General features: G+C 44.3%; 5 protein-coding genes and 1 non-coding gene across 7 annotated transcripts; 2 read left to right on the forward strand and 4 right to left on the reverse strand.

Moving 5' to 3' along the window:
* Positions 1–20510: 20510 nt before the first annotated feature.
* LOC123132670 (SWI/SNF complex subunit SWI3B) lies at positions 20511–25763 on the reverse strand. The gene is made up of 6 exons (XM_044552528.1): positions 25359–25763; positions 24824–25245; positions 22994–23371; positions 21652–21784; positions 21033–21160; positions 20511–20946 (listed from the first exon to the last, which is right to left on the reverse strand). Exons 1-6 carry the CDS (start codon positions 25585–25587, stop codon positions 20746–20748), a joined length of 1491 nt encoding a protein of 496 aa, XP_044408463.1. The 5' UTR covers positions 25588–25763; the 3' UTR covers positions 20511–20745.
* A 99-nt stretch (positions 25764–25862) lies between these two features.
* LOC123132908 (U2 spliceosomal RNA) lies at positions 25863–26058 on the forward strand. Its single transcript, XR_006465128.1, has one exon. It is a non-coding gene; the product is annotated as a U2 spliceosomal RNA (small nuclear RNA).
* Positions 26059–26377: 319 nt separating this feature from the next.
* On the reverse strand, positions 26378–29271 carry LOC123132671 (mediator of RNA polymerase II transcription subunit 18). Its single transcript, XM_044552529.1, has 5 exons — positions 28944–29271; positions 27314–27413; positions 27158–27215; positions 26716–27072; positions 26378–26614 (listed from the first exon to the last, which is right to left on the reverse strand). The coding sequence occupies exons 1-5, from the start codon at positions 28977–28979 to the stop codon at positions 26512–26514; spliced, it is 654 nt and encodes a 217-aa protein (XP_044408464.1). The 5' UTR covers positions 28980–29271; the 3' UTR covers positions 26378–26511.
* A 69-nt stretch (positions 29272–29340) lies between these two features.
* LOC123132669 (brefeldin A-inhibited guanine nucleotide-exchange protein 1) lies at positions 29341–38437 on the forward strand. 2 transcript variants are annotated; one of them, XM_044552526.1, is made up of 12 exons: positions 29341–30579; positions 31715–32032; positions 32607–32937; positions 33036–33458; positions 33533–33825; positions 33907–34180; positions 34886–35388; positions 35478–35799; positions 35932–36280; positions 36375–37018; positions 37239–38005; positions 38083–38437. In XM_044552526.1, exons 1-11 carry the CDS (start codon positions 29597–29599, stop codon positions 37845–37847), a joined length of 5049 nt encoding a protein of 1682 aa, XP_044408461.1. In that variant the 5' UTR covers positions 29341–29596; the 3' UTR covers positions 37848–38005; positions 38083–38437. The 2 variants fall into 2 exon arrangements, with proteins under 2 accessions (XP_044408461.1, XP_044408462.1); XM_044552527.1 differs by having other exon boundaries at positions 38091–38437.
* A 2196-nt stretch (positions 38438–40633) lies between these two features.
* LOC123130525 (mitotic spindle checkpoint protein BUBR1) lies at positions 40634–43514 on the reverse strand. Its single transcript, XM_044550401.1, has 11 exons — positions 43232–43514; positions 43045–43104; positions 42756–42900; positions 42519–42676; positions 41991–42069; positions 41846–41912; positions 41703–41760; positions 41450–41612; positions 41184–41269; positions 41010–41093; positions 40634–40922 (listed from the first exon to the last, which is right to left on the reverse strand). Exons 1-11 carry the CDS (start codon positions 43453–43455, stop codon positions 40862–40864), a joined length of 1185 nt encoding a protein of 394 aa, XP_044406336.1. The 5' UTR covers positions 43456–43514; the 3' UTR covers positions 40634–40861.
* Positions 43515–46121: 2607 nt separating this feature from the next.
* LOC123132672 (uncharacterized) lies at positions 46122–47777 on the reverse strand. Its single transcript, XM_044552530.1, has 2 exons — positions 47495–47777; positions 46122–46872 (listed from the first exon to the last, which is right to left on the reverse strand). Exon 2 carries the CDS (start codon positions 46850–46852, stop codon positions 46409–46411), a length of 444 nt encoding a protein of 147 aa, XP_044408465.1. The 5' UTR covers positions 46853–46872; positions 47495–47777; the 3' UTR covers positions 46122–46408.
* Positions 47778–70859: the final 23082 nt, after the last annotated feature.

The following is a 70859-nucleotide window of genomic DNA, read 5'->3' on the forward strand; positions in this document are numbered from 1 at the left end:
AGTTCATGTTTTCATGATTCACATGTTGTCAAGATTGGGATATTTTAAATCCATCAATCTCGTCATTGGAGCTATCTTGGGTTATATTTCACCTAAAGCCTTCCCTAAGGATTGTTGTTAATTATGGTGCTTATAAATGATCCAAGTTCTTCTTTATCCTCCCAGTGAAATAGTTTCTCCTCTCTTTGTTCTTATCCAATCTTGTTCCCGTTAGTGGCGAGTTGTCACCTCATAATTTTGAGATGTCTTCTATAAGTCCATATCAAGCTTTTCCTTTCATTGTTGGTTTTCCAACAACTCCGCTCGACCCTTCTCCTAAAGATGCCTTTTCAAGCTCTTTTGTGGTAGAAGTTGGCATTTTCTTCTCCATTCTCCTATTTCAATTATCTATCTTCTATTTCTTTCGTTCCAGAAGCTTGGTGATGTTGCTCTTCTCAACCCATCATCCCATTCGCCAAAGATCATGCTTTTTTTTCATGCCTATCCATTTAACCAGAGTGTCGTGTCCTCTGATCAAGTTCTTTTCACCATATCAAGTCTTGCATAACTTCTTAACAGGAGTGCTTTCAATATATATCTTGCCATTCAACCTCGAGGTTTTTCGCAATGTTCTTTGTCCCTCCTTGCTAACGGAGTGTTTTCGACTTTGTTCACCTTCGTTGTATTCTTTTCTTGAATTTGTTCAACCTCGCAAGGTTCTTTGGTTTCACTCGTTTGTCAAAGGAGCAACTTAGTTTTACCTCTTCTCTTTCTCTTCCGTTTTTCCCTCCGGTGCCATTCTAGATCTCGGGACGAGATCCTCTCGTAGTGGTGGAGTGTTGTAACGCCCCGTGACCGATGTGCCAGGTGTCGTGCAGTTATTCGATGTTGTTGCGTTGTCATTGCTTGCGTGTCATGCATTGCATATCATGTCATCATGTGCATTTCATTTGCATACATGTTTGTCTCTTGCATTCGAGCATTTTCCCCGTTGTCTGTTTTGCATTCCGGTGCTTCGTTCTCCTCCGGTGGTCATTTCTAGCTTTCTTTCGTGTGTGGGGATTAAACATTTCCGGATTGGACCGAGACTTGCCAAGCGGCCTTGGTTTACTACCAGTAGACCGTCTGTCAAGTTTCGTACCATTTGGACTTCGTTTGATACTCCAACGGTTAACCGAGGGACCGAAAAGGCCTTGTGTGTGTTGCAGCCCAACACCCTTCCAATTTGGCCCAAAACCCACCAAAACCCTCTCCATCATCTCGGTCGTTCGATCACGATCGCGTGGCCGAAAACCGCACCTCATTTGGACTCCCCTAGCTCCCTCTACCTATAAATATGTGGCCATCCCCAAAATTTTCACGGATGAACCCTAAAACTCCTCCTCTCGCGCCGCCGGACGCGTCCACGCCGCGCCGGACGTGTCCACCGCGCCCCTCCACGTCACTCCGACCTATGGCGTCACGCCACGTCGGCCTCAGCCGCCTCCGCAGCCAACCACCACTCGCCATGTGGCGCCGTCTCTCTCTCCTCGCCCGCGTGCCACCGAGGCCCGCCGTGGCCCGCGCTCGGCCCTCCTGGCCCGGCGCCCCGCGCCGCCGTCCACGCGCCTGCCTCGCGCGCCCGATACCGCGCGCCTCCCGCCGGCCGCCTGCGCCGCCGCCGCGCCGATGCGCCGCCACCGCCGCGCATCCCGCCTCCGCCTTGCGCCTCCCCGCGCCGCCGCACTTGCTCCGCTGCCGCCGCGCCCGGATCTCCTCCGGCACTACCGCCGTTCACCGAGCCGTGACCCCGCCGCCTCGACCGGCCTCGCCGCGCCGCCTCTCCGGCCGTCTCCCCCGTCCCCGGCGAACTTCTCCGGCGAGATCCGCGAAGCGGGATCAGATCCACCCGCGCGTCCATCCAAACACCGTGCCCACGCCTGGATCCCTCCGTCCCGCACGTCTCCGTCCCGGGTTGACTTTCTCGGAGGGTATAATTTTCACTAAGTCCCCGAAAATTTCCAGATCCATGTGCTCATGTTCATCACATCGTAACTCTGCATCCGTAGCTCCGATTCATGCATATAGCATATCAAAATGTTCATCTCAGAGAGTACATCATTTCATTCCATTGCATCATTTTCATTTGAGTTCATTTTGATGCCCGAAATGCTGTTAGAAGAGGGCTACTTGAGTTAATTGTCAGATCTGCTACTCCATTTAGGTTTTTGTCATTTTTGCCATGATTAATGTGTGCATGATATGCCCGTGAGTTCTACATTTGTTTTGTTAAGGGTTTTGTCATCTTTCCAGAGGTGCAACCCATGTATTTTTGTGATGTGTGTGGTGACTAGTACAAGCTTGCAAAGTGGTGCACTTGTTAATTCTGTTTTCAGGGACTTAGTAATTCCACTAAGTCCTTGAGCTGTTTATCTCATGATGCCATATGTTCATGTTGTTTCCTAGTGATCCGTGCCTCTTTTGAGAATGATCCGTGCTACTTTGTGAATCTGGGAAGATTGTCAACTTGTTTGCAATTTTGTCGATGATGTTGTAGTTGATCCGTGCATGCTATGCTATTGTTCTTGCCATGTCTAGCTTGCATTTTGTGCCTTCTTGATGGATGTATGCTTATCTTGTCATGACTTGCACCGTAGTGAGTGCATCGTGCTCGTAAACATGCCTACTTGAGTTATGTTTCAGCATGTGTCAGTTTTCACTAAGTCTGTGATCTGATTATGTTTTTGCTATGTTCACATGCTTGCAATTGTATTTTTTGATCACTTTTGGCTCAAGGTCACTAAGGGACTTTTGTTAAGCTCTTTGAGTAGCTCCATGCCATGCTTTACTTTGCCATGTTCAGTACTTGTAGCATATAGTTTTCATGCTCCAAAGAGTGCTACCTGATCTGAAATTCCAGGCTTGTGTTAATTTCACTAAGTCTGAGATCTGTTTGTCATATGCATTTTTGCCATGCTTGTTTAAATCTGTTAATGGATGAATTGGCCATAGCTCAGTGCTAGAATTTTGTTAAGCATCTTGAATGCATCCCTGCCATGTATTTTTATGCCATGTTTGGGTGCTGTAGTATGTTCATCTCATTGCATTTAGTTGGCTACTTGCTGTAAATCGCAGAACGTGGCCATATTTGCATCGCTTGCCATTTCCAAACCGTAACTCCGATTCCGGCGTTCTTTATATCGTTTTCAAGCGATTTCATCTCATCTTTCCAGTGGCACACTTGGATTTCCAAGTTGAGGCCAGGTTCCTTCATCTCTTGTCAAATCATGCATATGCATCGCATACCGCATCTCGCATATCATACCATGTTCATGTGTTGGTTGTTTACTATGTTGTGTGCTTCTTTTCCGGTGTTCGCTTCTTCGGGTTGGTTCCGTTAACATCGTGTTTGTGAGGACCCGTTCGTCTACGTCCGCTTGTCTTCTTCATGGACTCGTTCTTCTTCCTTGCGGGATTTCAGGCAAGATGATCATACCCTCGAAATCACTTCTATCTTTGCTTGCTTAGTTGCTCGCTCTTTTGCTATGCCTATGCTGCGATACCTACCACTTGCTTATCATGCCTCCTATATTGTTGAACCAAGCCTCTAACCCACCTTGTCCTAGCAAACCGTTGATTGGCTGTGTTACCGCTTTGCTCAGCCCCTCTTATAGCGTTGTTAGTTGCAGGTGAAGATTAAAGTTTGTTCCTTGTTGGAACATGGAGTTGTTGTTCCTTGTTGGAACATGTTTACTTGTTGGGATATCACAATATCTCTTATTTAATTAATGCATCTATATACTTGGTAAAGGGTGGAAGGCTCGGCCTTATGCCTGGTGTTTTGTTCCACTCTTGCCGCCCTAGTTTCCGTCATATCGGTGTTATGTTCCCGGATTTTGCGTTCCTTACGCGGTTGGGTGATAATGGGAACCCCTTGACAGTTCGCCTTGAATAAAACTCCTCCAGCAATGCCCAACCTTGGTTTTACCATTTGCACTAACAACCTACCACCTTCCCTTGGGTTCTGCAGACTCAAGGGTCATCTTATTTTAACCCCCCCCGGGCCAGTGCTTGTCTAAGTGTTGGTCCGAAATGGGCAGCCTGCGGGGCCACCTCGGGGAAACTTGAGGGCTGGTTTTACTCGTAGCTTGACCTATCCGGTGTTGCCCTGAGAACGAGATATGTGCAGCTCCCATCAGGATGTCGGCGCATCGGGCGGTGTTGCTGGTTTAGTTTTACCCTGTCGAAATGTCTTGTTGTACCGGGATACCGAGTCTGATCGGAATGTCTCGGGAGGAGGTCTATTCCTTCGTTGACCGTGAGAGCTTGTGATGGGCTAAGTTGGAACACCCTGCAGGGATTTGAACTTTCGAAAGCCGTGCCCGCGGTTATGGGCAGATGGGAATTTGTTAACGTCCGGTTGTAGAAAACCTGAACTTGACCTTAATTAAAATGAATCAACAGCGTGTGTAACCGTGATGGTCTCTTTCCGGCAGAGTCCGGGAAGTGAACACGATTGTTGGAGTTATGCTTGACGTAGGTTGGTTTAGGATCACTTCTTGATCATACTTTTATCGACCGTGCTTTGCCTTCTCTTCTCGCTCTCTTCTGCGTATGTTAGCCACCATATATGCTAGTCGCTTGCTGCAGCTCCACCTCATACTTTTACCTTACCCATAAGCTTAAATAGTCTTGATCACGAGGGTGCGAGATTGCTGAGTCCCCGTGACTCACAGATACTTCCAAAACCAGTTTGCAGGTGCCGATGAGTCCGTGCAGATGACGCAACTGAGCTCAGGAGGAGCTCGACGAAGGCCTTGTCCTTTGTGTTGTTTTCATTCTAGTTGATCAGTAGTGGAGCCCAGTTGGGGTCGATCGGGGACCTTTGTCGCATTTGGGGTTCTTCTTTTATTTTGGTTCCGTAGTCGGACCTTGATTGTATTTGGATGATGTAATGCTTTATTCATGAATTGTGTGAAGTGGCGATTGTAAGCCAACTATGTATCTTTTTCCCCTATTGTATTACTTGGTTTGTGTGAAGATTACCTCACTTGCGACACTGCTTTCAATGCGGTTATGCCTCTAAGTCGTGCTTCGACACGTGGGAGATATAGCCGCATCGAGGGTGTTACACCCGGGCTCCTGCCGAGGAGCTTTTCCATTTTCCGTCACGGAGAACCTCCTTATCGGTGCCATGGACGCACTAGCAAGACGGCGAGACAAGGAAGGAGAATAAGAAGCGAGCAGCGAGAAGATGGAGATGGGCAGGGGAGCTCCGCCCCTCTCCCCATTTATAGCCGGAGGGAGGCCAACCGTCGGCCTCCACGATCCCTAATAATGATGATCTTTCTGCATGCAGCAGGCTCTAATCAAGTCGAACGTTTGCCGAGGCTGCATGGGGAAGTGGAGACGCCCATGTCCCATCAAGCGCCACGTGACGACCGAGGCCGCATGCGATTGGGGCCCACGACATTCCACCCTTGCCCTTTGGCTTCGCCTCGAAGCCAAGTCCGAGCGTGCCTTGGGCCTGGGGGCTACTATCGGCGTTCTGGGAACCGGGGTACCCAGACTGGCCTACCTGCGGCCCACGGCGTGGCTCCATCAACGGCCTGGTACGACCCACCTTCAACATCAACAAGACAAGACCCTCACGAGGGGCCAAGCCTCGCAAGGCGGACGACGCCAAGACCTCCAGAAGGAGCGACCTCCTTAGGCTGGCTCCTGAGGAGCTGAGATTTCTATGCAAGCCCTCATCTCATGAGGTTCGGATGACGCAAGCTATGACGACCGAGGCCAGGCGGGCGCCAGCAGGCGCAGTACAACATGCTAAAGAGGCAAGCGCTGGCGCGGAGTCCCGAGGAACCAACCAAAGGTTTCCATTTCCATGCAACAAGACCAAGACCGCTAGGACGGCAGGACGGAGGTCATAGCCGAGCCCACCACGACGTCACGACCAGAGACTTTGCAGGCGAAGACCACCTTTCGTCAGGATAAGATGTACTAGATGTCTTCCTTCAAATTTGGCCATTGTGGGGTCTCTTCCCGCCTTCGTCTTGGGGGAAGAGGACCGAGGCCACTATAAATATAGCCTAGCCACCACCATAGAGGGGGATCGATCAGCTGGACGGATCATTCAGACCATCCTCTCCCTCACCAGCACAAGAACACACCTCCTGAGGTTGTTCTCCCACTATACTAGTTCATCCTTAGCCCACCTCGAGGACAATCCACCACAAAGCAGGAGTAGGGTTTTACACCGTAAGGTGGCCCGAACCTGGATAAACTGTTATGTCCCATTTCTTTCCAGTTCATCGAGCTAGGCTATGAGATCGACGGGTAGGCACACTGAGGAGGTTGAGTTCTTCGCATGCACCCTAGAGTTCGAATCTATCAAGGGTCTGCGGAGCCCTAAATCCGACACAAGTTTTGTGCGGGAAGAGGGGGCTCCGAAAAGAAAGTGGCAAACTCCGCAAATTGCTGAGACGGACTGAAGAATGGAGGTCAGAGATAAAATCCGACCTCTTTATTACTACTCTCACCTAGAGCTAGGGCGAAGAAACATACCTCCTTGGGTGGTGTCGCGCGGCTGAAGGGCTCAACCGCAACCACCATGGACACCTTGTTGGTGTCCAACCCCGTCAGTCGAGCGAGGCGACGACGAATCTCCTTCTCTGAGAGCTCGCTGCGGGAAGTCCGGGTGCGATCGGTTGTCCCACTATAATCTCTCAACGATGTGGCATGGGCGTGCAGGGGGAAGACTCGACGCTCCACCAAGGTCTGCATGATCTAGAGGTTGGTAAAACCGTTGTCCTTGATACGTCTCCAATGTATCTACTTTTCCAAACACTTTTGCCCTTGTTTTGGACTCTAACTTGCATGATTTGAATGGAACTAACCCGGACTGACGTTGTTTTCAGTAGAATTGCCATGGTGTTATTTTTGTGCAGAAATAAAAGTTCTCAGAATGACCTGAAAATCAATGGATATTATTTTTGGAATATATAAAAAATATTGGCGAAAGAATCAACGTCGGGGGGCCCACACCCTATCCACGAGGGTGGGGCGCGCCCCCTGCCTCATGGGCCCCCTGATGCTCCACCGATGTCCATCCTGACTCCATATATTCACGTTCGGGGAGAAAAAAATCAGAGAGAAGGATTCATCGCGTTTTACGATATGGAGCCACTGCCAAGCCCTAAACTCTCTCGGGAGGGCTTATTTGGAGTCCGTTCGGGGCTCCGGAGAGGGGAATCCGTCGCCATCGTCACCATCAACCTTCCTCCATCACCAATTTCATGATGCTCACCGCCGTGCGTGAGTAACTCCATCATAGGCTTGTTGGGTGGTGATGGGTTGGATGGGATTTATCATGTAATCGAGTTAGTTTTGTTAGGGTTTGATCCCTAGTATCCACTATGTTCTGAGATTGATGTTGTTATGACTTTGCTATGCTTAATGCTTGTCGCTAGGGCCCGAGTGCCATGATTTCAGATCTGGACCTATTATGTTTTCATGAATATATGTGAGTTCTTGATCCTATCTTGCAAGTCTATAGTCACCTATTATGTGTTATGATCCATTAACCCCGAAGTGACAATAATCGGGATACTTACCGGTGATGACCGTAGTTTGAGGAGTTCATGTATTCACTATGTGTTAATGCTTTGGTCTGGTACTCTATTAAAAGGAGGCCTTAATATCCCTTAGTTTCCAATAGGTCCTCGCTACCACGGGAGGGTAGGACAAAAGATGTCATGCAAGTTCTTTTCCATAAGCACGTATGACTATATTGAGAATACATGCCTACATTACATTGATGAACTGGAGCTAGTTCTGTGTCACCCTATGTTATAACTGTTGCATGGTTAATCGAATCCGAGATAATTGTCCATCACTGATCCATTGCCTACAAGCTTTTCAAATATTGTTCTTCGCTTATTTACTTTTCCGTTGCTACTGTTACAATCACTACAAAATTGCTACCGTTACTTTTGCCACCGTTACCACTACTATCATATTACTTTGTTACTAAATACTTTGCTGCAGATATTAAGTTTCCAGGTGTGGTTGAATTGACAACTCAGCAACTAATAGTTGAGAATATTCTTTGGCTCCACTAGTGTCGAATCAATAAATTTGGGTTGAATACTCTACCCTTGAAAACTGTTGCGATCCCCTATACTTGTGGGTTATCAAGACTATTTTCTGGTGCCGTTGCCGGGGAGCATAGCTCTATTCTTTGAGTCACTTGGGATTTATATCTGCTGATCACTATGAAGAACTTGAAAGATCAAAGAACCAAGATTTTTCCCTCAACTACGAGGGCAGGAAAGGAACTGTCATCTAGCTCTGCACTTGATTCACCATCTGTTTTGAGTAAACTTGCGACACCTACACATGCTATTAATTCTGATACGTCGCATGTTATTGATGATGCCACTTTTGCTTTGCATGATACTTATGATGAAACTACTTCTATGCTTGATAATACTATGCCACTAGGTGAATTTCTTGATGAACAACTTGCTAGGGCTAGAGAGAATGAAATTATGGAAACTGATAATATTAATAAAAGTGATGATGAAGATTCTCCCCCTAGATATGAATTGCCTGTTGTGCCTGAGGGTTATGTTATGGCTAAAGAGACTGCTAGAGACTTCTTAGCTTGCAATGATAGATCTGATCTTCAGAAATTATTAGCTAAGCTTAAAGAAAAGACTTTGAATGCTAGAATGAAATATGACCCTGCTTTTGCTACTTCACCTATATTTATTACTAATAAGGATTATGATTTCTCTGTCGATCCTGAGTTAATTACTTTGGTTGAATCTGATCCTTTTTATGGCTATGAATCTAAAACTGTTGTGGCACATCTTACTAAATTAAATGATATAGCCACCCTGTTACTCATGATGAGAAAACTCGCTATTACTTTATCCTTAAGTTGTTTCCGTTCTCATTAAAGGGTGATGCTAAAACATGGTTTAATTCTCTTGATCCTGGTTGTGTGCGTAGTCCCCAGGATATGATTTATTACTTCTCTGCTAAATATTTCCCCGCTCATAAGAAACAAGCTGCTTTAAGGGAAATATATAATTTTGTGCAAATTGAAGAAGAGAGTCTCCCACAAGCTTGGGGGAGGCTTCTCCAATTACTTAATGCTTTGCCTGATCATCCTCTCAAGAAAAATGAAATACTTGATATCTTTTATAATGGACTAACCGATGCTTCCAGAGACCACCTGGATAGTTGTGTTGGTTGTGTTTTCAGGGAAAGAACTGTTGATCAAGCTGAATTGCTATTGAATAATATGTTGAGTAATGAAAATGATTGGACATTTACTGAACCAACTCCTAAGCCAACTCCGAAGAAAAGGGGTATTCTATTTCTCAGTCCTGAAGATATGCAAGAGGCAAAGAAATCTATGAAAGAAAAAAGGTATTAAAGCTGAAGATGTTAAGAATTTACCACATATTGAAGAAATACATGGTCTTGATAACCCGACACAGGTAGTAAAAGTAAATTCTCTCTATAGATTTGATGAAGGTGATATTCCTCGTTATAAGTCTGCTAGCCAATGCTTAGATGAGTTTGATAATTTTATTGTTAAACAAGAAAACTTCAATGCTTATGTTGGTAGACAATTGAAACGCAATGCTGATTGGCTTGAACACTTGAGTGATTATATGGCTAGTGTTAAAGGTGAACTTAAACTTATTAGTAGACATGCTTCTATGGTTACCACTCAAGTAGAACAAGTACTTAAGGCTCAGAATGATTTGCTCAGTGAATTAAATAATAAGAAAAATGATAATGTTGTTAGAGTTATGACTAGAGGTGGTAAAATGACTCAGGAACCTTTGTATCCTGAGGGCCACCCTAAGAGAATTGAGCAAGATTCTCAGAGAACTAATGTTGATGCACCTAGTTCTTCTAAGAAGAAGAAAAATAAAAATGATAGGACTTTGCATGCTTCTAGTGAACCTGTTATTGACACACCTGAGAATCCCAATGATATTTCTATTTTTGATGCTGAAACACAATGTGGTAATGAACATGAAACTAGTGATAATGTTAATGATGATGTTCATGTTGATGCTCGACATAGCAATGATAATGATGTAGAGATTGAACCTGATGTTGATCTTGATAACCCACAATCAAAGAATCAACGTTATGATAAGAGAGACTTTGTTGCTAGAAAGCACGGTAAGGAAAGAGAACCATGGGTTCAGAAACCCATGCCTTTTCCTCCTAAACCATCCAAGAAAAAGGATGATGAGGATTTTGAGCGCTTTGCTGAAATGATTAGACCTATCTTTTTGCATATGCGTTTGACTGATATGCTTAAAACGAATCATTATGCTAAATATATGAAAGATATTGTTACAAATAAGAGAAAGATACCGGAAGCTGAAATTTCCACCATGCTTGCTAATTACACTTTTAAGGGTGGAATACCAAAGAAACTTGGAGATCCAGGAGTACCAACTATACCATGCTCCATTAAGAGAAACTATGTTAAAACTGCTTTATGTTATCTCGGCGCCGGTGCTAGTGTTATGCCTCTCTCTTTATATCGTAGACTTGATTTGAATAAGTTGACACCTACTGAAATATCTTTGCAAATGGCTGATAAATCAACTGCTATACATGTCGGTATTTGTGAGGATGTGCCTGTTGTGGTTGCAAACGTTACTATTCTAACGGACTTTGTTATTCTTGATATTCCCGAGGACGATAGTATGTCTATTATTCTTGGTAGACCCTTTTTGAATACTGCAGGGGGCTGTTATTGATTGCAACAAAGGCAATGCCACTTCTCATGTTAATGGTAATGAGCATACGGTACACTTTCCAAGAAAACAACCTCAAGTCCACAGTATCAATTCTATTGGAAAAATTCCAACTATTACTATTGGAGGTTTTGAATTTCCTCTTCCTACTGTCAAGAAGAAATATGATATTCTTATTGTTGGGGACATGCATATCCCCGTTGAGGTAACCTAGTGTTATTCGAAAATTCTCCGGTTTCATGTTATTCGAAAAGAGTTTGTTAACAAGACTTGATCAACCTTATTAGTGGATTCCTTTTGATGAGCATGAGATGGATGGATTTAGAAAACACAACTCTCTGTACCCTCTTTTTACTTTTTGTTATTTATATTAAATAAAGCAAAAATAGTATTTTCTGTTTGTTTTCTGAATTATCCATGCAATAAAAAATACCCAAAAATAAAGTTCTCCAAATACCCTGAAAATTTAATATGATTTTTCCTAAAATATTTGAGAATATTTGGCACTAAGAACACACCAGGGGGACCCACCACGTGCCCACGAGGGTGGAGGGCGCACCCTACCCCCTAGGCGCGCCCCCTGCCTCGTGGGCCCCACGTGGGTCCCCTCCACTTATCCTTGCACCCACACACTTCGTCTTGCTCCAGAAAAAATCATCTACCAGCTCAAACCCGAGTTCTAGCTCATCTTGCTGCCATTTTCGATCTCCTTGCTTAAAGCTTCATTCACAAAACTGCTTTGGGGGATTGTTCTTCGGTATGTGACCCCTCCAATGGTCCAATTAGTTTTTGTTCTAGTGCTTTATTTATTGCAAATTTTTGCTGCTTAGGTGACCCTGTTCTTGAGCTTGCATGCCAAATTTATGTGGTCAAAAGTAGTTTTAATGCATGATATGGCCTCTAGGCACTTGTAGGAGTAGTTGCTATCAATCTTGTTGAGTTTGGTTCACTTTTATTTTGAGTTACTAAAAATTTTCAAAAAAAATTCAGAGGAAGAAATATGTTTAGGAAAATGTAACAAGGTGGTTCCTCAAGGAAGCAAGGACCAAGGCTCGCGATACGTGAGCCGGACCATGAACTACCAAGAGAAACTCAAGTACGGCCTTATGAATGGCCGTCAGAAAGTTTCATGGTCCATGCAGGAATTAAGGAGGAATTTGAAGCATATGTGTGTAACGCTGATATTGAGAGCTTCGAGTCAGATAAGTGTCGGCAGTACCTCTATTTAACCGATTCATTTGCAAGAAGGTTAAGTTTACATCCTCGCGCAATTCTCACAATGTCCTATTTGATCTTTATGATAAATCCTATACCATGGACTTAGAAGATTTTAATACTGCTTGTAAACTCCTACAGTGGGGTAATGTTAGTGAACCTCACAAATCTGAATATAAAGATTTTCTTGCTAGTATCATTGTGGGGGAATCTAGAGAAATAACACAAGCTACCATAGGGAGCATTCATTTTCCTGCCATACATTATTTTGCTCTCTTTTGTAGGTAGATGCATTAATGGTAAGGACAAGGCATGTCACATGTGCGTTCCCGATCTTACTGTACTCAAGAGTGTTGTATTAGGAGATAGACAATATAACTTGGGGGCCATTGTTGCACGTAGGTTGCATAATAATATTATTAATGGAGATTTCTTTGGTGGAATTTATGCAACCCGTTTAGCTGATTTTCTTGAGATACCTATACGTGGAGATGATATTGAGTTGCCTCCTACTTATTTAGATTATAATGCTATGGCTCGTCATCAGTTTGTTGAGAGGAACAATCAGTCCCTCCAGTACCGACTAATCTTTGACAGACGACGCACCTATCATGTCGCTCTCCTTGCTCCTACTATCTTTGACTTTCATGCAAAAGGGAGATATGTTATAACCAGGAAGGAGGCAAACAAGTACGAGAGGAGGACGGAGGCAGCCAGCCTCCAAGCTGCAGCCCTCCAGGCAGTAGCTGATGCATCTCAGTACGACCCCAACTTCAACTTCGGATATCCACCAGGCCATCCATGGGCATAGACCAACTTAGGCCAAAAGCCTAAGCTTGGGGGAGTACGTATTTCTCAACAACATTACATTCATGTTCACACATTCATGCCAGTTGTCGGTGATCATACTTTTTCATTGTATCATCCATGCTAGTTTATTTTCTTTCTTCTTGTGTGTTTGAAAAACCTTAATAAAAACCAAAAAAATAGTCGTAGCTTTTAGCTAGTTTACTTTCCATGCCTGTAGCAGTAGTAATTAAAAGAAAACCCAAAAAGATTTCTCGTTCTTCTTTTGCTTGTTGGGAGCTTTCCCATGTAAATAGTTTTATTTCTTTTCTTCGGGGGTCGAGAGGAGAAGACCATGATGAAAATGTTGAGTGGCTCTCATATGCATTATTATTGATCTAACAAAGAGCCCATATTACCTTGTCTTCTCTCTTGAATTGAATGCTTGCAGATTCCATCTTAGTCCAATGCACGTGCACTATTATTATTATCCACACTATTCGGTTGTGCAAGTGAAAGGCAATAATGACGATATATGACAAACTGATTGAGATGAGAGAAGCTGGTATGAACTCGGCCTCTCTTGTTTTTGTAAATATGATTAGTTCATCGTTCCTGATTCAGCCTATTATGAATGAAACACATTTGCAATGACAATTAGAGATTATAGTTGCTTATGCCATGCTTAATTAGCTATGAGTTTATAATGGTTTACCTTGCGTGCCAACATGCTATTAAAATGGTTGTGATGTGGTATGATAGGGTGGTATCCTCCTTTGAACAATTCGAGTGGCTTGACTTGGCACATGTTCCCGCATGTAGTGGAAACAAAATCAACATAGTCTCTATGATATTTATGTCCATGGTGAATTATATCCTACTCGTGCTTGCATTCGGTGTTGATTAATTTTAATGCATGTTCATGACTGTTGTCGCTCTCTAGCTGGTCGCTTCCCAGTCTCTTTCTAGCCTTCACTTGTACTAAGCGGGAATACTGCTTGTGCATCCAATTCCATAAACCCCAAAGTTATTCCATATGAGTCCACCATACCTTCCTATATATGGTATCTACCTGCCGTTCCATGTAAATTTGTATGTGCCAAACTCTAAACCTTCAAATAAACATTCTGTTTTGTATGGTCGAATAGCTGATGTATCAACTAGGGTTGTCTGTATCTTCCATGCTAGGCGGGTTATTCTCAAGAGGAGTGGACTCCGCTCCTCACTCACGAGAAAATGGCTGGTCACCGGGATGCCCAGTCCCATGCTCAAATCAAATCAAAATAATTGCAAACAAAACTCTCCCAGAATTGTTGTTAGTTGGAGGCACCCGTTGTTTCGGGCAAGCCATGGATTGATGCTTGTTGATGGTGGGGGAGTATAAACTTTACCATTCTGCTTGGGAACCGCCTGTAATGTGTGTAGCATGGAAGATATCAAGATCTCTCGGTTGTTATGTTGACAATGAAAGTATACCGCTCAAAATATTATTCATCTCTATTTCAAAACCGAGCTCTGGCACCTCTACAAATCCCTGCTTCCCTCTGCGAAGGGCCTATCTATTTACTTTTATGCCGAGTCATCATCCTCTTATTAAAAAGCACCAGTTGGAGAGCACCGCTGTCATTTGCATTCATTACTATTAATTTATATTGAGTGTGAGTATGACTGGATCTCTCTTACCATGAATTACAAGGTCTAGTCAGTCCTTGATCTTTAAAGGTGCTCTGCATTTATATTTTGCGGTCTCAGAAAAGGCTAGCGAGATACCACTTTGTTATATCATATCATGATTGTTTTGAGAAAGTGTTGTCATCCGAGATTTACTATTATTGCTCGCTAGTTGGTTATGTCATTGATATGAGTAAACATGAGACTTAAATGTTACTATGAATATGGTTAGTTCATAATCTTTGCTGAAAACTAGAATGTTGGCTTTACATATTTGCAACAACAAGAGCAAACAGACTTTGTAAAAGTTTTTCTTTATCACTTTCAGTTTATCAATTGAATTGCTTGAGGACAAGCAAAGGTTTAAGCTTGGGGGAGTTGATACGTCTCCAACGTATCTACTTTTCCAAACACTTTTGCCCTTGTTTTGGACTCTAACTTGCATGATTTGAATGGAACTAACCCGGACCGACGTTGTTTTCAGCAGAATTGTCATGGTATTATTTTTGTGCAGAAATAAAAGTTCTGGGAATGACCTGAAAATCAACAGAGATTATTTTTGGAATATATAAAAAATACTGGCGAAAGAATCAACGTCAGGGGGCCCACACCCTATCCACGAGGATGGGGGCGCGCCTACCCCCCTGGGCGCGCCCCCTGCCTCGTGGGCCCCCTGATGCTCCACCGACGTCCATCCTGACTCCATATATTCACGTTCAGGGAGAAACAAATCGGAGAGAAGGATTCATCACGTTTTACGATACGAAGCCGCCGCCAAGCCCTAAACTCTCTCGGGAGGGCTGATCTGGAGTCCGTTCGGGGCTCCAGAGAGGGGAACCCGTCACCATCGTCATCATCAACCTTCCTCCATCACCAATTTCATGATGCTCACCGCCGTGCGTGAGTAATTCCATCGTAGGCTTGCTGGATGGTGATGGGTTGGATAAGGTTTATCATGTAATCGAGTTAGTTTTGTTAGGGTTTGATCCCTAGTATCCACTATGTTATGAGATTGATGTTGCTATGACTTTGCTATGCTTAATGCTTGTCACTAGGACCCGAGTGCCATGATTTCAGATCTGGACCTATTATGTTTTCATGAATATATGTGAGTTCTTGATCCTATCTTGCAAGTCTATAGTCACCTATTATGTGTTATGATCCGTTAACCCCGAAGTGACAATAATCGGGATACTTACCGGTGATGACCGTAGTTTGAGGAGTTCATGTATTCACTATGTGTTAATGCTTTGGTCCGGTACTCTATTAAAAGGAGACCTTAATATCCCTTAGTTTCCAATAGGACCCCGCTGCCACGGGAGGGTAGGACAAAAGATGTCATGCAAGTTCTTTTCCATAAGTACGTATGACTATATTCGGAATACATGCCTACATTACATTGATGAACTGGAGCTAGTTCTGTGTCACCCTATGTTATAACTGTTGCATGATTGATCGCATCCGACATAATTATACATCACTGATCCATTGCCTACGAGCTTTTCATATATTGTTCTTCGCTTATTTACTTTTCTGTTGCTACTGTTACAATCACTATAAAACTGCTACCGTTACTTTTGCCATCGTTACCACTACTATCATATTACTTTGCTACTAAATACTTGCTGCAGATATTAAGTTTCCAGGTGTGGTTGAATTGACAACTCAGCTGCTAATACTTGAGAATATTATTTGGCTCCCCTTGTGTCGAATCAATAAATTTGGGTTGAATACTCTACCCTCGAAAACAGTTGCGATCCCCTATACTTGTGGGTTATTAGTCCTCTAGGGACGCGATCACCTCCAGAAGTAGCCTCGTGCTCTTGAAGACGCAGGTTGATGATTCCCAAGATTTCAGCCACAACGGAGATCCCCCGAAGAAGGCTAGCAGGCCGGCCTTAAGGCCGAACGGATAAAGCCACATATTTTGCCAGACCCCCATCGACCTGGGAAGGTTCATGGGGAAGAAGGATGAATGAGTATGCAGCTAAATGCTGACCCCACCAATATCACGAACGGAGCTGCCGCTCATGTGGCCCTTCATGCAGAAGAAGCGCTGGAAGAGGCCGAAGTGGGGGGCAACACCAAGAAAGCACTCATAGAACGTAATGAAGTTCGCGATGTGGAGAATACTGGTGGGGTTAAGGTGATGAAGCTGAATGCCAAGAAAGAAGAGGAGCCCCCACACGAAGGAGCGTAGGGGGAAGCCGAGGCCTCGTCCAAAGAAGTCGAGGTGGAGGATGCGCGCGTCGTCCGACGGCGCCGGGAATTCCTCAGTGGAGAGGGGGATGCGATACCGGAGGTCGAACGAGAATGACCCCTCCACCCTCAGCTTCTGGATGTCTCAGTCCAAAATCACGGAACAGGCCCACAGACTGCTGAAGACCTCGGTGCTGGGTTGCGATTCGGCGGCAGCGCTAGAGTCTTCCGCCTTCCGCCTTTTCTCCGCTTCCTTGGTCGCCCGAATGCTGCCGGCCCCGGTCGAGGACCCCAGACGACTCATCTCTCATCTCGTGGGGGAAGAAATGGCGGCCCCGAAGATGATGAACGTCGCTATGGCAGCAGAGCGAAGATGCAAGGAAGTAGAAGTGCAGGGAAGCAGAGGCACGAGGAAGCGGGTGGAGTGGAAATGACGCCTTGCCGCCACACCGCTCTTATGATCCTCCACGGAAGAGCTGGGAATCAAGGCGTCCCTATGCGCCACATATCCCAAGAACCATGGGTGGTTCCCATTCACGTCCTGCATGTGCGAGAATCAAGGCCAATTTACCACATCAAGATGTGCTTCAGCCCGTTCTCCACCACTGATGCAACGGTTCAGATAAAGAATGGTGGCCCTCTCCACCTGTCAAACCTAAGTTAGGGAGAGGAGGCCTAACGGCCGTGGCAGCGTTGACCAAGCGGTGTCCCCAAGAAGCAGGCATCCGACCTTCTTCAAGCCATCAAGACAACAACCTCGTAGCCGGGCTCCAGGAAGATGACGTGACAAGGAGCCCACCATAGGTCTTGTGACACTCACTGCGACCTCCGCCGATCTCAGGGACTACTGACGGGATCCTGTAGTAGGGATGGCTAACGCCAAGGAGCCCAACCTCATCAACTACAAGGGGGCCCAACAGCCCACGGCCTGGCACTAACCCTAGTGGGCCAGACGACCTTCTTGACGCTCAAGACTAGAGGACGTCGGTGCCCCCAGATCGCATCCAGGATGTAAACCCTAGGCCTCTCCTATCTGTATAAAGGGAGGTCTAGGGTTCCTCTTGATCCATCTATCCTTAGATAGGAGAACTCTCGGTAGCAACATCATACACCATTATAACCCCTCGCACGAGGTATCCCTCCATTATGAATAACCGAAACCAGCAGGATAGTCTATTACTCTCCGAAGGCCTGAACCTGGATAAACCCCTCATGTGACCTCCAATACGTGACTTCTAAATACGCTTGGACCCCTATCGAGGGATCTGACAGAAATCTGCTCCGTCACCCGGAAGAGTAGCACCAAAATCATGCTAGCCAAGCCACCGCTGATGGGCACCACCACAACAACATGACAATTCCGTTTTTGGCAAAACTCGTCATCATTCTCAGACTATTTAAGCTGTTATAGGTGATGATGGTGACATTGTTCATTGCACACTAGTTTTTTAGGGCCAGAGTAAAGACTCAGGGAGGTAATACATTCAGAGAGTACGAGTTCCTGCACTCTCAATGAGACAGAAGCAATGAGTTCTAGATCACCCGATCGTCTGGCCTCGGTAGCAAGTTCATGAGCCACCTTGTTACACTCCCTAGCAGCATGGCCCACTAGTTTTCTTTAATACGGGAAGGGGACCAAAAGGTCGCCGAAGATGTTGGTTATTACATTAAAAGTGATACAACACTACAACGACATTGAAAGAAACAGAAATTACAACCACATCCTCTCTTTTTGCAAACAAGACTTTGTCATTGCTGCTTTGCCACCAACTCTGGTTGAACCTTGCCAGCACCTAGCGAAGGAACGAGGCTCTCACCATGGAGGTTGGATAGGGTATGCTGGAACTTGCTTGTTTGATCTCTTGTTCCAAAGGTTGGTCTTGATGTGGGGGAAGAAGATTGACATATAAGCATCCACGCAGCTTCGAAGTCCCTAAGGATACGAGATATGAATGGGAAAAACATCTATCCACCCTCCTCCTTCTTTCTGCCTATATGGCGATGGAGAAGGAGGAGAGCGAAAGCCTGATGCATCGAATCCACCACTCCATGAAGCTTGCTAAGGGAGAGAATGAAAAACAAACTTCCTTCCTACTTCGCTAGCCACCACGGCCGCAGAGAGGAAGGAACAATCCACTAGCAACCGATGCCACCCGTAGGCACTAGAGTACATCTAAACCGTAACGCCAGTTGCCACCAAGGCTACCCTATAATACTCATAAACCTAGCCCTAACATCTACAATGACAACCCCACCACCTCTCCCACTCCCCTGCTAGCTGACGTCGCCGCCCGATGAAGAGGGAAGAGGAGCTAAGAAGCTTCGGGGCAACTCTCAAGATGTGGAGGGGACAAAGTGAGGGGCCTCCATTACCTCTCCCATGTCCCTCTTTTATTTTCCATGTGGCAGTTATATATGGGTTTGATCAAATAACCAAAAAGTGGGTACTTAACCTCATTTCATACTAAAAAACTACATTATACCGAACTTGTTCTATAGTTTTTTAGTTAGAAAAATAATATAATATAGAAAACAAATTAATCGGGCATGTAACAAATTATCCCTCAAAACGCTAAAGGTGACCTAGGGAACTTTAGATATACGGTACCACACACACTCTTCTTTCAAACATGTTTTCAACCTTCCTCACTTCACCAAAAACATCGGCCCTATTCAATGACAACTCCATCAAATTACTTAGGGTCGTTCATTTTTATAGTACACCAAATTAAGGTTGGTGGCCCCGTTATTCTTTTACAGTACATCAAATTACTTAGGGCCGTTCATTTTTCCCACATACCAGGGTTTCTGGCCTCTACTGTTCAGATCACACTGCCATCTTCACCATCTTTGATGACAGTTGCAGATTCCTTCAAGGACTAGCTAGTTCTAAAAATCGGCAGGCTCCTACTCGCCTAGCCACCATCGCCGTTGTCATGGTCCTCCTATGGGCCTTGCTAAATTTATTGTGTTTACATAAAAAATACGACATACCAACATGAGAGCAGAGGCCGAGATATATAACCGAGAAGGCCAATCCCCCCCCCCCCCCCCCCCCCCCCCCCCTCATGTTTGAGAAGAACTTGTTTATGGAGGGATTACATGAGAATTTTTCTGAGTCCTTTTACAGTACATCAAATTACTTATGGCCATTCTTTTTTCCCAACCAATGGTCTAGAATGGGCAATACTGTAGAAGAATTCAGGTACTATAATCAGGCTTCAAGGGCATTTGGGGTAGTTAATTACTATAAATCCTGCAATTGTTTCCACCAAAAGCAAGCTAAAGAGACTAGATTAGAATTTGAGGATCGATCCAACCATTCATTGATTCATTGTGGGTGTTGTCGATTTGCCCATTGTTTAGATGTACAGTGACAACCCCACCACCTCTCCCACTACCCTGCTAGCTGACGACGCCACCAAGGAAGAGGGAAGAGGAGCTAAGAAGCTTCATGGAGACTCTCAAGATGTAGAGGGCACAAAATGAGGGCCCTTCGTTACCGCTCCCATGTCCCTCTTTATTTGCCTTAGCCTCATCATTTTATAGAAGAAAAAAACTAATCCCTCCGCCACAAAATAAGTGTCTCAATTCGTACAACTTTTCTATAGTTTTTTTCAGTTAGACAAATAATAAAATACACAAAACAAATTAACCAAGCATGTACTCCCTTCATAAAGAAATATAAGAGCGTTTAGATGACTAAGTAGTGATCTAAACACTCTTTTATATTTCTTCACAGAGAGAGTAACAAATTGTCCCTTGAAATGCTAAAGGTGACCTCGGGAAGTTTAGATACCCGGTACCACACACACTCTTTTAAACATGTTTTCAAGCTCCCCCACTTCACCAAAAACATCGGCCCCATTCCATGGCAACTCCATATCAGTTTGGTGTTTTTAAGAACACCATTTCCATTAGCTAGACTACAATGTTATCAGACAACATTAATACAACATCCGATGCAGCCACATACAGAAAAAATACACTAATCTAAAGCCAGTAAATTTAGTGTTCGTCACAGGATTCCAGCAATATTTATCTCCCTTTTGCTGACATAGGAGGAACAGAGTTCCAATCCTCACAGCCCTCTGATGCTACCGACGAAGGTCCATTTGATTTAACTCATGGTGATAATAGGTTTCGGTTTCTCCTCCTCCTTGTTCTCAGCCGCTACAGCATGCGGTCTGCGCTGATGCTGCACAACCGCGAGTTGATCCACGAAAAGCAGTTCCCGTAAGTGATGAAGCTGCTCCCTCTCTTTCTCCATAAGCAGCTCTTTCTGCTCAAAACGGCTTATCTTATCCTGGATTTCCTTCATCTGAGGATGATTTAAAGCAATAGATAACAAGTCAATATAGACACCAACTTTTAAGCAGTAATATCTTGAAATCCCTATGTTGATACCTGGACATCCACTATAGCCGATAAAGATTGCTCTATATCTTTTTGCTCCTTTTGAAGTTGCACTTGTGCATTTGTGGATGCCTCTTTGAGTAAATCGTTGGCTGTAAGCCCATTAGTGTAAGAAGATTCTGCAGAGAAAACTAATTGAGCCAAGAGAAGAGCCTTTTGAATACTCAGAGTAAGTATTTCTAGGAAAGAATGGCAAACTAAATCACGGTGTGCATTTCAGCATGTAGCAGCAAGAATGTGAATTTGAATCGCGCCACATAAGGAACTTGGATACAGGTCCATAGCCTATTCTTTGCACATGCACCGATTATGACTTATCTTGTTGCTCCCGGCGCCAGTAGTGAAATGTAGCAAAACTATCAAATACATGTACGCATTCATGTAAAAACAATTATGTGAAATTTATTGATAACTATGTATTTGACCCTACAGAGTTAGGGGACTGGCACCGCCACTGCCTAGCGCATTACTTGAGCACTCTTGTTACCACACCCGTCAAATTATCATTGTTTGCACAGTGACAAGCAAAGCAGTATTTTTCATCAACAATGCAACATCAATAAGATAGAAGATGTCAAACTCATATGGGTTAGAAAGCACAAGTTGCTACCTTCTTCTTTAGTGCTGCTGATTGGAGAATCAGTCTGGCTGTCATTCATATCAACCTGGGATTGTGCAGAAATAGCTGCTTGCGCTGCTGCTGCTGCAACGCCTGCGCCAACAATTGCCGACAAGAACGCGACCTGGTAAAACAATGCAGTTCCATGATTTGCTCCATCAATAAATTTCCACGTTCAAACTAGATGACCATATAAGGCAGCTATTCAGGCATGATGGAGACCAGCATGTACACTTGTTTTGTGTACACATGTGCAAAAATTCTATGAATAGAAAATTCAGGAATTATTTTTAATTTCCTTGTTAAAAACTATCTTGAAGTTCCCGTAGTGTTTCGTGTCTGAAGAAAAGAACATAACTTATACATCAGAACCTGAACGTATTCAAGTACAGTACGTGTTTTCCATCTGTTCACATGAATAGCACAGCATAAGTGGAATGCTCAAGATATACTACAAGTTACTAGTACTCCCTCTGTAAACTAATATAAGAGCATTTAGATCACTAAAGTAGTGATCTAAACACTCTTATATTAGTTTACGGAGGGAGTACTAATTAACACAAAGACTAAGTTATACTCCCTCTGTCCCAAAATTAGTGTCTTAACTTTAGTACAACTTTAAGCTATAGATTACCATGCTCTATGATTACTGGTGCAACACTTGATATAGTAAGTTAGCAACATGTGACATCCACATGTGGTACCAAAACCGAATTGTACTCCAAACTGATCGTTACATGTTATCAATTCATCAAGTACAAAACAAGAGAAGATACCCCGCGCATTGCTGCAGGAATGTGTTGCAATTATTTCAGTGATATTTGGTTATATGAAACATCACTATAGGAAATAATAATATGAGAAATGAAACTAAAATACATATAATTTATTGTATTTGATGATTATACATCACCAAAGAGCTAGCTATGGACAGGGGTGCATGGAAGCTTGCTATCCATGTGCCAGAGCCATGAGTTGGTTGCGAGATCTTATGGGTTTCACCTCTAGCCTACCCCAACTTGCTTGGGACTAAAGGCTTTGTTGTTGTTGTTGTTGTTGTTGTTGTTGATGATGATTATATAGTTGTAGAATAAATATAAGTAGCATGCATGGTGCATATTAAGGTGGGCCTTTTCCCATGCATGGTGGTATGTTGAGTTGGCATAGTTGCATGTTAAGGGAACTAAGTTATTGGGGATCAATTATTTAGGTATATATAGGATGAGTGAGAAGTGCCCTACTCTTATGAATCATTAATTTTGAATACTGAACTGCTTGCACCAGTCAAGGGAGTTAGCAGCTACAAAAACAGGGCAAAGTCACAGATACAGACCTGAGCCATAATTGGATTGCTTGCATCTGCCAGTGGTGTGAGACGGAGTCGGTTTGGGATCTCTGCTCTAGATTCATTAGTAACATCATCAATCTCAAACTCCATTTTCTGCTCCTTGGATCCCATGAACTGTTCTCCAAAATATAATCGGATGAGTCTAGCAATGCAGTCTTTCTCCGAGCGACTACCAACATGCTCAGAAACCTTCTTCCAGTCTTCTCCATAATGCAAGACAGCCTCAAGTAGGTGAAGAGTTTCCTTGTCTGTCCAATCTGATTTGGCGTCTTCGCTAATTTCAACTTTCTTGAAGTCCGCTGGAGTAAGACCAGGCCGATAGTTGCCACGCACAAAGCATCTACAACATATGCTTATATCCGCCTGATCATAAGCAGAAGTAAGGATAGAAAATAGCAACTCTTCTAATTAAAATAGACAACAAATTGATAACAGTTCCAGCTAAAATATAAAGAATGATGTGATGACAGTAGCTCAACCGATACAATATAGCAGTCATGGACATAAAACAAAATCAAGAGGCAAACACAGGTCAAATAAAGTGTTCCAAGCTTCACAGACTCAAAAGTTGGATGCAATTACTACACTGTTTGCAAATATTTAATACTCCCTCCGTCCGGAATTAGTTGACGCTCAAACAGATGTATCTAGAACGTCTAGATACATCTGTTTGAGCGTCAACTAATTCCAGACAGAGGAAGTATATGATTTGTGATAATACCCTCCCGTTCATGGCATGTTTAAGTGAACTGGAAGTAGTTCAAAATGAGCTGTAGTAATCCATCTAACACAGTCAATCCAAGAGTGGCAATGCGCAAAGACACAGCAGTACAGTACAAATAAAAACAAAATCTTGACAATACAATATTCATATGAAGAGCAAGTACACTTGACTTAAATTTATAAGCAACTGTATACATACATATGCAATTACCAGTTCCCAAAACAAAAGATACACCATTAAGTTATCTGTTTGCTCATCTGTCCCGGCGCCCTTTCTATGGCACATACCAAACCAGCTAAGCCAAAACCAACGATCAACCAGGAATATCTCCAATCCGAGCACACAAATTTCTCAACACATGGGCAAACTCATAACTAGCGAACAAACGCTACCCCCGTGGCTTTCTCTATCAGATTAAGAACCCTTTACAAGATCTGCCTGGGCGTTGAAGATACCAGGATAGGTTGGGATGGTGTCAGGTTTAGAAGAACTTTAACTGGTGAGATTTTGGAGATTTGGGAAGAAGTTAGGGACTTGCGTGAGCACATTGAACTTACTAATGTGGCGGATTCAGATAACCGGACACTAGATCCAGCACATTGTTCGTGAGGCGGTGCGGACAGTTTTGCTTGTGGCTGTGCTTTTCACTGGCTTGTGTATGGTAGTTTGTAATGTTGCGGTATAGGATATTCTGTTTTCCACATCGCTGGTTTGCTGGTAGACATCGCCTTTTGTTTTATTTCCTTACTTATCTTCTGGCCTGTGTACCAGTTACTTTCCTGTTTACTTTCGTTGTACCTACTTTGATTTCTGGTAATGAAACCAAGGTTTTTCCCCTTGTTTAAAAAAACCGTTCCCCAATTACATTGCATAAATAATATGAATATCCATAATTTGCGGCTTAATGTAGTGCTTTTTATAATGGCACAAAACCCAAACAGGTTGCTATAGCCAATTGGAAATACTCATACGGATGAGCTAAGATAGTTCTAACCAGATACTACAAATGATGCATACGATGCACATATTACATAACCTGAAATGCAAGTTTACACAGCACTTGAAAATCAAAACAATGGCAAATCACTCACCTTCTCGCAGGTGAAATAGGCAGAGCCGCAGACGCTGCGGCACCCTACACAGAGCTTCTTGGGTGTGGTTGGTCCAGCAGGCAATGAAGACTGAGAAGAAGACTGAGAAGTCGTCGCCTCCTCCCTCTTGTCTTTCCCCTGCTTCGCCCCCAGCGGGGGAGCACCATGGTTGATGAGCCCCCATTCCTCCAGGAAGTCAAACACACGGCGCACAGAGCCAACGTCGCCGATAAGGCCCCGCCTGGCCTCGGTGAGCGTGAGCCGGCGCGCTGGTCTTGCCCGGAACCTCTTGACGAGGGTGTTGCGGTAGTACTTGTAGGCTTCCGGGCCCCGGGACCCAGACACGGCCGCGACCTCCCCTTCGAAGAACTCCGGCAACAGGCGGCGCTCCGTGTCGCTGATGCTGTCGTACGAGAACCACCCTGCAAGCGGAACCCTCGGTCAGATAGGGTTCTAGGTCTTCGCGTTTACTAGAGGCGAAAGTGCTGGTGAGCGCGGGACGGGGACTCCGGGGCGGCGGGGGAGAGGGACTCACCTGCGTAGCTAGGGACGGTGATGACGTGCGATGAGTCCTCGGCTGCGGCTCCCACGGCGGCGACTCCGGCGGCGGTGGCGGCCGAGGTGGAGGCGGGAGGGATCTCCGTCTTGAGGGTACCGGCAGTGGAAGGGGGCTGGGAGAAGGGTCGGGCCTTGAACGGTGACTGCGTAGGCGTCGGCGCGGAGTTGGCGGTGGCCGAGGGCACCGGAGCCGGCGGTGTGGCCATCGGAGACGGGGCAGCCGGTGGAGCGCTCTCTCTCGGTCCGTTTCCTCTAGTCTCCGGCGCTGCAAGCGTGTAGTTTGGGCCTTATCTTTTTTACTCGCAACGAGGCCGTTACGTTACGGTTTGGGCCTCCAGAGGTTTGGTCAAAAAGAGCCCAGCTACGCCTATCCCACACAGAGCGCTCGGGAGTGATGCAAGTTTAGTCCCACCTCGCCTGCGCTGAGCAGAGGGAGCCGGGAGAGGTGTATAAAAGGAGAGGCAGGGCAGCGAGAGAACTCATACCTTTCTCGGCCTTTTGGCTAAGATCAAGTGTAGTATCTGTTCTTATCAGTTTAATATCTGATATGTGGGCCATGTGTCCACAACGATATTAAATTTATTTTTTGTGGGGTGGGTCCACCACAGTAGCTTGCTATTGGGGCCCACATGCGTCGCCTGGGCGTTGCACTGCTGCCCTGGCCCGGCGCACCCCAACCAAAGCGAATCACAATTTTGTCAGTCAGGAAAACAGGCAGAACAACCTGTTCTTTCCTTTCAATTTAGTAGTGTTATTATTTGGCTTCTCCACCTTTTGCTATTCTCAAACTAATCGCATACAAGATGTTTTGCTATTCTCAAATTACAATGATGTTATTATTTGGCTTCTCCACCTTTTGCTATTAAAAGTGATGTCAGACATAAGCCGGGGAGATGTACCGCGTACTACTTCGAGATAAGTTCCAACTAAGCAGAGATGCCTAGGCTGCTGACTGTCAACTCTTATACAAGTTACAAATCCCAGTGCCAAGAATACTTTTTCCAACACAGTGCCAACAATACTTGTTTAATCATACCATTTCGAGGTATCATAGTGTTATTCATGCATTCTAATCAACTGACTAGAAGTACAGACCAGCATGCCGCCTGAAGGATTACATATGACGAACATTACAATGTTTTCGCACCACCACTTGACATGAGCGAGGCAGCAGCAGCACCAGCAGTCGGGACGATTCCAGTTGAATTGCCTGGTTTAGAGAGATGCAGCAGCCTGCAACAATGTTCGTGGTCCGTGAGTGACGGTTATTCAAAAGAAGACACGTGAAGATTATATCTAACTGAAGTATCAAAATTCAGGTTGGGGGTACTTACGGCGCTAGATATTCACAGAATGAGGTGACAGCTGAAACAACATCATTGTAATTGTTAGCAGCGGCTGGTGCTGTGATCTCCACCAGCTGTATTCCAGGAGTGACCTGCACAGCTTCGTCGGTCGCATGCAGTTTTGGCATCTTGTTGGCAGAAGTCACAGTCACGGTGAACTGGGCACCTCGCTGGAAGCGAAACGCAAAGCCAACCTTCAAGATTTCATGATCTAACTTGTAGCCGATGCCGTAGAAGTAACGTAACACATTGCTGCTGGCTTTGCTTTCTACGATTGTACGCACAAGAATTGAGATTTGCTCTGCACCGGCACCTCTCATGGCACCACCAACATGTCTTATGGTCCTATACATACAAATATTACCAACTGCAGATCAGTGTAAAAATTACGAGGAAGATTAAATTTCAGCAGCTTAACACAATCAGTTACCAGGATGGTGTAGGCTGAGCTAAATCACACAACAAACGAACCTCTGATGGGACAGCTCCCTACGACTGAAAGAGGTTAGCAGATATAACAATTGCTTTTTTTGCTAAAAAAGAAACAATTGCTTATGATCCTGACAACAGAAAGATAAAAACTAACCTAGCATTGGTACACTTTTAAGACAGAGCTCATGCACCCTCACACGTTCCTTTGGGACACCAGAGAGGCCTTGGAGAAGAACCTCCAGAGCTTCAACATGCTGCATAGTGCATACCCAAAGGAAAAAAAATGTTAGTAATGGCATTCACATATAAAAACTATAAGCGGTCTAAATGAATGTGGAGATGAATGAAATCACTTTACTGTAAATAAATAACATATAATTATGTGATTCCCCCAGCTGTACAACAATATTTTATATTATATCATAAGTAGTGCTCTCAAAGTGGAGAAATACAGTTGACATACCATATATGGTGGTCAGCATGATCAACCCATCATTTTTGTGATAATACTTTTTAATGTTCGAAATTCATGCTAAGTGTCCATCAACTTGTCATGGAGATAATGAATCAATAAAAACTAGCATTAATTATTATTCTCTACAAACATAAGACTCAGATATCACTTCACACTTAAGGGAAGAAATGACAACTTTATTATCTTCTCAAGTAAACATTAAGGAGAGATAAATCAGCTCAGCAGGTGACATATTTTACATGTAATTCTAGTCCAACACGAGGTGGCTGCACGACCCATGGATAGCATAGATCTTACCTTTTATTTCTAATGGAATAGCATAAATCTTACAGCCATAGAGACTCTTTTCATAAGACAATTGATAAACCAGTGTATACTGACAACTAAAACAACGAAATCAATACCCTAGATGAGTGAAGTCAAATATGTGGGACTGAATTTCCCTTTACTGTAAAAAACCACACAAATTACGTGATTCCTCCAACTGTACATCAAATCTATCTATTGTATTATAATATCAAAAGTAGTGCCCTCAAAGTGGAGCAATGGTTAACATATCGTGGTCAGCAGGATCTAAATATCAATTTTGTGACATTTAACAAAAAAGTCATGTTGATTTTGATTCATTCTGATAGAGTAAACGGTGCCAACCAACTTTTCATGGGGAGTTGGAGATAATGGATCAATGAAAAGCTCTAGCATTATTTATTCTAAATTCTGATGGCACTTCATGCTTATAGAAGAAATAACAAGTTAACCATCTTCTTCCGAACAGATTAGAGATAGTTAACCAGGGTTGAGCTGGCCTAAATCTTAAGACAAGTACAGTTAAAGGGGCCCCTTTTCATGAGAAAATAATTGAAAAATTAGTGTGTGGAGATAGTTATGCTGACAACTCCAACAAAGGGAAATCAATATCCAAGATAGCCTGAAAGGCCAAAGGGCCTGTATGCCAAAATTCGTATCAAATACACATACAAGATAGCACAGAAGGTCATGTCTGATCAACAAAGTAGGTGCATGGCAAGAGGCAACAAGACAGAAAGATGCGCCATCCTACGACGAATCATAATACATGAATACTATGGAGATCATCACTCAGCCTATGTTTTGACATATGATTTTTCCGGCCATTGTTCAAATCAGTCATGCTTTACAGCATCCTTGACAAGCTAATTCCGTATGAAACGGCCAAACAGCATATGCTTTTTTGCAGCAAGTAGAGTTCACTTGCACCGCCCTAACAGCAATGGATAGCTACTGCACACATGAATGAATGACTAGAAAGACACACAAAGAGGCACGGTACCTGGGTCTCGATGATGCCCTGCACCACGCACTCCATCAGCCAGGGGCGGATCCAGACGGCGTGCCGAAATTGTGAAGGTCAGTGGGATTTCACTACTCGCTGGATGGAGACAACCTCAGATGTCAATCCCAATGGCCAAAGACTGGGACGGGGTGGGGACAGCAGGAGCGCGATGTCGGGGCGAGGAAGGACGGAGATGGCGGTGGGGGGCGGGAGGCGGAGGTGTTGGTGGTGGGGATGGGAGCGGGAGCGGGAGCGCGGCGTCGGCGGCGGCCGGTGTTAGCTAGGGCACGGCGGGGTTGACTCGGAAGGGAGAAACCGGGGCGACGAGAATACCAGAAAGCGCAGGGAGCAAAGTGGCAAAGCGCACTAGTTCGGTAACGCCCCGCTCAGGAAAGTTCCGCAGTGGCCCTCGCGGGGGGCGGGAATCCCAGTCCTACCCCTCCTCCTTCCTCTCTTCCACTCCACGCGCACGCACGCACGCCCCGGTCACCTCCCTCGCATTCCCATTTGTTCCACCCCTCTTCCTCGGCCTGTCCCTCTCTCTCTCTCTCTCTCTCAGATCTCTCTGCCTCCAATGACCACCGCCGCGGCGAAGACCAGCGCGTAGCGGCCTCTCTCCCCCTCTCCTCCGGGAGCGCCCCATTCCCGCCATGGCGTCCCCCACGGCGCCGCTGGGCGGGTCCACCCCGTCGGGCCGCGTGCTCGGCCCTTCGCTGGACCGCATCATCAAAAACGCCGCGTGGCGGAAGCACTCGGCGCTCGGCGCCGCGGCCAAGTCGGCGCTCGACCTCCTCTCCTCCTCCTCCTACCACTCGCCCGACCCGACCTCGCCCAACCCCTCGCCGCTCCTCGGCCTGCCCGTCGCCGCGGCCGCCGCCTCGCTGCACGCGCTCATCCTCGCGCTCGAGTCCGCCTCCCCCAAGGTCGCCGACCCCGCGCTCGACTGCGTCGCCAAGCTCCTCTACCACCGCCTCCTCCTCGGCGACCTCGGCGAGGCCGCCGACGACTCGCCCGCCTCCAAGCTCCTCGCCGCCGTCCTCTCCTGCGGCGCCCTTAACGACGACGCCATGGAGCTCGCCACCCTCCGCGTGCTCCTCGCCGCCGCGCGCTGCCCCTCCATCGCCATCCGCGGCGACGGCCTCGGCCAAATGCTCAAGACCTGCTACAACATATACCTCAGCAGCAGCAGCGGCGCCAATCAGATGTGCGCCAAGCTGGCGCTCGCGCAGGTGCTGGTCATCGTGTTCGCGCGCGTGGAGGTGGACTCCATGGACGTGCGCGTGCCGACGGTGTCCATCACGGACATGATGGATGTGTCCGATCACCGCCTCAACGACCCCGGCATCGTGCAGGTGGCACAGGGGTTTATAAATGACGCCATGGAAGGGAGTGACGTCCCGGAGCCAGGGACCCTGGGGGCGATGGCTGAGGCCGATGAGAAGGATGATGAGGGGATGAGCAAGATCAGGGAGGATGGGTTAGCACTCTTCAAGAACCTCTGCAAGCTGTCAATGAAGTTCTCGACACCAGATAACCCCGAGGACCAGGTGCTGTTGCGGGGGAAGGTGTTGTCTCTCGAGTTGCTCAAGATGGTTGTGGACAATGCTGGACCATTCTGGAGAATCAATGAAAAGTATGATCACAATTGCTCTTGTTTCCCTTTATATGCATTTTTAACAATTTAACTTACTGCATTATCTATCAACACAAATATTGTTACTGCAGTCAATTGGAAGAGTGTTGATGGCTCAAACAACTATGTGAAGGAAGGCATAAAATAGGCAATGTAGAAACATACACTAGTACTAGCTCATGAATTCACACCTTTTCTTTTATTAGGGTATATTTTTATTTTGATCCAGGTGTGATTTGCTTATGTATCTCTCAACATGTTTTTATGAGTTTTGTGGTACGTATAATCAACATGATAATGTGGCATGGGAAAGAAAATATGGTATTGGTTTATGGTAATAGATGCAAATTTACAAGACTTTGAATCCTTGCTGAAAGAGTTAAAGGTTATATAGCTATGGAGGTTCAACAGAACTAGTGTGATGTCTGTGCCGTATTTTGGTATGGAAAAACATATGTGCCAACTCGTTACTCCATGCCCTCTGCCCCGCCGTGACACTTGGCTGATGTCAGCCCAGCTTGTGTCATGCCTCTGCCACTGTGAGCGTCCTATGCCACACCCTTTGCCTGCCCAGTGCCCACCAATGGTCATGCTTTGTTCTGGCCCATGCCATGACTTGTGTTGAAGTATTTGCTTGTTTGGAGGTATTTTCTCCTTCCTTTTTTTTATAAAGAAATTTTAGGATGGTTGAAGGAGGGTGAGAGCACTGAATGCAGTAAGTAACCACCACTGCCGCTGCTCTCCGAACTCCACTATTTTGTAGTAGTATAATAGAAGATGTTCATCATCTAGCACAAGGTAGAGAAATGGCGGTGGCAAAAATATGTTCTTTGTTCAGCAAACTTCTTGCAAGTGCATACATGGAACTTTTAACATTTATGAACGTGTATCCATGAAAATGGGAAGGAATAATTCCAACAGAACAATCAAAACCCTGTGTGGTTGAGGTTGTGATTGTACCTGTACATGCAGGATATGAATATGGCTATTCACACAAATTCTGGTCAATATAAAATTATGTAGGAGAGATTACTAGGTTTTCTTTAGTTATTTTTATAAAGGAACACCCCATTTTAGTGTGATCTTGACAAGAGAGTTAAACTTAAATACTGAAGTTTTTTTTCTTTTCCTGCAGGTACCTTGGAGCAATCAAGCAGTATCTTTGTTTGTCCTTGTTGAAAAACAGTGCCTTGTCAGCAATGAGTATTTTCCAGCTTTTGTGCTCCATATTTGTGGGTTTGCTGTCAAGATTTAGATCTGGGCTGAAAGAAGAAATTGGAATATTTTTTCCCATGCTTGTCCTAAGGGTTCTTGAGAATGTCCATCAGCCTAGCTTTCTGCAGAAAATGACAGTTCTAAATTTGTTGGAGGACATCTGTAAAGAATCTCAGGTTCTTATTGATATCTTCGTCAACTACGATTGTGATGTTGATGCACCAAATATTTTTGAAAGGTATGCAAATATCGTCCTGATGTGTAGTAAATTCCAGTTATGCTGCAAGTTATAAAAAATGAAAACAATAGAGGGCTGAACCTAGTTTCATGGGCCAAGTCAAGTAAGCAGGGCTGAAGACAATTTGTTTGTTAGTTTTTCAATCTTCTTCCTTCTATGCTTAGATTAAGTGGAAATGACCTACTTGATCAGCAAGTAAGCGAGCGGTAGTTCAGTAGAACCCAGAAAAAATAATACTCCCTCCGTCCGAACAAGCTTTTTTGACGGAGGGAGTATGTGTTTTGCTTCAGCTGAACCTTGTAGTCTTAGCTTAGCCACTACCAAGACAAGGTTCTTATGATATCTTTGTGAGCTACGATTGTGATGTTGATGCACCAAATGTTTTTGGAAGGTATGCAAATTTCTTGCTGATGAGTAGTAAATTCCTTTTATGTTGCAAGTTATAAAAAAATGATAAACAATAGAGGGCCAGGGTAGCCTTGCATTAAGCTGAGAGCACAGTTCTGTGAAAATTGTGGTTCTCTCTCTTTTCATCACATATTAAAGCACTTCTAATTCCAGCAGATATTTGCAGGATTGTCAATGGACTTCTAAAGACCGCTCTCGGGGTTACTCCTGGAGCCACAACAACATTAACCCCAGTCCAAGACCAAACATTTCGGACTGAGTCAGTCAAGTGCCTTGCTACCATACTCAAATCAATGGGTTCATGGATGGACCAACAGTTGAGAATTGGTGATTTTTCACCCAAAATTTCCGAGGTCTCTTTAAATTCGCTAGACAGTCCTAACATTGGAGAAGATGGGAATGGAATTGATTATGAACTGCAATCTGACTCTTATAGCCCAGATACATCTGATGCTTCCTCACTTGAGCAACGTCGTGCTTATAAAATAGAACTTCAGGTATGTAAATGTTTGTGTGCTTAGTTTATATTCTCTCCACCTGTAGTGTGTTTTGAGGGAGCACATTTTAGTTACTGATGTTATATTTCGTCCTGCAGAAAGGAATTTCCATGTTTAACAGAAAACCTTCTAAGGGTATTGATTTTCTCATTAAAAGCAAGAAAATAGGTCAATCCCCAGAAGATGTTGCTTCTTTCTTGAGAAACACTGCTGGTTTAAATGCAACAATGATTGGGGACTATTTGGGTGAAAGAGATGAATTCCCTATCAAAGTTATGCATGCATATGTCGATGCACTGAATTTTGAAGGTATTGACTTCGGTGAAGCCATTAGGTATTACCTGCGAGGTTTCAGGTTGCCTGGGGAAGCACAGAAAATTGACCGGGTCATGGAAAAGTTTGCTGAACGATACTGCAAGTGCAACCCGAATTCTTTTACCAGTGCAGATACTGCATATGTTCTTGCTTATTCTGTAATCATGCTCAATACTGATGCTCATAATATGATGGTCAAGGATAAGGTTTGCCAAATGATTACTTTCATCTGTTGTCAGTAATAACATGCATGCTCATTGATAGGGTTTTCCTTATGCAGATGTCTAGATCTGACTTCATTCGGAACAACCGAGGAATTGATGATGGAAAGGATTTGCCTGAAGTTTATCTGAGTACATTGTATGACCAAATTGTAAAAAATGAGATCAAAATGAGTGCTGATTCATCAGTTCCACAAAACAAGCAACCTAGCAGTGTAATGAAGCTCTTGGGCTTAGACAATATTATAAACCTTGTCAACTGGAAGCAGGCTGAAGATAAGGCACTTGGAGCAAATGACTTACTCATCAAGAACATACAGGAGAAATTCAAAGCAAAGAGCGCGAAATCAGAGTAAGACTGACAATACTCTGCTATAGACAATAGTTTTGCATCTGTTGCTAGACAATTAATTCAACCTTGTGCTACATGCAGATCTGTATTTTATATTATTACCGATACAACCATTTTGCGATTCATGATGGAGGTTTGTTGGGCCCCTATGATGGCTGCATTCAGCATGACGCTTGACCAATGTGATGATAAGGCTGCAACGTCGCAGTGTTTGCAGGGATTCAGATACGCAGTGCATGTCACCTCCGTAATGTGCATGCAGACGCAAAGAGATGCCTTTGTGACATCTGTAGCCAAGTTCACATACCTTCATTGTGTGGCAGACATGAAACAGAAGAATGTGGATGCTGTGAAGGTAGGAACTTGAATGGCTAAGCAGTACGTTGATGTTCTTTTGCAATTTTTGACCAATGCATAACATGATAAGAAGGACCATATTATGCAAGGCATATCAGGCACGGCTTCTGTTGATCAGTTTAGCATGTATTTTGAGTTTGTACAAAGATAAATGAGGTGGTTCATTTTTTAGAACACTGAGAGAACATGATCTAGGTTGCTTTTGAAAGGTGATGGAGAATACTTTGTTTGGGTGGTAATGAATAAATACATTTACGTGCACACTCTACATTTGTCAACAGAGCTTTCAAACTGTATGCGTTAAATTATGCAGCAGAAGGAATACCACAGTACATTATGAGTCTTATTCAAACCTTTTTTTTTGCAGAGGCTTTTTTCTCCCATTATTTGGTTCTTTTTCACCACTTTATTCTTTGTTTTCCATACTTGCATTATATTGAAATTTTCAAGAATAAATTGTGTATGCCTATGTAGCCTCTTAATTTTTGTTGATGCCACACTTTGATGACTTCAGAAGTACGTAGGAGCTTGAACTTATCGAAGTATTGAATGCTTGCACAGGTGCACCATGCACTGTATCATACGTATACTCTTAAGCTATCATTTATCGTCAATGATGTATGAAGTAACACTTGAATCTAGTATGAGTCTCTTTGTCCATTTTATAACGAGTCATAATTTTTCTACTTAATGTTTTTCACAGGCTATAATATCCATTGCAATCGAAGATGGTGATTATTTGCAGGAAGCTTGGGAGCATGTGCTAACATGTCTTTCACGGTTTGAGCATTTGCATCTTCTTGGAGAAGGGGCGCCTACGGATGCTTCCTTTTTGACAGTACCTCTGGTTGATTCAGAAGAAAAAACACAGAAATCAAGTACCAATACAGCCTCAAAACGAACTAATGCTCTTCAGAATCCAGCTGTCATGGCTGCTGTTCGAGGCGGTTCTTATGACAGCACAACAGCAAAAAATAATGCCTCAGCTTTAGTTACTCCTGACCAGATTAACAACTTCATATCAAACATTAATCTATTAGACCAGATTGGCATTTTTGAGTTGAATCATATATTTGCTCATAGCCAAAGATTAAATAGCAATGCAATTGTTGCTTTTGTGGAAGCTCTTTGCAAGGTCGCAATCACAGAGTTGCAATCACCTACAGATCCTCGTATCTTCTGCCTAACGAAGATAGTGGAAATTGCGTAAGATTTTTGCAACACCTATTTCCAGAAATAAAGTTACGTCATCAACACTTTCTGAAGTGTTTTAACTCAGAGCATGATTTGTGCAGGCATTACAATATGAACCGCATACGTTTGGTTTGGTCTCGTATTTGGAAAGTTCTATCTGATTTCTTTGTGTCTGTTGGGTCGTCAGAAAATCTTTCTGTGGCAATATTCGTCATGGACTCCTTGAGGCAGCTAGCCATGAAATTTCTTGAAAGAGAAGAACTAGCAAATTATAATTTCCAGAATGAATTCCTGCGACCTTTTGCGGTGGTTATGCAGAAGAGCAATGCTTCAGAAGTACGAGAACTTGTGGTTCGATGTGTCTCCCAAATGGTTTTGAGTCGTGTTAACAATATAAAATCAGGATGGAAAAGCGTTTTCACGGTGCGTATGGTGTTCTATGGTTATTCTTAGTTTGCCTTGATTATTGTAGCATAACTTTATAGAAGCTAGTTCGACAAATAAATGGAACATTCCTAGTTTACCACTCAATATTTATGACGTTTTATCTTACAGGTTTTTACTGCGGCTGCTGCTGATGATCGAAAAAGCATTGTTCTGTTAGCATTTGAGACTATGGAGAAGATTGTCCGGGACTATTTTCCATACATAACTGAGACTGAAACCACAACATTTACTGATTGTGTTAAATGTCTTATTACATTCACAAGTAGTAAATTTAGCAGCGATGCCAGTCTCAATGCTATTGCTTTTCTTCGGTTCTGTGCTGTGAAACTTGCCGAGGAAGGATTTGTCTGTCATGACAAGGATACCGACCATCAATCAAATAATTTGGATTCTTCAGAGGGGAATGCCATAGTGCACAAGGATGATCATGTTTACTTCTGGGTTCCTTTGCTTGCTGGTAGGCTACCTTTTCTTTCACAGAGACTGCTATATTAGTTTGGAAATGCGTCACATCCGTAATATTGTTCTTGTTTGAATTTTCACTTTTCCAGGTCTAGCTAGATTGACAACCGACACACGGCCAACTATCAGAAAAGGTGCAGTAGAAGTACTCTTTGACATTTTGAAGGACCATGGAGAACTCTTCTCTCAGTCCTTCTGGACCAATATCTTTGGATCTGTTATTTATCCTCTATTTAATGGTGAAATCCGTACACCCAATGGTCAAAGTGACAGCACTGAGGATGATTCATGGAATTTTGAAACTAAAACAGTGGCTGTGAAATGTTTAGTGGATCTGTATGTTACATTTTTTGATGTGATGCGGCCAGAACTCACTAGAGTTACCTCTGTTGTTACCAGTTTTATCAGAAGCGCTTATAGACAATCTGCTATCACTGGTATGTCTGTTTTTCAGCGTTTAACAGAAGGGCTTGCAAGCAAACTCTCCAAGGACGAATGGAAAGAGATCTTAGTATGCTTTAAAGAAGCAGCAGCACATACATTGGTTGTTTTCGACAAAATAGTTAAGATGATGCAAAATATTGAAATTCCAGAAAGAAACGAGTCTTACTCTGAAGCAGAGAAATATTCAGATCCTGACATAGAGGATGAAGAGGAAGCTAATATGGAAACATCGTCTTATGCCATTGTCAAGATGAAGAACCATATGTCTCTGCAACTCGTAATTGTTCAGGTACTTCAAACCTTGTGCCAGTTTAATTCGATGCTGATCGATTTGTATATCACGTCTTCCTTTGTAAATTTTGTTCAATACTCCGCTTTAATTGCACACCCAAATAAAATAGGAATTAGAACAAATAAAATACAACAAGAATTTTGCCTTCATGTTTTGTGTTCTGACATGCCAATAGTTATATTAAGATCACACTCACCATTCTGTGGCTTCTCTCCAGGGAATTGTTAAATTGTATGAGACACACAGGAGATCCTTCTGTGCTGAGCATATGGGCATAATTTTGGAGATGCTATCAGCCATTACGTCCCATGCAAGTGAAGTGAGTTCTGAATCTGCTTTGCACAATAAATTCCACAAAGCATGCTCCCTTCTGGAGATATCTGAGCCAGCAGTCATCCATTTCGAGAATGAGTCTTACCAGAGCTACCTCAAACTTCTGCAAGCTTTGCTTCACGACAACCCATCTTTGTCACGAGAAATGAACATTGAGTCACAAATTATGCTTGTTTCTGTGAAAATACTACGGAAATATCTGAACTGTGCAGGTCAGGAACCATCGAAGGACGCTTCTTGTAAAGATCCAGTTGTACACTGGGCGCTGCCTTTATCCGCTGCTAAGAAAGAGGAACTGTCTGCTAGAACCCCATTGGTCCTTCATGTAATGCGGTTACTTGGTGGTCTAGAGAGGGAGTGCTTTAGGAGGAATTTGCCCCTCCTTTTCCCTTTATTAGCTAATCTCGTTCGCTGCGAGCATAGCTCTAGAGAGGTTCAAGTTGCACTGTATGATGTCTTTCAGTCATCAATAGGCCCTATTATTTCAGTATAGCTTATATTGATGGTTCACCAATTGTACAATTTTGTCACTCGATCGTGGTAGGGTAACTTGATTGATGGTTACATAGAAATATGGAATAAGAAAAAGATTACAGCTTGGCAGTGCCGTAAATGATTCAAACCTGTTCCTCCAGCATTCTGGTGTTGAAGGTAAAAACCTCTTCCTGTTTCTTGGCACATCAACTTATTTTCAAGCATAGAGCAGGATATTAATGTACTCTTGTCAGTGTGGCAGCATCATGTAACATGTAACATCGACTCAGATACCTGGAGGGAGGAGACCTTTTGAAGGGCATTTTCCCTTCTTTCCTAACATTAATTTCGATTCGTGGGGGTTATCGTCGACGCCGCTGGCATTGAAGGCAAATGGATATATTGCAACAAAGTATGTCTGACTTTGAGGTCCTGCATCAACAGCTATGGAGTACTTATACAAGGGAGTGGTCTGTTCACCAGTGACCAAAATTTTGGGGTGTAGCCTTTCTTTTCCCTTTTGATTTGACAACAGCCTTGTATAGGGTTTTCTTTTGAACAAGACTAAAATAAAGTGTCTCATCTATCAAGTTCTTCCTTTTTTCCCAATCTTTCTGCCCTCTTTGAATTGCGATCACCGTGTCTTCATGGCAATAAACATGAGGATTTAGCTACATGAATAATGTGGTTTAAACGAAATAGTCATGTCTGAAACGGTAGGTGTAGGACACAAGCTGCCCTCATCCTGTAATTCTTTTGTCTTGTGGCCAAGTAGCTAACTGCTCTGGAAAGCGAAGGTTGGGTATATATACACTTGGAGATCACTATCCATGACTCAAGTTCACCGACTTGTTGAAAACTACCGCCCAACGAGCCACCAACGCTCAAGGCATTGACCAAGAAAAATGACATTTCGATGGCACAGAACATTAACTATTCTGGTAGGAGTTCCACAGTTTTTATTTCTTCTCTTATAGGAATGCGACAAGAATCAGTTCCAAACATGCCTTTTTTACATATGTTCATCTGCTTTCGGGCGTAAAAAGTAACATTTGTCCATGCTTGAAATAAGTAGGAGTAGCATTACAAGAAAGTGGCAGCAGGCAGCAAAAGTGAGATATACAAAGTCAACTTGTGCACCCACCACAAGAAGGGTAACTACCAACTAACTACTCCCTCTGTAACTTTTTATAAGACGTTTTCAGAGTCCACTACGAGCTAAAAGTCGTATGGTCGTCATCCTGCACAGGCTGCTGCAGGTAGGACCTCTTGATGAACTCCAAGCACTCAGCAATGGCCTGGTCGGCATGGAAGGAAACCGAGCTCTCCCTCCCCCGCAGTGCCGCCGGCCGTGCCGCTGATCTCGGCGCGGGTCGCCTCCTGATCCCAGGGCAGCACCTGAGCTCCTCCATGCACCGGACGACGAGGCCGGCAAGCCGGAACAGCCGCACCCGCAGCCGGAGCAGCGACCCCAGCCGGACGTGCCGCACCCGGCGCCCTCGCCGGCCCTGCCTCGCCTCATGGACCATCGCCATCGGGTGGCTGCCCCTGTATCTTCACTACCACTGGCCTGAACGGAGCTTGTGTTGTGTGTGTAATGTAAAGTCCACCATGTGTGCGCGGCCTCTTATATAGGCTCGGCGCCGGCGCACCGGTAAGCGCCGAGTGTTTGCCCGTCGTTTTCTCGTTCGCTCAAAGGCTTTATGGATGGAAAATGGCGCCGGTCAGGTGGTACAGTAAGTAAGACACCGCGTGACGCAGGGGTGCGGCCAGAGCCGCTGTTTTTAATACGTTATCGCTTGCATAAACCACTCGCCTGGAAATTTTCTCTTGGCGCCATCCTCTTTCGGAGGAATGCTCCCGTCATGTCATGCTGTGCGCCCTTGATCCTGTCGTGTACCAGGCTGCTGATGCGTTGTAGATTGCACCGCTATCTGAATCGGAACGGAATCCGTGTGCCCTCCATGGTTTCGTTCATGCTTGATACTACTTTCTTCATTTCTTTTTAGTCTGCATATAAAATTTAGTTAAAGTCAAATTTTATAAAGTTTGATCAATTTTATAGAAAAAAATATTTTTTTCGAAACGGTAGAAAAAAATATTAACATCTACAACACTAAAGCTATATGGTATAATAATTTCATGATGCATCTAACAATATATATTTCATATTAAGAATCTTGATATTTTTCTCTATAAACTTAGTCAAAATTAGTAAAATTTGACTTTGATCAAATCTTACATGCAGACTAAAAAGAAACAAAAGGAGTAGTTAATTGAGCAAGATGGAGAGTAACCACGACAAGTATTTTGGAACGGAGGGAGTACAATAATAGCGTTAAGAGCACAATCACACACACGCGCACGCACACAAATTATTCGAAATCATGGAGGGCACACGCGCCTGTGAGTTTTGACACGCCTGATCTGTCCCGTCCTGCATGCACTTCAGGAAGCAAGGCCCAAATGGCAACACTGATCGATTCGGTTTCGTCGCCTTCTTCTGTACCCTGTGGCGGGCCTTGACAGGACCTGAGAAAGTTTGCAGCAGTGGAATGGAGATCCATGGAAGAAAATTATGCCTTTTCCAGGAGCAAACCATGCGAGCTGTTGCAAATGGGACCTTGCCATGACTAAAATACTTGATCCAATGTGTCATGTACCCATTTGCATCAAGTCACGTTTTGTTTGTCATGGCACTTGCGTACTATTTGGAGAATCCAATGCCTTTAAGGTTCTTTATTTGCTAGGAAATAATCAGGCTGTCTCGACATCGATTTGACCTCTCTGGATATTCAGACAAAATAAAGAGATAGTGCCACTAGAAGCTGGCAAGATCAAATAACTTTGTGACAAAACGGAAAAATTATTCAATCCTCACCTCGATGAGGATTAATCAATCAAACTAGTGTACATGGATCACAACAATCAAGCCTACATATGCTTGGCGCATCTATAAGCTTTAGAGTCTAAAGCTTATTTGGCATAGAGGCACAGATTCAAACAACAAGTCATCAACAATATGACTGTTAATTATCTAAGGCTGCTCAGCGGGAAGTTGCGCAGCGGGTTCTCCTTAAGCAATTCAGTTTCCCTGTACAAAGAAAACAGGCAGGTCAAAAATTGAGAGAAGAAAACATAATATGTGGAAACGGAAGGTGCATCAGTAAACTGTTCTTACTTCTTAAGGTTTTTGCTTGTTGCTTGCCTAAGCTTCAGAACAGATGGTTTTGGACTCTTTGGCACTTGAGGCGGGGCTGGTTCCCTAAGATGGTCGAAAGGGAATTTAGAAACACTTTATGTTTGTATAGTGATTCCTATAAAACTGATAACTTAAGGATGTCGTATAACATACTCGGCACATTCTTCATCTATAAAGACCTCAATGGAGCTGACACGAGCTGGCGGAACTGCTGGCCGTGCTGCTACCTTCGGTGGAATCTGTTCAATGAAATGTCATCATCAGTTTATAACTGAACGGGAAGAGGACATGACAGTCTCTCTTCCATTATCTTAAATTAAATTTACCGAACGGGTAGTAGTCCGTCCTTCAGAAAATCACTACCACGGAAGTAATCTGAATCTGTTCTTTGAAGAATTCTAGTGGCTCCACAAAAATACCTTGTGCGAAGTCCATCTGGCAGGCATCATGTTATTTTCTTTGTTTCTATCTGCTTGTGTTCCAAGGGTGTTCCACGCCCTGTCTTTGCTCCTAGCTCTCTCAAGGCCCTGACTTGGCAATGGGTTCTCTTTGTAAATTGAAATCGGTGTATTAACATCGATTCTGTGAATGTGCCAATACAACCAGTGTTAGTCAAGAAACCCTCCTGGTTTGGCTAGATACCTTGTTTGATTACATGCTAATGGTACTGACCTTTGCAGCTTTACCCTAGGTTTTGCCAACAGGTGGGAATTCTCTGCATGCTGACCTCCTGCCACATCAAATTCAAGATTAGTTTACACCCAGCCAGTCACTTGAAGTTGACGCTGAACGACAGTATAGCACACCACACTTACTAGTTTCACCACGGTTCAAGTCATTACCGAATTTGCGTACGGGCTGATCATCACTTGCGGTATCATCCTGTTGCAAGAGATAATAAACGATTCAACAAAGAGTGGAGATCAGAAAAAAAGGAGGCTGCAATCACAAATAGAGCACCTCGTGTTCCTTCTTTCTGGTTGATCTCCGAAGAAATGCCCTGTATGTAGTTTCCAACTTCTCCACAGGCTTTGCTTTCCTGATGGAAAAAGAATGAACAACCCAAGGATAAAATTTCACCAGCTCAGTCAATTATATACACAATTGCATAGTTAGTGGAAGAGAGATGAGGTAATCATAAGACAATTCCTTCAATGTACAAAAAGAGAGGCAAGTCAAGTACTCTGCAGGTAAAGTGTGCAATGGTGCATACGATCTAGACCGAAAGAACAGTAAAATACAGGACTCCAAGAAATTTAGGATAGATCGCTTGCAGACTGGAAACTAATACGTAAAAAATATCTACACCGACACTCTCAGACTATCAAATTAACAATTGATATTTTTAGACGAAATTAGCAATTGGTCTTAGTAAACTAATACATCCTGCAAGACATATTTTTACGGGTGCTTGAATCTACAAAGTAACCCCAAATCCAACAACCTTTGAAACATAGAAGTGCCAGTGTCTCATAAGAAGAATCTCACCTAGCTATTCCAAGATTAAAGATCTCGTCAGCTTTCTTAAGCTTGTTCTTCGACTCCATTAGCAATGCATAGCGAATGTAGAAAACAGCATGGCCCTCACCAATCTGGTTGGACTCCAGGAACCTGAATATCACCTCAGCGTCCGAACAGTTCCCAGCCTGCAAACCAAACTGCAGGTCAAATATACACGCTTCGGAAGTACAAAATAGATCAAGCCGAATTCAGTCAGCAACTCACATATTCTAACCACACTTTGAGGTACCGGAGATCATCCTTGTACCGCTCGTCATGCCAGAAGGCACGCACGCACTGCTCGTAGATCACGACCAGCCCTGAGAACTCCCCGCCGGCCGGAAACGACTCCTGGACCCATTTGATGCAGCTGCGCACAGGCAAAGCGGTGAGCACTGAGCCTATAGAAATCGATGCAAGGAGAAACCTTTGCACTCCAGGTTCTAGCTAGTGTGATTAGTACCATCCAAGAAACCATGTACAGAAAGGGGAGGACGGATCAAGTAGAACTTACTCTACCCACGGCTGGAGCGGATCTTCCCCTTGGTACTCTTCGATTGCTTGGATCATCCTCCTGGATCAGTCAATTCATCAAACACCGAACAAGCAAGAATATCAGGCACTCGTCCCCAGACCAGAAAGAACCAGAACCGAAGAAGCAAGGAAGGCCTTGCTAAGTAAGAGCCGAGGGTTTTCCGTACCCGCGTTCGGCCAGGAGCGCGGCGCGCTGGGCGGGGTCGGTGTGCGCCTTGAGGGCTTGGTTGAGGAGGCCGACGTTCCGCCCGCGTTTCAGCGGCCGCACGTTCTCCTTGAAGGTCTCCCACTCGCCGCACACGGCCACCGGCGCCATATCGGGCCCTGCCCCCAGCAGCGCCAGAGTCTCCGCGTCTAGCGCCGCCAGGTCTCTCGCCGCCGCCGCCGCCATGCGTACCGCTCCGAAGCCGACCGTTGGGAGAGGGTAGGTTTCAAACTCGTCGATTGGACCGTTGCGTTGAGGAGCGGGCGCAGGGTTGGGTTATATACATACAATGGCTGGGCTCTTGTCGGTTTTGGGCTTGAAAAGTACGGGCCCAGATCTACGGCCCACCTGATGTATGGTACTCCCTCCATTTCATAATGTAGTGCTTCCTCTATTCCTATGCTTCAACTTTGACCGTAAATTTAACTATCAAGACCGATTGCGGCGGGAGCAAAAATTATATAAGTGAATTTGTATTCGAAAGAATTTTCCAGTTATATAATTTTTTTCTTCAATTGTAGTTGGTCTCGTTGGTTAAATTTATGGTCAAAGTTGAACCTTGAAAAGCGCGGACGCACTATATTTTGGAATGAAGGGAGTATGATTCTTCTTCATGCATTCAAAAACAGTATTATCCCCGAAAATTATATAATATATCCAGAAACACTATTCTACAGAACAATTGTATGGGTTAATATTTTTCTATACAGAAACTGATAAGTGTTCATTTCAATGATTTTCTGGCGAATGTTAAAAATCCGCATCCTCAGAGCAAACATATTTTTCAAGAGGGGATCCGAATGGTAATCAAAGCTCAAAGTGTTGGCAATCAATTGATAAGACCGGACGAGCAACACACAATTGAGGTCAATCAATTATATATTGAGGATGGATCAATTATTTTCCACATGTATGTTACATGATGAGGCTATGCTTGCATGTTGAGAAAAATAGTTTAGTGAGCGCTAACTATTAAGATATAGAATATGTTTTATCTCTCGGTCAGAGGTGAACTAATTATCTGGTTTAAGGGGATAAGCGGGACTCCACTTGCATCCTTAGTTATAACACGCAATATTCATCTATATGACATTTCGAGACAACGTACAAGAGACTATAGAATCGTGCAAGTGCAAACCATGTCCATGTCTTAATCCGTACCAAATGTATTTATTTCGTGCACTCCACATTTTTATTTAATTGTGCCCTTTAAGGTCATGTGGTTTACTACCCCAACTCCACACTCGGAGCTTGTCCTTGGACAATCTCAGATGACAAATTTCCATTGCCTCGCAAACCTCTATCACAACCTCGGAGCTTGCCACTAGTGAAGTTATGGATCCCTGTAATTCCTCGTAATCACAACCGCGATGCCTTTTGCTATTTTTCCTTATAGGTTAAACCATTTTTACCTTTTATTCTATAAATCAATTCCAAGCATACAATACGCTTATCCTTGTAACTAGCAAAGCTAGCAAGACCTCGGTGACAAGTTGGGAACCAAGAATAAGTTCTTAATTGTGTGCAAGTATTGATCGTTGAGTCGTAAATTGAGCACCCCATAGATTGATAATCTTGGTTCTTCAATGAGGAAAATTTGCTGCTTACTGCAAGCCCTTACTCTTCGGGGCCCAACACCTCCCTAGAAGGATAACAGGAAGCCCCCCCTGATGAGTCGATAGCTAGTTTCCATCCATCAGAAATGACTGGATAATGCCATGACTAACCTGTTTTTAACTCATCTGCCATGGTATTTTTGCTCTACGAGTGAATACTACTCGGCTTATCAATTTTATTTCCACAGGAGTTTTATGAGCCCCTCACAATCTTCCTACAAGCAACAATGGCGCGCGCTCAGGCGGATACAACTTGGGTAACTTGCCCATGGGAGGAGGCTAAATCACTTGACAAGCTACATCCAAATCGTGAAGGACCCGTTTGGTACTGATGATGACATAGCACCCAAGTACTGTTAACGGTGCATCGTTGCCTTGGAGTACAAGACATAAACATATAAGGCGGGCAGGGATCCCTCGACTAGGAGATCCGCTTGTAAACCGCCCCAAGCTCATGTAACCCTACCATGTCAACATATAAGGCAAACAGGGATGGCTTAATCTTTGAGACAAGCATATAACTACTGGCAGGATCAACCAGGTAGCACGCCCTTGATGACGCCCAGCGTCGGCCATCCTCCTGCGCTTCCACTTGCGTGGAAACTCAGAGGCAACAGCCGAGCTGGATGTCGCTTTTTTGAGTGGCATAGCTCATCCTCCTTGAGGATCGGCACAAAGAGTCACGTATCCTACCACGTAACTATGAAGAGGTAGAGGCATCCCCCGTTCAGTGTGTTCTCATGTTCCCATAGACACACAAACCCTAGAGAGTTTGTCTCAAAACCTTGACATCTCAAATCAAAAGGCGCATACGGAATACCAACAATACAATCCGCCAAACACAGGAAGTAGGGTGTTACCTGGATACCCAATTTGGCTCTCTGGAACATTTGCTCTTGCGCACCAAATATTTTTGCAAATGTAAAAAAAAAGAATGACTTTTTGTAGACATGGTATACTCCTAAATGTTATCTTCAAATGCTTAGGTGGAAAGTCCAAACATTTTGATCTGTAAAAAAGAAAAATTTAAACGCCAAAAATTTAGCATTTGTCGATCACGTAAAACTTGTTTTTCATTGACGACACACTACTATTCAGTTAAGCGTAAACCAAGGTGTAAAAAATTCTTGTTCACATGAAAATCTCTTAGTAGTGCAGTAGCATCACATATGAACAGGGATTTTCATATGAATAGTCTTGGTTTATGAAATTACAAGATTGAATGACACGAACAAGTCAACAATATACTACTCCCTCAGTCTCACAATATAGGATGTTATTACAACCGATATACTCACATATTGATTGTAATAACATCTTATATCACAGGATGAAGGGAGTAAACATAGATAAATTATCTAGATCAGTTGCATCATTCATGAATTCCATAGTTCTTAAACCTGATGTCATAGGTTTTTTTTTCTTTCCACTACAATGGCTACATCTTGAGGGTAATCACACTTAACAATACTAGATGCAGGATTACACTAGAAAAAGCGAAGGGTCACACATAGATGGCTTGCTTATAGCCTTCGCTGTGGCTGCAGCTGTGAAGGCTCCTCCACAAGACCTTCCAAGACAACAAGCTGATCCAGCAATGCAAACTTCTCATCCTCGAGAGTTTTGGCTTCCTCTTCTGCCATGCCTAATTGTGCATCCAGCGTGTAGTTCTCTTCCTCCAGCATCATGTACTTCCTCCGTAGCGCCCGATATTCATCCGCAGGACCAGAATCTGGTAGAGAGTCCGGAGTTCCTCTGTCAGACTGCGGCGTGGGAGGGCGGGGCTCACTCCTGAAGCTTCTCTTAGGTGGCTTCTGTGTATTGGCCAACGAATGTGGAATGTCTCTCCGCAGCAGTTCAGGTTCAGTTTTTATCTGGACTGAAGGCAAAGGCCGGTACACAACCTTCCTCTTCTGTGACTTCGAGGCCGAGAAATCCTCTCGTCCCATACCTCTAGGGTCTTGCATTATGTCGAAACAAGACTCGCCTGACAAACACAACTCAAGTGAACCAATCTACCAAAGCAGCAATATAAATTGAGAAAGACAAAGAAGGCTATTCGATGGAATCATCAGCATTACATTATCTCGAAAAAAAAATACTAGTACTAATCAAGGAATGCTCGTCTGAAGTGAAGCCACACGCTCACACAGTATCAACCCGTCCAAGAGGAGCAGGTGTTAGTTGTTGGTTTTTACCCTTTGCCATTACCCAATAGGATGCTCAGCCAGCAAAGGTGGGAGCAACTGCAAGGATGTTGCAGGATAACCTGTATCTGTTGTTATCTTGCTGACGTTTCCCCCTACTGATTCCAACCCGCAGCTTCACAGCACCAAAATCGAAGGAACTCGCAGCAGCAAGTGCCATCGAATTTGACCTGACCTAAGCCATCGGCGCAACCATCCTCAAGGGCGTCGGCGGCGCTGGCACGAGATCTCTACTCCCTACCACAACCGTCTACACGACAGTACGAGGAGAAAGAAAATTTATCCGGCGGAATCAACTGAAGCCGGAGAGTAGAGGAATCCGGACTAGGGCAGGCAGTGGTGCGACGCGAACCCACCGCCCTCGCCGGCGTTGATCGGGAACGAGATGGGAGGCTTAATTACCTTGCTGGTGCCCGCGGGGGAGCAGGGGGACGGACGCCCTGGGACCGGCTGCTAGCTGCCGCGCCGGCGTCGAAACCCCAAACGGATTCTGCGCGTGCGGTGGTGGGAGCCGATCTGGCGTATAAGGTTGGGAGGCGCGCGCGTGGGGTCGATGAATCCAGGGGAGGGGAAGGCTTTGCGACTTGAGTCGAGAAGACGGGGAGAGAGTTTTTTTTTTCTAGAACAGGGAGAGAAGGGGGTTGGGTTGGGAGGAGAAGGAATAGGCACACATGGCCGTGAGAATGGGTGCGTCTATGCCACGCTTGGAGGCGGCGAATGCTATTTCTCGCATTAACCGTGTACATAGGAAATCCTAATATATCTCTACTATCTAAAAAACACGTAGTGTTGCTTTTTCTGCCAACAGAATCATGTTCTGCCTCATTCTTCGTCCGCTCGCTCTCCTCCCGTCTCGTTTTTTCCGGTCCTATAAATTGTTTTCTACGTCCGTTTAGCTTTCTCCCCATGCCGTCGAACGTCTCTCTCTCATCTCTCCTATCAGCGCCCCCCGTCCCATCATGGCGTAGCCCTAGATGGCTGACGCCGCCTCTGGCCTCCCTCTCCCTCGATCCTCAACTTACCAGCAGTCGCCGCCATCACGCTGTTCTAGGCACCCTAGGCCATCGTGAGCGCCGCCACTGCTCATCTCCTCTTCGCGCCCCCGCTCTCAGATCCAGGCTGCTCGTTGGTGCCTAGCCCCAGCGTAGCGCTCATCGTTTACATCTCCTCCTGAAGGAAATATGCCCTAGAGGCAATACTAAAGTTATTATTTATTTCCTTATTTCATGATAAATGTTTATTATTCATGCTAGAATTGTATTAACCAAAAACATAATACATGTGTGAATACATAGACAAACATAGTGTCACTAGTATGTCTCTACTTGACTAGCTCATTGATCAAAGATGGTTAAGTTTCCTAACCATAGACATGAGTTGTTATTTGATCAATGTGATCACATCATTAGGAGAATGATGTGATTGACTTGACCCATTCCGTTAGCTTAGCACTTGATCGTTTGTTTACTGCTATTGCTTTCTTCATGACTTATACATGTTCTTATGACTATGAGATTATGCAACTCCCGAATACCGGAGGAACACTGTGTGCTACCAAACGTCACAATGTAACTGGGTGATTATAAAGGTGCTCTACAGGTGTCTCCAATGGTACTTGTTGAGTTGGCATAGATCAAGATTAGGATTTGTCACTCCGATTGTCGGAGAGGTATCTCTGGGCCCTCTCGGTAATACACATCACTATAAGCCTTGCAAGCATGATAACTAATGCGTTAGTTACGGATGATATATTATGGAACGAATAAAGAGACTTGCCGGTAACGAGATTAAACTAGGTATTGAGATATCGACGATCGAATTTCGGACAAGTAACATACTGTTGACAAAGAGAACAACGTATAGTGTTGTGCGGTTTGATCAATAAAGATCTTCGTAGAATATGTAGGAACCAATATGAGCATCCAGGTTCCTCTATTGGTTATTGACCGGAGACGCGTCTCAGTCATGTCTATATAGTTCTCGAACCTGTAGGGTCCGCACGCTTAAAGTTCTGCGACGATCGGTTTTATGAGTTTATATGTTTTGATGTACCGAAGGTAGTTTGGAGTCCCGGATGTGATCACGGACATGACGAGGAGTCTCGAAATGGTCGAGACATAAAGATTGATATATTGCTACATTTGGACATCGAAATAGTTCCGGATGAAATCGAGATTTTACCGGAGTACCGAAGGGGTTACCAGAACCCCCCGGGGGCTAATGGGCCCTGTTGGGCCATAAGGGAAAGAGAGAGGGGCCGACTTAGGGCAGGCAGCGTGCCCCCTTCCCCCTGTCCGAATTGGACTAGGAGAAGGCCCCCCTTTTCCTTCTCTTTATCTTCCTGCCTTTCCCCCTCCTAGTAGGAGTAGGAAAGGGAGGAATCCTACTCCTACTAGGAGGAGGATTCCTCCTCCTAGGCACGCCAAGAAGGGCCGGCCGGCCTCCCCCTTGCTCCTTTATATACAGGGGCAGGGGGCACCTCTAGACACACAAGTTGATCACAAAAATCTCTCCTAGCCGTGTGCGGTGTCCCCCTCCACCATAATCCACCTTGGTCATACTGTAGCGGTGTTTAGGCGAAGCCTTGCTGTGGTAGCTTCATCAACATCGTCACCACCCCATCATGCTGACGAAACTCCCAGGCCGCTCCCACGGCCCTCCGACAGGTTCGTGGCGAAGTCACGGCCGGCACAATAGCTACACTCCCAGGCTGCTCCTGGTCCCACTACTCCATGCGTCGTTGGTCCGTAGCCGCCATCGCCGACCATTCCTCCTATGATTTCACATCGTTCGCTATTGGAGATGAACAAGAGAAAGAGATGGAGAGATCGCAAGGTACTCAACAAGAAAAAATTACAGGCAGTTCCACCTGGAGCCGGGAAAAGCTGTGGAGATTGAATGTACTGTAAAGATTTAGGATGTAAACTAGGAGGTGATCAAAGTATTGGAGGGGCTGGGATTTTGTCAAGGTCAACTCTATCATATTGTTGCTATTTTTAATAGCTTTCTGCAATGCATTCAATCCATAAGATTATGTACTGTCCGTTAAGTCTATTTTGGCATCAAATCTTATTAATTCATACCTGAAATAAATTGATATTCCTTTGATTTACCAAGCCCCTTGGAATGTTTACTCATATGAGAACACTCTCTTGGTATGCTATTTCTGATACATATCCTTCCATGTGTACTAAAAATACCCATCTTCCATTTTACTGAGAGGGGGTGTTACTGGTGGTTCACTGCTATATTTGATGTGAAAGTGTAAATTGTGTGTCTGATTAGGCTTTCTCTTTGGTTACTATTGGAATAGGAGGTTGCCTGATTTCCTTTTATGCCATAGTTCACACCACATTTTTGTTTTTAGGCTCATGTCTAAGTTGATTTGAAGGCTATGCACATGTTGCTCCAATGTATATTACAGAAACTCCTCAAAGTCAGATTGGAGGAATGCCCATTTCTTCATCACTTCGGGGGTAAACGTAGTACGTGGAGCAAGTTATTGCTTCCCTTCTCATTTTTTGCTTTCAAGAATCAAGTATTATGATTAATGTAATTTTTTTAATTTTGTAGCCTCATTTGTGATCTTGTTCATTTTATTCCTTGTTAATATGATCAAGGATCTCATTGCTACTTTGTCTCAATAATTTTATATCTACTTCATGTCATCACAAATACATGTTTTTAGTAGGATCCATATTTTCTTTGTTCTATTTTGGTCTTACCTTAAGGCCATACCACTGCAGAAAACTTGGCTAACTTGGGAGTATGATTCATGCTTTATGATGTTGCGAGTGACTTCTCGTGTTTAGTGCATGCGGCGTAGATCAGTTGATGGAGAATTGCAACAAGGAGAAGAGCCGACTTAACTGCAGTCCACACAGCACAAACGAACCAGGTAGCAATATCGAGCTACATGTGCTCACTGATTTCTTTCGTTGTGCATACAATCCTCGTTTTTAATATTTTGTTTTGTACCTGTGTTTGGATCTGATGTTATGTGTTTGCATACTTGACAAGTGTGAACTACAGTTCTCTGTAGAATTTGGACTTCCTGTACTCCTCTCATATAACCTGCGTTTTTGCGTATGTTTAATCTCTTATGGGCCGATATTTTACAAACATCCCAAAACTGGGTAGGATAAAGATTTACCGCTTGAGATCAATCTTTCAAATAGACGATGTGCGAGAATGAGAAGATAGTTGAACTGACACTATGCGTGCTTGAGAAAATTGAGAACCTCTACTTGCCAATTGATAAATAAATATCTAAAACACTTCCTTAAGAGTTCTGTACATATTTCCCGTAGGAGCTTGAATAGAGAAAATAACGCTTTGATTTTTGTTAGCGATATGAAACTTCAGTGCTTATCTCCATATGAGTTGCCATCACTTATAATGAAGAATAAAAATCAAGGTAATGACTATATTACATCAATTGTGGTCTGAAAGAAACAAAACCAGGGAGGATGGTGAAAGTACAAATGTAGAAGAGCTTTCTTATATTGTCTCCAAGCAAGCTGGGGAATACTATACGTTTTTCAAAAAAGGAGATGAAATAAGAACCGAAATAAAAACAAAGGAAATGACAATGACCTGAAAGAGGAACTTTGAAGGTAAACCGTGACGGAGTTTTCCTTGCTGAAAATACTAATGGTGGTTGTGCGGCCACAGATTGGTGATGATGAAGAAGATGTAGTCGATTGTGGGATGATAACCCACAAGGATAGGGGATCACAACAGTTTTTGAAGGTAGAGCATTCAACCCAAATTTATAGATTCGACACAAGGGGAGCCAAAAAAATTGTAAGTATTAGCAGCTGAGTTGTCAATTCAACCACACCTGGAGATGAATTATCTGCAACAAAGTGATCAGTAGTAAAGTAGTATGCTAGTTTTGATAATAGTAGCAGCAGCAATAGTAACGGTAACCGTGATAGCAGTAACAGTAGTGACAGTAGTAGTAGTAACTTAGCAAGAACAATATAAGAGAAATTCGTAGGCATTGGATCGATGATTTGTTGGATGGTATTCATCATGTGACAGTCATAACCTAGGGCGATACGACACTAGCTCCACTTCATAAATATAATGTAGGCATTTATTCTGTAAATAGTCATACGTGCTTATGGAAAGAACTTGCATGACATCTTTTGTCCTACCCTCTCATGGCAATGGGGTCCTATTGGAAACTAAGGGATATTAAGGCCTCATTTTAATAGAGAACCAGGACAAAGCATTAACACATGGTGAATACATGAACTCCCACTACTGCAGGATGCTGCTAACGCGACACTACGATCATAGACCCTTCGACGAAACTGTGTGCAATGCAATAATAGCAAAAAGTGGTGTAAAAAATATGAAAAAGGTGCAAAACGTTTGCGATGACGGATGCATCAAACACGGTTCAGATTTTAGTTGTGTGTGCGAAGCAGGGCATACGGTTGATCCAGACGAACTGTTTGTGATTAGACAGAACAACAGAAACGGGCAGCCATATCAATGTGTGTGCGATATACGACATACCGTTCGCTCCGATGAACTGTTTGCTATTAGGGAAAGCAACAAAATGGTCAGCCATATCAAGGTGTGTGTGATATACAGCATACAGTTCAGTCGAATGAACTATTTTCGATTAGGGAAGAGAACATAAACGGTTCAACTTAACAAGATGTGTGTGATACGCGGCAAAAGGCCCGGAGGTTAATTCGAGAACAAGTACACATAGGTTAATTTGACATACATGACTTATAAGTTTCATAGAAATCATATCACTTTTTTTGGAAAACATTTAATTGCGTTGAATGTATATAATGCTCCGTCCTATTAGTTGAATTAACCTCGAGGCCCATGTTTTGGAAACATGTCGTAAAGTAACGAGATATACCTTCATTCAAGCCAATCAACATGTGTTCAAAAAACAAAAAATATCAAAAAGTAACGAGATAGACCTTCTTCAAGCCAATCAAAATGTGTACAAAAAACAAAAAATGTCAAAATTTACAAAACAAGGACCTTGAGGTTAATTCAACTAATATGATGGAGCACTATATACATTCAACACAATTAAATGTTTACAATGACCCATCACATCAGTGAATTTTACATCGAGACCACTTCCCATTCGGTCACCCATCTGATGACTACTCAAGCCTCAACATAGTTAACTTGGGAGTTCTGTTAGATGAGCTATTGGTAGGGAAGCTGGTCCTTGCTACTGTAGGATCTCTCTTTGCATCCATTATTGGGCACCCGGATGACCGACTGTTGCCGCCCAATGGTCAATGCTAGGTCCCTCGCAAATGTGCATGGCACGGCCGATGGTGCACTCGAGGTCGAAGCCGATCACTTGGTATTTGTCCTCGGCAAGGAACTGCTCCATAGTTTGGATGGAGCTCTCCACCGAGACCGGATCCTTTGTGTACACCACGGAGAATCCTTCCCCCTCACGTGGGTGTCCACTACGTGATGCATGGTGAACTCCCCGCCGTTGTCGTCGTCGGCCGCTGGGACCGCCATTGGAGCCACGGGGATCACCATTGGAACCGCTAGATGACCTCTCTGTATGTGTCGTCGTGGGTGTGCTTATTGTGTCATGCGCCGGCCCCAAACACTGTTGGAAATATGCCCTAGAGGCAATAATAAAATGGTTATTATTATATTTCCTTGTTCATGATAATTGTCTATTGTTCATGCTATAATTGTGTTATCCGGAAATCATAATACATGTGTGAATACATAGACCACAACACGTCCCTAGTGAGCCTCTAGTTGACTAGCTCGTTGATCAAAAGATAGTCATGGTTTCCTGACTATGGACATTAGATGTCATTGATAACGGGATCACATCATTAGGAGAATGATGTGATGGACAAGACCCAATCCTAAGCATAGCACAAGATCGTGTAGTTCGTTTGCTAGAGCTTTTCCGAATGTCAAGTATCATTTCCTTAGACCATGAGATTGTGCAACTCCCGGATACCGTAGGAGTGCTTTGGGTGTGCCAAACATCACAACGTAACTGGGTGACTATAAAGGTGAACTACGGGTATCTTCAAAAGTGTCTGTTGGGTTGGCACGAATCGAGACTGGGATTTGTCACTCCGTATGACGGAGAGGTATCTCTGGGCCCACTCGGTAATGCATCATCATAATGAGCTCAATGTGACCAAGTGGTTGATCATGGGATCATGCATTACGGTATGAGTAAAGTGACTTGCCGGTAACGAGATTGAGCGAGGTATTGGGATACCGACGATCGAGTCTCGGGCAAGTAATGTACCGATTGACAAAGGGAATTGTATACAGGATTGATTGAATCCTCGACATCGTGGTTCATCCGATGAGATCATCGAGGAGCATGTGGGAGCCAACATGGGTATCCAGATCCCGCTATTGGTTATTGATCGGAGAGTCGTCTCGGTCATGTCTGCGTGTCTCCCGAACCTGTAGGGTCTACACACTTAAGGTTCGGTGACGCTAGGGTTGTTGAGATATTAGTATGCGGTAACCCGAAAGTTGTTCGGAGTCCCGGATGAGATCCCGGACGTCACGAGGAGTTTCGGAATGGTCCGTAGGTGAAGAATTGTATATAGGAAGTCCAGTTTCGGCCACCGGGAAAGTTTCGGGGGTCACCGGTATTGTACCGGGACCACCGGAAGGGTCCCGGGGGTCCACCGGGTGGGGCCACCTATCCCGGAGGGCCCCATGGGCTGAAGTGGGAGGGGAACCAGCCCCTGATGGGCTGGTGCGCCCCCCTTGGGCCTCCCCCTGCGCCTAGGGTTGGAAACCCTAGGGGTGGGGGGCGCCCCACTTGGCTTGGGGGGCTAGCCACCCCCTTGGCCGCCGCCCCCACCTAGATGGGATCTAGAGGGGCTGGCGCCCCCCTGGACCCCTATATAAAGAGGGGGGAGGGAGGGCTGCACACCCCAAGCCCCTGGCGCCTCCCTCTTCCCCCGTAACACCTCTCCCTCTCGTTAGAGCTTGGCGAAGCCCTGCCGACATCCCGCTGCCTCCACCACCACGCCGTCGTGCTGCTGGATCTCCATCAACCTGTCCTCCCCCCTTGCTGGATCAAGAAGGAGGAGACGTCTTCCCCAACCGTATGTGTGTTGAACACGGAGGTGCCGTCCCTTCGGCGCTCGGTCATCGGTGATTTGGATCACGACGAGTACGACTCCATCAACCCCGTTCTCTTGAACGCTTCCGCTCGCGATCTACAAGGGTATGTAGATGCACTCCTTTCCTCTCGTTGCTAGAAGACTCCATAGATTGATCTTGGTGATGCGTAGAAAATTTTAAATTCTGCTACGTTACCCAACAGTGGCATCATGAGCTAGGTCTATACGTAGTTTCTATGCACGAGTAGAACACAAAGCAGTTGTGGGCGTCGATATTGTCAATTTACTTGCCGTTACTAGTCTTATCTTGATTCGGCGACATTGTGGGATGAAGCGGCCCAGACCGACCTTACACGTACGCTTACATGAGACAGGTTCCACCGACTGACATGCACTAGTTGCATAAGGTGGCTAGTGGGTGTCTGTCTCCCCCACTTTAGTCGGATCGGATTCGATGAAAAGGGTCCTTATGAAGGGTAAATAGAAATTGGCATATCACGTTATGGTTTTAGCGTAGGTAAGAAACGTTCTTGCTAAGAAACCTATAGCAGCCACGTAAAAATTTTGCAACAACAATTAGAGGACGTCTAACTTGTTTTTGCAGCATGTGCCGTGTGATGTGATATGGGCAAAAGGATGTGATGAATGATATATGTGATGTATGAGATTGATCATGTTCTTGTAATAGGAATCACGACTTGCATGTCGATGAGTATGACACCATGACCTGCGTGTCAATACTTATACGTCATGTAATTACTTTACTTTATCGCTAACCGTTAGCCATAGTAGTAGAAGTAATAGTTGACGAGACAACTTCGTGAAGACACGATGATGGAGATCATGATTATGGAGATCATGGTGTCATGCCGGTGATGACGATGATCATGGCGCCCCAAAGATGGAGATCATAAGGAGCAAAGTGATATTGGCCATATCATGTCACTATTTGATTGCATGTGATGTTTATGATGTTTTACATATTATTTGCTTAGAACAGCGGTAGCTTAAATAAGATGATCCCTCATAATAATTTCAAGAAAGTGTTCCCCCTAACTGTGCACCTTTGCGAAGGTTCGTTGTTTCAAAGCACCACGTGATGATCGGGTGTGATAGATTCTAACATTCGAATACAACGGGTGTAAGCCAGATTTACACACGCAATACACTTAGGTTGACTTGACGAGCCTAGCATGTACAGACATGGCCTCAGAACACGGAAGACCGAAAGGTCGAGCATGAGTCGTATAGAAGATACGATCAACATGAAGATGTTCACCGATGTTGACTAGTCCATCTCACGTGATGATCAGACACGACCTAGTTGACTCGGATCATGTTTCACTTAGATGACTAGAGGGATGTCTATCTGAGTGGGAGTTCATTGAATAATTTGATTAGATGAACTTAATTATCATGAACTTAGTCTAAAATCTTTACAATATGTCTTGTAGATCAAATGGCCCACGCTAATGTTGCCCTCAACTTCAACACGTTCCTAGAGAAAACCAAGCTGAAAGATGATGGCAGCAACTATACGGACTGGGTCCGGAACCTAAGGATCATCCTCATAGCTGCCAAGAAAGATTATGTCCTAGAAGCACCGCTAGGTGACGCACCCATCCCAGAGAACCAAGACGTTATGAACGCTTGGCAGCAGCGTGCTGATGATTACTCCCTCGTTCAGTGCGGCATGCTTTACAGCTTGGAACCGGGGCTGCAAAAGCGTTTTGAGCAACACGGAGCATATGAGATGTTCGAAGAGCTGAAAATGGTTTTCCAAGCTCATGCCCAGGTCGAGAGATATGAAGTCTCCGACAAGTTATTCAGTTGTAAGATGGAGGAAAATAGTTCTGTCAGTGAGCACATACTCAAAATGTCTGGGTTGCACAACCGCTTGACTCAGCTGGGAGTTAATCTCCCGGATGACGCGGTCATTGACAGAATCCTTCAGTCGCTTCCACCGAGCTACAAGAGCTTTGTGATGAACTTCAATATGCAGGGGATGGAAAAGACCATTCCTGAGGTATATTCAATGCTGAAATCAGCGGAGGTGGAGATCAAAAAGGAACATCAAGTGTTGATGGTGAATAAAACCACTAAGTTTAAGAAAGGCAAGGGTAAGCAGAACTTCAAGAAGGACATCAAGGGGGTTGCCACGCCCAGTAAGCAAGCTGTCGGGAAGAAGCCAAAGAATGGACCCAAGCCCGAGACTGAGTGTTTTTATTGCAAGGGAAGTGGTCACTGGAAGCGAAACTGCCCCAAATACTTAGCGGACAAGAAGGCCGACAACACTAAAGGTATATGTGATATACATGTAATTGATGTGTACCTTACCAGTACTCGTAGTAGCTCCTGGGTATTTGATACCGGTGCGGTTGCTCACACTTGTAACTCAAAGCAGGAGCTGCAGAATAAGCGGAGACTGGTGAAGGACGAGGTGACGATGCGCGTCGGGAATGGTTCCAAGGTCGATGTGATCGCCGTCGGCACGCTACCTCTACATTTACCTACGGGTTAGTTTTAAACCTCAATAATTGTTATTTAGTACCAGCTTTGAGCATGAACATTGTATCAGGATCTCGTTTAATTCGAGATGGCTACTCATTTAAATTCGAGAATAATGGTTGTTCTATTTATATGAGAGATATGTTTTATGGTCATGCCCCGCTGGTGAATGGTTTATTCTTAATGAATCTCAAGCGTAATGTTACACATATTCATAGTGTGAATACCAAAAGATGTAAGGTTGATAATGATAGTCCCACATACTTGTGGCACTGCCGCCTTGGTCACATAGGTGTCAAACGCATGAAGAAGCTCCATGCAGATGGACTTTTGGAGTCTCTTGATTACGAATCATTTGACACGTGCGAACCATGCCTCATGGGTAAAATGACCAAGACTCCGTTCTCAGGAACAATGGAGCGAGCAACCAACTTATTGGAAATCATACATACTGATGTGTGCAGTCCAATGAGTGTTGAGGCTCGCGGTGGCTACCGTTATGTTCTCACCCTCACTGATGACTTGAGTAGATATGGGTATGTCTACTTAATGAAACACAAGTCTGAGACCTTTGAAAAGTTCAAGGAATTTCAGAGTGAGGTTGAGAATCAACGTGACAGGAAAATCAAGTTCCTGTGATCAGATCGTGGGGGAGAATACTTGAGTCACGAATTTGGCACACACTTAAGGAAATGTGGAATAGTTTCACAACTCACGCCGCCTGGAACACCTCAGCGTAATGGTGTTCCTAACGTCGTAATCACACTCTATTGGATATGGTGCGATCTATGATGTCTCTTACCGATCTACCGCTGTCATTTTGGGGCTATGCTTTAGAGACTACCGCATTCACTTTAAATAGGGCTCCGTCGAAATCCGTTGAGACGACACCGTATGAATTATGGTTTGGGAAGAAACCTAAGCTGTCGTTTCTAAAAGTTTGGGGATGCGATGCTTATGTCAAGAAACTTCAACCTGAAAAGCTCGAACCCAAGTCGGAAAATGCGTCTTCATAGGATACCCTAAAGAAACTATTGGGTATACCTTCTACCTCAGATCCGAAGGCAAGATCTTTGTTGCCAAGAATGGATCCTTTCTAGAGAAAGAGTTTCTCTCAAAAGAAGTAAGTGGGAGGAAAGTAGAACTTGATGAAGTATTACCTCTTGAACCGGAAAGTGGCGCAACTCAGGAAAATGTTCCCGAGGTGCCTGCACCGACTAGAGAGGAAGTTAATGATGATGATCATGAAACTTCAGATCAAGTTGCTACTGAACTTCGTAGGTCCACAAGGACATGTTCCACACCAGAGTGGTACGGCAACCCTGTCTTGGAAATCATGTTGTTAGACAACGGTGAACCTTTAAACTATGAGGAAGCGATGGCGGGCCCAGATTCCGACAAATGGCTAGAAGCCATGAAATCCGAGATAGGATCGATGTATGAAAACGAAGTATGGACTTTTACTGACTTGCCCGATGATCGGCGAGCCATAGAAAATAAATGGATCTTTAAAAAGAAGACAAACGCAGATGGCAATGTGACCATCTACAAGGCTCGACTCGTCGCTAAGGGTTATCAACAAGTTCAAGGGGTTGACTACGATGAGACTTTCTCACCCGTAGCAAAGCTGAAGTCCGTCTGAATCATGTTAGCAATTGCCGCATTCTATGATTATGAGATATGGCAAATGGACATCAAAACGGCATTCCTTAATGGCTTTCTTAAGGTAGAATTGTATATGATGCAACCGGAAGGTTTTATGGATCCTAAGAATGCTAACAAGGTGTGCAAGCTCCAATGCTCAATCTATGGGCTGGTGCAAGCATCTCGGAGTTGGAACATTCGATTTGATGAGATGATCAAAGCACTTGGGTTTACACAGACTTATGGAGAAGCCTGTGTTTACAAGAAAGTGAGTGGGAGCTCCGTAGCATTTCTCATATCATATGTGGATGACATACTGTTGATGGGAAATGATATAGAATTCTTGGAAAGCATAAAGGCCTACTTGAACAAGTGTTTTTCAATGAAGGACCTTGGAGAAGCTGCTTATATATTAGGCATCAAAATCTATAGAGATAGATCGAGACGCCTCATTGGTCTTTCACAAAGTACATACCTTGACAAGATATTGAAGAAGTTCAATATGGATCAGTCCAAGAAGGGGTTCTTGCCTGTATTGCAAGGTGTGCAATTGAGCACGGCTCAATGCCCGACCACGGCAGAAGATAGAGAAAAAATGAGTGTCGTCCCCTATGCCTCAACCATAGGGTCTATTATGTATGCCATGCTGTGTACCAGACCTGATGTAAACCTTGCCGTAAGTTTGGTAGGAAGGTACCAAAGTAATCCTGGCATAGAACACTGGACAGCGGTCAAGAATATCCTGAAGTACCTGAAGAGGACTAAGGATATGTTTCTCATTTATGGAGGTGACGAAGAGCTCGTCGTAAAGGGTTACGTCGATGCTAGCTTCGACACAGATCTGGATGACTCTAAGTCACAAACCAGATACATGTATATTTTGAATGGTGGGGCAGTAAGCTGGTGCAGTTGCAAGCAAAGCGTTGTGGCGGGATCTACATGTGAAGTGGAGTACATGGCAGCCTCGGAGGCAGCACAAGAAGCAATCTGGGTGAAGGAGTTCATTACCGACCTAGGAGTCATTCCTAATGCGTCGGGCCCGATGACTCTCTTCTGTGACAACACTGGAGCTATTGCCCTTGCCAAGGAGCCCAGGTTTCACAGGAAGACCAGGCATATCAAGCGTCACTTCAACTCCATTCGTGAAAGTGTTCAAAATGGAGACATAGATATTTGTAAAGTACATATAGACCTGAATGTAGCAGATCCATTGACTAAACCTCTCCCTAGAGCAAAACATGATCAACACCAGAACTCTATGGGTGTTCGATTCATCACAATGTAACTAGATTATTGACTCTAGTGCAAGTGGGAGACTGTTGGAAATATGCCCTAGAGGCAATAATAAAATGGTTATTATTATATTTCCTTGTTCATGATAATTGTTTATTGTTCATGCTATAATTGTGTTATCCAGAAATCATAGTACATGTGTGAATACATACACCACAACATGTCCCTAGTGAGACTCTAGTTGACTAGCTTGTTGATCAAAAGATAGTCATGGTTTCCTGACTATGGACATTAGATGTCATTGATAACGGGATCACATCATTAGGAGAATGATGTGATGGACAAGACCCAATCCTAAGCATAGCACAAGATCGTGTAGTTCGTTTGCTAGAGCTTTTCCAAATGTCAAGTATCATTTCCTTAGACCATGAGATTGTGCAACTCCCGGATACCGTAGGAGTGCTTTGGGTGTGCCAAACGTCACAACGTAACTGGGTGACTATAAAGGTGCACTACGGGTATCTCTGAAAGTGTCTGTTGGGTTGGCACGAATTGAGACTGGGATTTGTCACTCCGTATGACGGAGAGGTATCTCTGGGCCCACTCGGTAATGCATCATCATAATGAGCTCAATGTGACCAAGTGATTGATCACGGGATCATGCATTACGCTATGAGTAAAGTGACTTGCCGGTAACGAGATTGACCGAGGTATTGGGATACCGACGATCGAGTCTCGGGCGAGTAACGTACTGATTGACAAAGGGAATTGTATACGGGATTGATTGAATCCTCAACATCGTGGTTCATCCGATGAGATCATCGAGGAGCATGTGGGAGCCAACATGGGTATCTAGATCCCGCTGTTGGTTATTGACTGGAGAGTCGTCTCGGTCATGTCTGCGTGTCTCCCGAACCCGTAGGGTCTACACACTTAAGGTTCGGTGACGCTAGGGTTGTTGAGATATTAGTATGCACTAAACCGAAAGTTGTCCGGAGTCCCGGATGAGATCCCGGACGTCACGAGGAGTTTCGGAATGGTCCGGAGGTTATAAGAAGTCCAGTTTCGGCCACCGGGAAAGTTTCGGGGGTCACCGGTATTGTACCGGGACCACCGAAAGGGTCCCGGGGGTCCACCGGGTGGGGCGACCTATCCCAGAGGGCCCCATGGGCTGAAGTGGGAGGGGAACCAGCCCCTGATGGGCTGGTGCGCCCCCCTTGGGCCTCCCCCTGCGCCTAGGGTTGGAAACCCTAGGGGTGGGGGGCGCACCACTTGGCTTGGGGGGCAAGCCACCCCCTTGGCCGCCGCCCCCCATCTAGATGGGATCTAGAGGGGCCGGCGCCACCCTGGACCCCTATATAAAGAGGGGGGAGGGAGGGCTGCGCACCCCAAGCCCCTGGCGCCTCTCTCTTCCCCCGTAACACCTCTCCCTCTCGTTAGAGCTTGGCGAAGCCCTGCCGAGATCCCGCTGCTTCCACCACCATGCCGTTGTGCTGCTGGATCTCCATCAACCTCTCCTTCCCCCTTGCTGTATCAAGAAGGAGGAGACGCTTCCCCAACCGTACGTGTGTTGAACACGGAGGTGCCGTTTGTTTGGCGCTCGGTCATCGGTGATTTGGATCACGACGAGTACGACTCCATCAACCCCGTTCTCTTGAACGCTTCCGCTCGTGATCTACAAGGGTATTTAGATGCACTCCTTTCCTCTCGTTGCTAGAAGACTCCATAATTGATCTTGGTGATGCGTAGAAAATTTTAAATTCTGCTACGTTACCCAACAAACACTGGCAGCACAACTTATAAATTGACGGATGGAGTACTAGTTACAGTGATGCATATAATTAAGCAAAGGGAGCGCACATGTCTGTATTGACTGGAACGAGAATGCAAAGCACAATAAGAATTAAGGCCATGATGATACGATCGCAGTGGTGGTTACAAGAGGCAAGAAGAAAGATGCATCCATCAACGTACGACCTCCTCCTCCTCCTCAACTAGTGCGCCGGGCCACCGACCAGCGGCTAAGGAGCGGCGACTTTCGTGGCGAGGTCAAGGTGCTTCTCAGCAAAGGCATTCAAGGCTTCCAGCCGGTTGAAGAAGGCCAACGTCGTAGCATCCTCACTGGCCTTGTAGATACCTATGTACACAATTTGCTCATACATGTGGATGTGTAGGTCGATGAATTCTTGCAGGGCGAGGCGCCTCGCGGCGAGCGCGACCTCCAGGTGGACATTCTTCGTGGCATCGGTGGGCAGTCGCAGGGCCACCAGTGCTTGAAAGAGGTTCCGACCATGGATGCCGATTAGGGTGGCAGGCAATGAGGAGCCCGGGCGCGCGGGCTGGAGGAGTACGACGATGTCGTCCGCGAGCTTCTTGACGACGGTGAACTTGTTGGTGGCAGCAACGATCATCTGGTCCAACTGACAGTCGTAGCTGGTGTGAACAACGGCCATCCACCAGCCGGTCGCCAACACCGTATGGAGACAATCCTCGGTGCCATGCCGCAAGCCGGCATCGTGGACCATCTGGCACAGCCTCTAGCCGCTCGCGCGCATTGCCGCCATGGGTCTGGAGTGAGCACTCTTGCACTTAGTGTATGTGCTTAGGCAAATGCTTAGGTGTGTACGATGTGGTAGATGCATTGGAATGGAGGGGCGCCTTTATATGAGTGCAAACTGCGTTGCATTCACATCATGCTGCCTCTTTTCCCGGTACTCCTCCCATCACTTACCTCACGCATTAACGATGCTAATTGAAGGAGGATGCATCATTGGTCGTTCAACATTTCGGGAACTGCTAACCTCTCCCTCATCTGCATTAAAGCCGTATCGGGAACTGCGCCGCCCGCTGTCAAATCGAATAGTACTGCGCCGCTTGCTGCATGCCCGGCTGAACACACCTCCTCACCTCCATCTATGCTCAACTACTGAATTTTTAGTTGCAAAAATTAGATACTGCTAGTGATTTTTAGCTCCATATTTTGACAAATCGTAGTGTTACAAGGTTGACAAATGACAATGTTACTAGATCAAAAAATGTCAATCTTTTCAGTTTGACAAATGGCAACATACCCAATATGACAGATGCAAATCTTACCAAATTGTTTGTAAATGGTTGCACATGGGTCATCCAAACGAACCGTTTGCGTTGAAGAGATGCACAAATCCTGCTCTCACTTTGCATACGGGTGTTCTATCTAAAACGGTTGAGATCAAGAAGCATTAAAACCTATAGACATTAAAACCTATAGACATTAAAACCAAGACACGTGGCGTCACGTGAATGGTTAACAGAACGCACACGGTTTGAATTATACAAATGTTTGAGATATTAAAGTGGCAGCTATTTTTTTCAAAATGCCTTTGTTGGCTGTTATTTGAGTGCGCCTTCTCTCAACATGGACACAAAAAATACCACATCATGTTGGGTGCCATTCCATGATAGCATGCCAAGTTTCATGAATTTCAGACGAGTTTTGGATTTACTAGAATTTAAAAACAAAGTATCTCAACGTTTTGCCGGCAATCAACGATGCCCTGGTGTTTGAAATTCATTCCCATTTCTTGCATGGGACCTAAACATGCACCCAAGGACAAAGATTTGATTTTTCAACCAATTTATATACACTGGAGCATGTGCATGTAGTTCAAATTTGAATTATGCACATAAATGCATTGAAAACTCAATTAATGCATAAAAATGTCCAAACGAACCCCAAAAATTGACACAGCACTCCTGTTGTTTTATGTTGACACGAGAAATTTTTTGAAAGCAATAAGAGGCAATGGATATCGTTTCGTCCCCAAAGGTGGGATGTTCCCTACCGAAACCATCATGCTTGTTGTGAGAAGCTCTGGTTTGGGAGAAGCATATACCCAAACCTGCCCCAAATAGGACAAAATTTTTACCACGACCTGTTGATGCTGCTCCATGATAGCATGCCAAGTTTCATGAATTTCATACGAGTTTTGGATTTACTAGAATTTAAAAACCAGGCATCTCAATGTTTGACATTCATTCCCATTTCTTGCATGGGACCTAAGCATGCAATCAAGGACATAGATTTGAATTTTCAAACAATTTATATGCATTAGAGCATGTGCATGTAGTTCAAATTTGAATTATGCGCATAAATGCATTGAAAACTCAATTAATGCATAAAAATGTCCAAACGAACCCCGAAACATCCCAAAAATTGACACAACACTGTTGTTGTTCTATGTTGACACGGGAATTTTTTTGAAAGAAATAAGAGACAATGGATATCATTTCGTCCCCAAAGGTGGGACGTTCCCTACCGAAACCATCAAGCTTGTTGTGAGAAACTCTGGTTTGTGAGAAGCATATCCCCAAACCTGCCCCAAATGAGACAAAAATTTTACCAGGGCATGTTGATGCCGCTCCATGATAGCATGCTAAGTTTCACGAATTTCAGACGAGTTTTGGATTTACTAGAATTTAAAAACTAGGTATCTCAATGTTTGCGGCCGAGTGACGGTGAAGGGTGTTTGACATTCATTCCCATTTATTGCATGGGACCTAAGCATGCAACCAAGGACACAAATTTGAATTTTCAACCAATTTATATGCATTAGAGCATGTGCCTGTAGTTCACATTTGAATTATGAACATGAATGCATTGAAAACTCAGTTAATGTATAAAAATATCCAAGCGAACCCTGAAAAATCCCAAAAATTGACACAACACTCCTGTTGTTCTATGTTGACACTAGGAAAAAAATTGAAATCGAGAAGAGGCAATGGATATTGTTTTGTCCAGAAAGGTGAAACGTTCCCTACTGAAACCATCAGGCTTGTTGTGAGAAGTTCTGGTTTGTGAGAAGCATATCCCCAAACCTGCCCCAAATGGGACAGAAAATTTACCACGACATGTTGATGCCGCTCCATGACAACATGCCAAGTTTCATGAATTTCGGACAAGCTTTGGATTTACTAGAATTTAAAAACCAGGTATCTCAATGTTCGCGGCCGAGTGACGGCGATAGGGTGTTTGACATTCGTTCCCATTTCTTGCATGGGACCTAAGCATGCAACCAAGGACACAAATTTGAATTTTTAACTAATTTATATGCATTAGAGCATGTGCATGTAGTTCAGATTTGAATTATGCACATGAATGCATAGAAAACTCAGTTAATGTATAAAAATGTCCAAGCAAACCCCGAAAAATCCCAAAAATTGACACAACACTCCTGTTGTTCTATGTTGACACTAGGAAAAAAATTTAAAATTGAGAAGAGGCAACGGATATGGTTTCATCCAGAAAGGTGAAACGTTCCCTATCGAAACCATCACACTTGTTGTAAGAAACTCTGGTTTATGAGAAGTTTATACCCAAACCTGCCCCAAATGGGACAAAATTTTTACCATGGCATGTTGATACCACTCCATGATAGCATGCCAAGTTTCATGAATTTCGAACGACTTTTGGATTTACTATAATTACAAAAGCAAGTACGTTGACGTTTGCCGGAGAGCCACGGTGGCATGGTGTTCGAAATTCATCCCCATTTCTTGCATGGGACATAAGCATAAACCCATGGACACATATATGATTTCACAACCCATGTTGGTGCACCGGAGCATGTGCATGTAGTTTAATTTTGAATTGTGCACCTGAAATGGCTAGAAAACCAATTTAATGTATAAAATGACCAAATGAACCCTAAATAATTCCAATTCTTTTAAGACGCACATATAGTTGCATGTTCATTGTAGATAAAAGGTCTAGAAATTCAAACACCGTCCATTGCCGCTGTGACACCGTTATGTAATTCAAATCAAGAAGAAAAATCAAGTAGACCCCACATAGTTTATTATAACCAACCGTGTGAGATGCGTCACAAAATATCTTGGAGCATCGTTGGAGTATAGTACGCATACGGCTTACGCGAGAAGGTGCGACGGCTACAGTCCACAACTCGCTCTGTATAAGGGACCGTGTCTGATGACACTTTGCGCGCCAGTTTTTTCACTGAAGCGATTCCAAATTTTCGGCTTCCGCGGAAATATCTACCTCGCCGCCCCCTCCCCCTTACCAAAAGCCACATTTACCCTGTTTTTGCCTTCCTTTCCAAGTTGAAACCTTCACTCCTTGCTTGCAGCGCCGCCTCCTCGCTGGCGACCCTCCTTCATGCTGCTCGGCCTCGTCTATCCAGGCAGGTAATCCACACCCGACCCCCATCTTCCTCCTCCTTCCACATCCCACATGCCTCGAACACCGGCACAAGCGCGACACCTTCCACCCAAATCACCAACCCTCCACCAAATAAGCGTCGCCCTAAGCCATGGTGCATGCAGTATAGCCAGGATCTCAAGGAGCATTTGGCAGCGGTGAAGCAAATCGCGGTCGCACGCGCAGAAGAGGGTCGTGATGGCTGCCATTCGTGCCGACCCCCAGGTCTTGGAGGAGCACCCCACCGTTGAGGCCACCGTTCACGCCTCGTGCGCTGATGCCACGACATGGTTGGCTGCTTTAAATGGTAGTTCGTGGCATTTTCTCGAGGCCACCGTCGGTGCCTTCGACGAAGACTATGAGATGTTTTCTCAATATGCACGTGCTTAGCTCATCTCAAGAGCCAGCAGGTTGGTGCCCAGAGCGGCTCAGGCAACTCACCACTATGATGAGTGCACCCACGACGCAGAGGCCTCGCCCTCTTCCATGTCCAAGGAGCCAATCGTCATCGATATCTCCGACAATGAGGAGTAGCTTGTCTTACTAGCTCACTATAAGGACCCATGTTCAGTTTGCTAGCTACTGCCTTTTCTTAACAAATTCTAGTGAATTATGCTATCTACTTTCACCATGCAATCTTCTGCTCTAGTGTATATGTTCTATATGTCATGCAATGTGGTGTTCAGTTAACTGTTTGGTTGAATTCTGCAAATGTGATGTTCAATTCTTCAGGGTGCAATTTTCCAAGTTGTCAAGCATGCTTGGTTTGGTTAACTGTCTGATCTTCTATTAGGAGTATGTTATATTGTGCAATGTGGTGCTCAGTTAATGTTTGGTTCATTTGTTGTGGTGTTTAGTTAACTGTTTGGTTCAATTCTGCAATGCGATGTTCAATTGTTGTGGCTGCATTCTGTTATTGTATACAATGTGAGAAATAAATAGAATTTGGCTGTACTAAATACATGAGAAACTAATACAATTGCTATATTTCCAAGTTGTTAAGCATGCTTGGTTTGGTTAACTGTCTGATCTTCTATTAGGAGTATGTTATATTGTGCAATGTGGTGCTCAGTTAACATTTGGTTCATTTGTTGTGGTGTTTAGTTAACTGTTTGGTTCAATTCTGCAATGTGATGTTCAATTGTTGTGGCTGCATTCTGATATTGTATACCATGTGAGAAATAAATCAAATTTGGATGTACTAAATACTTGAGAAACAAATACAATTGCTACATTTTCAAGTTGTTAAGCATGCTTGGTTTCGTTAACTGTCTGATCTTTTATTAGGAGTATGTTATATTGTGCAATGTGGTGCTCAGTTAACGTTTGGTTCATTTGTTGTGGTGTTTAGTTAACTGCTTGGTTCAATTCTGCAATGCGATGTTCAATTGTTGTGGCTGCATTCTGTTATTGTATACCATGTGAGGAATAAATCGAATTTGGCTGCACTTAATACATGAGAAACATATACAAGTGCTATATTTCCTAGTTCTTAATCATGCTTGGTTTGGATAAATGGGTTTTCCATGTGGCTTGAATTAATCTGATGAATCTGCAATGTGCTTATTTTTCATCAACATATTTTACTGGTAGCATGCGAACCCTTACTTAACTTGATCACTAACTCCCTTATATGTGTTGCAGGGAAACAATGGGAAGCACTTAGGTTTACAAGATGGTACTAACTATTATACCTTGCCTTCTTTTACTCCTTTGCCCCATTTCCAATATAGAGAAGATATTTATGCACATCCTTGTTTTTAGGCCTTTCCAAAGCAGTTCACCGATGATTACCTCTCAAACCACCTCTATGGTTAGGAGGCTAGGAAAGTTTTCATGCAACACCCACGATTCAATATTGAAGTATTCCTGAAGAGGACGAAGGATGGACAGTCAATCATCCACATGCACTGGCCTAAAGTTGCAAAGACCTTCAACATGAATGAAGGCTCAATATTCGCCTTCTGCTTCAGCAGTTTTTCCAGATGAGATGCATCTGTCTATGTACCGTCTATGATGCTAATTTCGAACAGTTCTAGATGTTGCATGTGAAACTTGGTGCTGGTGCAGTTGTGTAATGGGGTAACTGAATGCTGAAGCTATATCATGTTGTACTCGGATGTATTTCAATTATGAAACCCTGCTTCCTTAATATGGAAATGAAATATATTATGTTCTTAATATGAATGTCAATTAGATTAATCAATGGATTATTAATAATAGGGCAATTAGCCTGCTAATCAGGTTTTCCTATTGCAAATTATTATTGAGAAACACCATGGGCGATGACCTCAGGTAACGCACACAGTTTCTAGGAATAAACTGTGTTGGATCAATGAACAATCACACACGACATTCTCTTGAAAACTGTTTGTGTTACGCCACCTTGCGCAAAAGTTTTCCTTGGAGTGACTGTGTGGGATGTATATACAAACAGAAACGTTTAGTGGGGACTGACTTTGTGGGATGTACTTATGACTAGAAACGATTTCACCTGTATAATTATATTTTTTAGCACTACTGTATGTATAACCGTATTTGGTCGCTCGCTGGTCGCATACGACCTCGTTTTGCTGAGCGTGTGTGCCAGGAGGGCATATCCTGACGGTTTCTGGGTCGTGTGGAAAGGACCCCCTATCGCAGTCACTCACTAGGTGACGGTTCCGAACGCTGTCGCGGAAAGGGGTTAAAAACCGTTTGTATATCACCTTGCTGTACGAGTGTCCTCAAACTATGGTCATCACCGGGAGTGGTCCCGACTATTGTCACTCCGGGGTTGCCAGATTATAACATGTAGTAGGTGACTATAACTTGCAAGATCGGATCTAGAATATAGATATAATGGTGATAACATAAACGGGTCAGATCTGAAATCATGGCACCCGGGCCCAAAGTGACAAGCATTAAGCATGGAAAAGTCATAACAACATCAATCTCAGAACATAGTGGATACTAGGGATCAAGCCCTAACAAAACTAACTAGATTACATGATGAATCTCATCCAACTCCTCACCGACCAGTGAGCGTACGAAGGAATTACTCACTCCCGGTGGGGAGCATCATGGAATTGGCGATGGAGAAGGGTTGGTGATGACGAAGATTGACGATCCCCCTCTCTGGAGCCCCAAACGGACTCCAGATCTGGCCTCCCGATGAAGAACAAGAGGTGATGGCGGCTTCGTCTCGTGGAACGCGATAATTGTTTCTCCTTGATTTTTTCTGGAAAAATAGGATTTTATAGCGTCGGTTTTAGGGTCTGCGGGGCCACCAGGTGGGGTCAACCCACCTGGGTGCGCCTGGAGGGGGGCGTGCCCTGGTGGGTTGTGCCCACCCAGGTTCCCCCTCCCGTGGTTCTTGGCTACAGAAATTCTCTTTTATTGTATAAAAAATCCTCACAAAGTTTCATTCCATTCCGAGAACTTTTATTTCTGCACAAAAAACAACACCATGGTAGTTCAGTTTCATTCAAATCATGCAAATGAGAGTCCAAAACAAGAGAAAAAGCGTTAGGAAAAGTAGATACGACGAAGACGTATCAACACCCCCAAGCTTAAACCTTTGCTTGTCCTCAAGCAATTCAGTTGATAAATTGAAAGTGAACAAGAAAAACTTTTACGAACTCTTTTACTCTTGTTTGCATAAATAAGCTTAAATAACACCCAGGTTTTCAGCCAACATTATAACTAACCATGCCGACAATAACTCTTAAAAAATATATTAACTCATATCAATGACATAATCAGCTAGCGAGCAATAATAAGATATCTCGAACAACAACACGTTAACAAAGCAACCATGATATAATATGACAATAGTGGTATCTCGCTAGCCCTTTCTGAGACCGCAAAACATAAATGCAGAGCACCTCCAAAGTTCAAGCAGCGACTAAACATTGTAATTCATGGTAGAAAAGATCCAGTCATGATGCACCCAACATTAGCTACACACAATGCATCAGCATGACAGTAGTGCTCTCAGGTTCTGGCGCTTATTTTAGAAGGTGATGACACAGCATAAAAGTAAATAGATAGTCCCTTCGCAGAGGGAAGCAGTGATTTGCAG

This window comes from Triticum aestivum, chromosome 6A (assembly GCF_018294505.1).
Source record: "Triticum aestivum cultivar Chinese Spring chromosome 6A, IWGSC CS RefSeq v2.1, whole genome shotgun sequence".
In the NCBI taxonomy this organism is placed as follows: domain Eukaryota; kingdom Viridiplantae; phylum Streptophyta; class Magnoliopsida; order Poales; family Poaceae; genus Triticum; species Triticum aestivum.

Bases quoted from the DNA above. Each gene is read 5' to 3' on its own strand.
- LOC123132670 (XM_044552528.1), bottom strand. From the start codon at position 25,587: ATGGCCACACCGCCGGCTCCGGTGCCCTCGGCCACCGCCAACTCCGCG. The intron at 25,246-25,358 runs GTGAGTCCCTCT...TTCCGCTTGCAG, and splicing joins CACCGTCCCTAGCTACGCAG to GGTGGTTCTCGTACGACAGC. The intron at 21,785-22,993 runs GTCTGTATCTGT...TTGTTTTACCAG, and splicing joins GCAATCCAATTATGGCTCAG to GTCGCGTTCTTGTCGGCAAT.
- LOC123132671 (XM_044552529.1), bottom strand. From the start codon at position 28,979: ATGGAGTGCGTGGTGCAGGGCATCATCGAGACCCAG. The intron at 27,414-28,943 runs GTACCGTGCCTC...TGCACTATGCAG, and splicing joins AGGGCATCATCGAGACCCAG to CATGTTGAAGCTCTGGAGGT. The intron at 27,073-27,157 runs GTAACTGATTGT...TTGTATGTATAG, and splicing joins GCTCAGCCTACACCATCCTG to GACCATAAGACATGTTGGTG.
- LOC123132669 (XM_044552526.1), top strand. From the start codon at position 29,597: ATGGCGTCCCCCACGGCGCCGCTGGGCGGGTCCACCCCGTCGGGCCGC. The intron at 34,181-34,885 runs GTAGGAACTTGA...TGTTTTTCACAG, and splicing joins AGAATGTGGATGCTGTGAAG to GCTATAATATCCATTGCAAT. The intron at 35,800-35,931 runs GTGCGTATGGTG...TTTATCTTACAG, and splicing joins GATGGAAAAGCGTTTTCACG to GTTTTTACTGCGGCTGCTGC.
- LOC123130525 (XM_044550401.1), bottom strand. From the start codon at position 43,455: ATGGCGGCGGCGGCGGCGAGAGACCTGGCGGCGCTAGACGCGGAGACT. The intron at 43,105-43,231 runs GTACGGAAAACC...TGACTGATCCAG, and splicing joins GCGCTCCTGGCCGAACGCGG to GAGGATGATCCAAGCAATCG. The intron at 41,270-41,449 runs GTATTTTTGTGG...TTCATTGAACAG, and splicing joins CCAGATGGACTTCGCACAAG to ATTCCACCGAAGGTAGCAGC.
- LOC123132672 (XM_044552530.1), bottom strand. From the start codon at position 46,852: ATGCAAGACCCTAGAGGTATGGGACGAGAGGATTTCTCGGCCTCGAAG.